Source organism: Diospyros lotus, chromosome 8, assembly GCF_014633365.1.
Source record: "Diospyros lotus cultivar Yz01 chromosome 8, ASM1463336v1, whole genome shotgun sequence".
Lineage (NCBI taxonomy): Eukaryota > Viridiplantae > Streptophyta > Magnoliopsida > Ericales > Ebenaceae > Diospyros > Diospyros lotus.
In genome coordinates this window covers 896,453-966,563 of record NC_068345.1, presented here as the reverse complement: position 1 = coordinate 966,563, position 70,111 = coordinate 896,453, and the positions used below count along the sequence as shown (strand labels likewise).

General features: G+C 34.9%; 9 protein-coding genes, 1 long non-coding RNA gene and 1 pseudogene across 16 annotated transcripts in view; 3 read left to right on the top strand and 8 right to left on the bottom strand.

Moving 5' to 3' along the window:
• LOC127807997 (auxilin-like protein 1) overlaps positions 1-873 on the bottom strand; it is a 7,285-nt gene extending 6,412 nt beyond the window's left edge. For both annotated transcript variants that reach the window (XM_052346289.1, XM_052346290.1), the window contains exon 1: positions 322-873. In XM_052346289.1, the coding sequence (XP_052202249.1) occupies positions 322-704 (383 nt within the window). In that variant the 5' untranslated portion in view covers positions 705-873. The remainder of the gene's footprint in view (positions 1-321) is intronic.
• An 8,512-nt stretch (positions 874-9,385) lies between these two features.
• Positions 9,386-17,956, top strand: LOC127807790 (proteasome subunit alpha type-1-B-like). The gene is made up of 2 exons (XM_052345894.1): positions 9,386-9,867; positions 17,204-17,956. The coding sequence occupies exons 1-2, from the start codon at positions 9,517-9,519 to the stop codon at positions 17,660-17,662; spliced, it is 810 nt and encodes a 269-aa protein (XP_052201854.1). The 5' UTR covers positions 9,386-9,516; the 3' UTR covers positions 17,663-17,956.
• Positions 17,957-18,730: 774 nt separating this feature from the next.
• LOC127807789 (uncharacterized) lies at positions 18,731-22,676 on the bottom strand. Of its 2 annotated transcripts, XM_052345891.1 has the most exons (8): positions 22,334-22,673; positions 21,133-21,396; positions 20,966-21,037; positions 20,827-20,865; positions 20,453-20,560; positions 19,912-20,009; positions 19,404-19,515; positions 18,731-19,143 (listed from the first exon to the last, which is right to left on the bottom strand). In XM_052345891.1, exons 1-8 carry the CDS (start codon positions 22,493-22,495, stop codon positions 18,874-18,876), a joined length of 1,125 nt encoding a protein of 374 aa, XP_052201851.1. In that variant the 5' UTR covers positions 22,496-22,673; the 3' UTR covers positions 18,731-18,873. The 2 variants fall into 2 exon arrangements, with proteins under 2 accessions (XP_052201851.1, XP_052201853.1); XM_052345893.1 differs by lacking the exon at positions 20,966-21,037 and having other exon boundaries at positions 22,334-22,676.
• A 3,880-nt stretch (positions 22,677-26,556) lies between these two features.
• On the bottom strand, positions 26,557-34,663 carry LOC127807808 (gamma carbonic anhydrase 1, mitochondrial). Its single transcript, XM_052345925.1, has 5 exons — positions 34,431-34,663; positions 32,593-32,736; positions 28,775-28,900; positions 28,543-28,694; positions 26,557-27,501 (listed from the first exon to the last, which is right to left on the bottom strand). Exons 1-5 carry the CDS (start codon positions 34,543-34,545, stop codon positions 27,217-27,219), a joined length of 822 nt encoding a protein of 273 aa, XP_052201885.1. The 5' UTR covers positions 34,546-34,663; the 3' UTR covers positions 26,557-27,216.
• A 1,804-nt stretch (positions 34,664-36,467) lies between these two features.
• Positions 36,468-37,432, top strand: LOC127807806 (uncharacterized). Its single transcript, XM_052345924.1, has 2 exons — positions 36,468-36,866; positions 36,956-37,432. The coding sequence occupies exons 1-2, from the start codon at positions 36,755-36,757 to the stop codon at positions 37,126-37,128; spliced, it is 285 nt and encodes a 94-aa protein (XP_052201884.1). The 5' UTR covers positions 36,468-36,754; the 3' UTR covers positions 37,129-37,432.
• LOC127807807 (uncharacterized) lies at positions 37,046-38,111 on the bottom strand. 2 transcript variants are annotated; one of them, XR_008024801.1, is made up of 4 exons: positions 37,948-38,111; positions 37,581-37,857; positions 37,272-37,434; positions 37,046-37,188 (listed from the first exon to the last, which is right to left on the bottom strand). It is a non-coding gene; the product is annotated as an uncharacterized LOC127807807 (long non-coding RNA). The 2 variants fall into 2 exon arrangements; XR_008024802.1 differs by having other exon boundaries at positions 37,272-37,431.
• Positions 38,112-39,804: 1,693 nt separating this feature from the next.
• Positions 39,805-40,147, bottom strand: LOC127807681 (phenylcoumaran benzylic ether reductase TP7-like; annotated as a pseudogene).
• Positions 40,148-42,017: 1,870 nt separating this feature from the next.
• On the bottom strand, positions 42,018-45,089 carry LOC127807805 (phenylcoumaran benzylic ether reductase Betv6). Its single transcript, XM_052345923.1, has 5 exons — positions 44,818-45,089; positions 44,594-44,728; positions 44,151-44,388; positions 42,698-42,901; positions 42,018-42,397 (listed from the first exon to the last, which is right to left on the bottom strand). The coding sequence occupies exons 1-5, from the start codon at positions 44,998-45,000 to the stop codon at positions 42,231-42,233; spliced, it is 927 nt and encodes a 308-aa protein (XP_052201883.1). The 5' UTR covers positions 45,001-45,089; the 3' UTR covers positions 42,018-42,230.
• Positions 45,090-56,154: 11,065 nt separating this feature from the next.
• Positions 56,155-60,153, top strand: LOC127807563 (tubby-like F-box protein 5). Of its 2 annotated transcripts, none has more exons than XM_052345517.1 (5): positions 56,155-56,628; positions 57,830-58,204; positions 58,327-58,414; positions 58,717-58,840; positions 58,920-60,153. In XM_052345517.1, the coding sequence occupies exons 2-5, from the start codon at positions 57,860-57,862 to the stop codon at positions 59,581-59,583; spliced, it is 1,221 nt and encodes a 406-aa protein (XP_052201477.1). In that variant the 5' UTR covers positions 56,155-56,628; positions 57,830-57,859; the 3' UTR covers positions 59,584-60,153. The 2 variants fall into 2 exon arrangements, with proteins under 2 accessions (XP_052201477.1, XP_052201476.1); XM_052345516.1 differs by having other exon boundaries at positions 56,157-56,628; positions 58,708-58,840.
• Positions 56,767-67,449, bottom strand: LOC127807561 (uncharacterized). Of its 3 annotated transcripts, none has more exons than XM_052345514.1 (4): positions 67,108-67,262; positions 65,347-66,530; positions 62,304-63,352; positions 56,767-56,848 (listed from the first exon to the last, which is right to left on the bottom strand). In XM_052345514.1, the coding sequence occupies exons 2-4, from the start codon at positions 66,484-66,486 to the stop codon at positions 56,782-56,784; spliced, it is 2,256 nt and encodes a 751-aa protein (XP_052201474.1). In that variant the 5' UTR covers positions 66,487-66,530; positions 67,108-67,262; the 3' UTR covers positions 56,767-56,781. The 3 variants fall into 3 exon arrangements, with proteins under 3 accessions (XP_052201474.1, XP_052201473.1, XP_052201472.1); XM_052345513.1 differs by lacking the exon at positions 56,767-56,848 and adding an exon at positions 56,995-57,354; XM_052345512.1 differs by lacking the exons at positions 56,767-56,848; positions 67,108-67,262 and adding exons at positions 57,005-57,354; positions 67,308-67,449.
• Positions 60,044-62,295, bottom strand: LOC127807562 (uncharacterized). The gene has a single exon (XM_052345515.1). The coding sequence runs from the start codon at positions 61,601-61,603 to the stop codon at positions 60,044-60,046; it is 1,560 nt and encodes a 519-aa protein (XP_052201475.1). The 5' UTR covers positions 61,604-62,295.
• Positions 67,450-70,111: the final 2,662 nt, after the last annotated feature.

The following is a 70,111-nucleotide window of genomic DNA, read 5'->3' as shown; positions in this document are numbered from 1 at the left end:
TTTCAACTCAAATAGGCCTATTTGTCTTGAGCATGGAAGTTATCTTCATAATTCCAGCCGCATAAAGTAAAAAATTAAAATCCCAAACTTGAAATTCTCGTTCTTACAGCTTATTTTCTTACACTACTAACCTTCAATAAAATAAACACCTTGCAACAACAATAGCAACATCAGCACAGAGACAAATAGATGATTGATTATACCACAAGCACAATCCTTCACATTTCATATTAATATCAGTTACATTTTCAATCCGAATAAACAACAGAATTAGATAAAGAAGAAAAGAAATAATGGAGAAAACGTGACCGGAGAACTTACCTCGCTTCGTTAGATAAACTTTTAGCTCCCTTCGGCTTTTCAAACATTTCCTCATAGGACAAAGCAATATCTTCGTCGCGAAAACCCCCGAAAATCTTCAAATAATCAGGCTTCGAGCCTCGAACATCAGCCGAAACTTTCTGTTCGTCGAGGACCGAAAGATCAAGAGTCGGAATCGAAGAACCACGAGAGCCACCAAAAATCTCATTGTAGTCCTCGATTGGAGACGAGTAGGAGGTCGGGGCTCCGCACCTCTGCCCGCCGCTGAAAAAGACGTCGTCGTACGCGCCCTTGGCTGAGGAGAAGCTCGTCGCATTGGTGAGCTTCTTCGAGAAAGTTGCAGAAGAGGTTTTCCTGTGAAAGGGACGCGAGAGAGACTCCATTGACAAGTGCTCCGCCTCCGGGGCCTGTCTAGGGCTTAGGCGTCCCTCTTCTTGTTCTTCTGGTGGTGTTTGCCTGCAGGGAAAATCTGCAGACTCAAACAACGAGGAGCGAGAAAACGATGGAAAACGCAGCCAGAAAATGAGAGAGAAAGCGATGTGTGAAGTGCCAAGAAACGCCACACTGGTGGTAGATAGATAATCCAAAGCAAATGCGGTCTGACTGTCAAGTCTCCGCGGACTCGATTTAATCGCCGATCTTTTGACCTAAAAGATCGCCAACAAGAAACCAAGTCTCCCGTACCAGCCGGTGAACGTTACTCAAGTCTGAAGGGCGAAATTGGTATTTTCCCAATACCATTTATTTTTTTCATTATTTTTCATTCCCAAATCGACATTCCTTTCTCAAATAATAGGCGATTTTAGATAAGTAAATGTAAATGTAATTAATGCAGTTATATTTTTCTAATTAATGTCATTATAATGAATATCAATTATTAAATTTTCAAGTTAGCTAAATTTTTAATTTAATAAATTCCCCAGTCATATATTTCAATATTTTTGAAGTTCGATGATCAAGTCGACAAAATCTTTGATGAAGTCGACACAATCTTTGATTTGATGAGAAAAATGGTTGGGACTGAATTAGCGGTCGAAACGTTGACCATTTCAATCAATGTAATTCGAATAATATAAATTAAAATTTTATGATTATTCAAAATAGTAGTATTTTTAGCTTTTTAAAAATAAATAAAATCAATTTAACTATTCAGCAAAGCCTTTGGGGGTGGTTGTCTATTTGTTCAACTATTTAATCGACTTTCGAATTCTAATTTAGATATTAGTGATTGATATATGGACTATAAATGAATTTTTTGTTGTGTTGCTCGATGTATGAAGCAAACCGGCCACTCCAATCGGTTCCACCTCGATCGGATCACTGAATCAAGAACAATTATTCTCTTTTACGACTCCATGTTCAATCTAGTTTTGAAAACATTAATATATTCAGTTTATTCCATATTTTGCCAAAATCATGAGAATAGAACCTGAACTGGAAATTTAGGAATGAATTTAATAAATATTTTTATTATTATTAATGTTTTTAACATTGGGTTAATCAATCAATTATATTGTTTAAATAATCAAAATAAAATAGAATAAATACATATTATCTAAAAATAATATTCACTTATTATCCCTTTACTATAAGACAATAATTAACATTCCCTTATTATTATTATATATATAAATTCATATTTTTCATTTGTCTGAATTTCTTTTTAAATCATGTTAGTTGACAATAACATTAAAGAATAATGATTTATAGACTACACATGTCTTCCATACAAATATCAACACCAAACATTCATTCGAGTTTTTTTATAGGGTTAGACAGGTTGACAGACAACTTTATAGAATAAGGGTTAAAGACTAAAATGTCTTCACCCATATTACATTAAAAAAAATGTAATGTAATGTGAACAATGGCATTTTAGTTTTATCACTCTCATTCTATAAGCCTGTTTGGCTCTTAAAAATTTTTTCATTCAAAATACCATTCAAGTCGAAAGCAACATTTCAATGTCAAACAATCAAATATATTTTTTTTTTTTTTTTCAATATGAGGTTGTTGGATTTTTATCTGAAATAATTCTCATTAATGCGTGACTCGCTCAATTTATATGAACTAGACAAAATTCTGCTACATGGTATATAGAATTTTATCGCTTGGAGAGACCCATCACATAGTGGCCAAATTCATATATTTTGTTCTTGTACTTTTATATTTTATTTTTATGTAATTATTTAAATTTTTTATTATTTTAATTACATTCTTAAACCTAATTTTTAAGTTAATATAACCCATGTACTTTGATATTTTTTCTATTAGTAATCCAAACATTTCGTTATTTCAGTTACACTCTTAAATTTATGTTTTCAAGTCAATTTAAATCCTACACTTTTATGTGTAAAAAAAATTAAAATTATATGATAAAATGCACGTCACTTTCTATTCACATTAAAATACAGAGGTTAAATTGACTAAAAAATATAGGTCTAGAAATATAATTGAAATAATAAAAAATTTATATTGTCATATGAAAAAAATCAAAATATATGAATTAAATTAATTAAAAAATATAAGTTCATAAGTGTAATCAAAATAATAAAAAATTTAACACGAAAAAAATATAAAAGTATAAGAAGAAAAATATAAATTTGGCCTTCACATAATTGATGAGTAAAATATTGCACCAATCACACACGAAATGCAAGCCCATATAAATCCCATCACACATCGTAACAAGTATATCCCAAAAATCCAAGTAAAAAAATGGTTTTCGTATGTTTGCCCACGAAACTCAAATTTTTACTAGACAAGCTCATGATCATGACAATGGAAACATTCAAATACACTTTTGATTGCAAGCAATAGTGTCTATTGCAGCCATGATGGGTTTAGATTGAACATTGGAACCTAATTATAAGGCAAGGTTGTTAAAATCGTAAAATCGTAAGAGGGTCTTCGACATGTAAAATCGTAAAATCGAGTGCGATTCAACTTCAAAATCGTAAAATCGTAAGGATTTTTAATACAAAAAATCATAAAATCATACCCGTAAAATTGGGAGTTTAACAATCATGTTATAAGGTATTTACGGCCCAAAAAGGAAGGCATTTGAAAGTTCAAATGAAAAAGGGAAGGCGCCAGACGTGGTCCCAACAAAAGGAAGGTTAGGTTGCTGTTGGGAAAAAAGGCACAGTTGTGTGAGTGTGATGTTGGAGAATCCAATAATTTCAATTATTTCATAATCAAATGTTGTTTAATGATTTAAATTTCAAAGTAAGCAGCTTTCACATGGATTTTGGGCTGGACAATGTGGGGATACCCCCCCTTAGGTGACACCTTTGACCACCAAACTAAGGAGGTTGGTAGATGTCTGCATAGGGTACCCTTTTAAAGGGAAGAAAGATTATTTTTTATTTTTTGGGGACAACTATCAGTTCGGCCCTTAAATTTTTTAATTTTGGTTAATTTGGGCCTTGAACTTTTTTTATTCTGATTCGCTCTTGAATTTTTTAAATAATTTAATTTAAAGGTAAATTTAAATTAAAAAAATAGAGTTTTCGAGACTAAATCAAAAACCAAAAACTATCATTTTAAAGGCAAAATAAACTATTTAAAAAACCCAAGCAGGAATTTGAGTCCAAAAAAAGTTCAGGGTTAATTGGACTAAAATCTAAAAGTTAATGCCAATTTGCCCTTTTTTTTGGTCCTTTTTTAATAAATAATGGTTATTATATTAAAATTGACGTTATAATTTTATCCAGTGCATATTTGGTGTGAGTTTTTTTGTGTAATAATCAGTCTTTTTATTGACAATGTTTTTAAAGCAACGCGATTGTGATATTTTTGTAAGGTAATATTAATAATAAATATATGTTATTGTATTTTATTTTCAAATAAAGTATATTTATTGTTATTTAAGGCCAATGATATTTAAGAGAAATTACTAAAGAGGGTATCTATGATCTTTTATTCCAAATCAAATGTCTACTTTTTTATTTTATAATTCCTAAATTAAGAAATTACAAAAAAATAGGAAAATGATTTAACATAATCTTATTAACAAATTCTAAAAAATTAAGAAATACGACATGAAAATAAAGTCACTTGAATATTTACAAAATTAAAAATTGATCTCCCAATCTCTCACTTATAAAATGACATTTCCCAACGTTGACATAAGTTAAGAGCGTCTCTCAAACTAATAAATTAGACGAGACTTCGATATCATTGTAATAATATATGGTCTCTAAAATTATTTGTCTCTTTATTTTTATTTTTATTTTATTTTACAATTAATGTTAAATTTATCAATAAATATCACTAGGTTGTAACTTCACCGTATAAACTTTGTCGACAAGAAAATAAGTTAAAGTTTTCGTGTAATATTGTTAGTAGAGATGCTTTCTTTAGCTACTGCTATATACAATGTGTATTTATTTTCCAATCAAAATTCATATAAAAAGAGAAAAAATACATTAGACCGAAGAGAGGCTCCGATTAGTTCAATTCCGATCAGTTCAATTCCCCTTTTACCTAGTTGGTCTAATCAAATAGAGGCTCTATCTAGAGGGGACCATCTTGGCTAGGCTCTCATGCAAATGATACAGACCTTTCAAAACGATGGTCGATGGTAATGGGCTGGCTCTGCTCTGGTCGCCGATATAATACCATTTGCAGCGGGACCCGACCCATCATGCCAGGTGTCCTCTACCTCTACTCCGCGTCCCTTTCTCATTTTTTTTTTTCATTAAACTAACTAATTAACCCTTCCTCGTAACCTTAATCGAGCATCCCAATTCGTGACCTTGTCTTGTCCCGCTTTGTCTCCCGTGTACGTGAACATGATGCTAAACAATGTTTAATTATTTTATCTTATTGGGTTATATCTTAACCTTTGAAACATGTTGCGATATTTTGTTTTTGCGAATAGGGATGAAGATTTAATCGGTAAATTTTTTAAATCAAATGGATTCAATCTGTTTTAAAAATTAAATCGAATAAACTAAATAAATTCACAAACTCAAGAAACTAAAAGTCTGAAAAATTGAAAAATAAATTTGAACTAATAAAAAATGGGAAAAACAAAAAAAATTGAAAAACTGAAATAACCAAATGCAAAAATGATATTTTTTTTGACATTTCGAGCGTTTTGATTATTTCAATTTTTTTCAATACGAAAACTAAATCAAACTGAAACAAATGAAATTATAAAACTTAGAAACCGAATCAAACTGACATATAACTTGAACCGAAGCGAATCGACAATTTTAGCAAATCATTTCAATTTAGCCAAAATATTACTCATCCCTAATTACCGAACTTGTAGATGTAAAATATATATATATATATTTCTTAATCTTATAACTTTTACTTTTTAACTGAAAATCGTGCATCTTTAATGTTGTGATAAATAAAGGTAAAATATTTATCATATAATAATTAAACTCGCTTGCTTGGAGCAGTTAGATGTGCATGCAAGAACATGTCGACCTCAATAAACTTACGTGCCTCTAAAATAACAAACTTCATAACGGTAATTTGTTAAAAGTGGCAAGTCGTTAGATAATTCAACAAAGTTCGAGACAATAATAAAGTATAACCTAGTCCCAAGGTGACCAAAATCAATCCACCATGCATGTAATAGCAATATACTCATATATTATAAAAGAGTATATATTTAGAATAAATTCTCGCTATTTTGCATGAGTTCTTTTCCTTTTTGTTATTATACACACTGATCTATTTTATTTTTTCATTTGTCGGTCACTTCTGATCGACTGATTCAAGTGTCGAATAATATTCTCGAGCACATTTTAGGATAATTTTTAACATTGACATATATAGTTATCAGAAATGTTATGGCAACTAACGACATCGACACCTTACATTTAAATTGTATGAAAATAAAAATTAGAGATAAATATGATACAAAATGAACACAGAAAACAACATAATTAAAAAAAAAAACAAAAACACGAAAACGCTTAAATGAAAAATATATATATATGTAGGAAAGTTTTCTGTAAATATAATTTTTAATATAAAAAATAATTATTTAATTTAAAAATAAACTTGGTTAGAGATGAAATTTTTTTATTTTTAACTTATTTGTGGATGAAAATAAATTTTGAAAATTTTATAATATTATAAAATAGCTTTAAAATGTTTTTAAAATTATAAAAATAACATAAAAATATTTTTTGATATTTTATATAAAAAATATTTTAAAAACGTCAAAATAACACCTCAATAACACAAAAAATATATTGTACAACGAAAGAGTGATGTACACAAAATATCAATATTATTAAGTAAATACATTAAATAATTAATGTTTATTTGATACTAACAAAATAAGAAGAGGCATGGAATTAGGCATGAGCCCCCGCCCCCCATCCAATCCATGTCCGCGTCGAGTTTACAGGATAACAAATCTGTATGATTGAATATCCCCCATGTGAAGAAATGAACCCAATGACACATAAAGTCAACCAAGCCATGATGGAACAATCTTGAGCTAAACCTGGGAGTTGATTGGCTTGGAAAGAAGGGTAGATCTGGAGTGTGAATGTGCTTGCGGGGGCTGCCTTTTGGGGGAATCTTTATGAAAAGATAAGAAAGAGCCATCATGCCATCAATAAGTGAAGATCTAAAGCATAAAGCAGAGAATGGATGGGGTAATAGCAATTCTACCTTCGCTTTTAACACCCTGGATTAAGTTAAAGAAATTATGGAAAATTTTAAATTTAATATTTGTGGTGATATTTTATATTGTATTTTATCATTTTTATTATATAAAAATAAATATAAGACATTAATATGAAATGTTAGTTAAAATATTAAACTCGAATATTCAAATAATATTTTTAATTATTGTCGCTCGAACACAGCAATTAATTTATTGACTACAAACGTTATCATCAAATTGCTTAAAATTTATAAGAAAAAGAATGATCAGAGGGTGCAAGAAAATTTCTACGCAAATATTTTGATGTTTAAATTAAATATCAAATATTTTAAGATTATATTAAAATTAATATTAGAGACGCACATTTTTTAAATTAGAGATCATCTATTTATAGAAGAACGTTGAGCTTTTCAAAATTTTCTAAAATTAGAATTCTTCTAGGATATTGTTTGTCCTAATATTTTGAGATCCACTAGAATTATGATTCTTATGAATAACATTTGTCTTGACATTTTAAAATTTATTAAAGTCAAGATATTTATGAATAATATTTAGCCTTTTCGTAAAATTCTTCGAAGAATTTTCGGACGTCAAAGTTATTTTGTTTGAGTTTTGTTCGAAACTCTCTCGATTAAGAAAAATTTACATTTTTTGAGACTGACAAATTATTTTAGGATTTTAGATTTATTTTATTTTTTAATAAACTTTTGCTTATAACACATTACCAATAAATTAATAAGAAAAAATAGATTTGAATTTAGAACCTTTTCCTTATAACCGGGGGAATGTCTGTCTCAAGGCTCTTTGCTTATTGACCACTTTTTCACATAAAATAAGTAAAAATGAAGAGAAATGGTGACCGACCGGCCATTGAATTGGGTCAGCTTTGGTCACAAGGGTGAGTCATCAAACACGTGTTTTGAAATATTAACTAAATTTTAAAGAATCCTTATGGCAGCGGAGTGAGTTTGAATCCAACATATTCTCTTTTTACCTTAATTTTCGTGTTTTAAGGTATGTCCCTAATTATTTATTCATGTAGGGTATTCTATTGGGTACCCCTTTTGCTTTATTCGATCAATTTATATATTAGAATTTATTTTATTAATTATTTTGCATTTTCAATTATATTCTCCTTCTATACGAGAATTGAAATATTTTTAATAATATGTAAAAGTTAAAATAAAATATTATAAATAATATGGATTGTATGTGGCAATGAATTTTTTTTTATTTTTCAAACAAATGTCCTATATCAATATTGGCGGTGAATATTTATCGAACTTATTGAATTGCTCAAATCGAATAGATTAAAGTGGTGTCAAAAACTGAATCGAATCAACTAAATAAATTCTCAAACCAATAATAACGAAAAAATTTAAAAAACCCAAATCGACTTAAAAAATAATAATAAAAAAAAACGTTGTATGAGAATAAAATAATAATCACTTCTCATCATGGACCCTCCATACCATCCTCGACCTTTTTTTGGGTAGGGGTTGGGGTTCACACTCAGCCTATCCAAATTCATTTAATTTGAGTTGAAATAATTTTTTAGAATAAATGGTGAGCGTGAAAAAAAAATTTGATGTAACTCTGATACCACATCACAATATTAACGTTGTATTGTATTTTGAGCTTGATAAGCTTCTGGCAAGCACTAGCCATTGAGCTTGAATATGTCTGAATTATTTTTTAAAAATTTGATAATCTGATATGTAAATAATCAACAAATATAACTTTAAATCAAATATAATAATTATTGAATATAACATCAACATAATAATAACTTTAAATTACAATAAACATAATTGAGTATATTTACGAGTCTCTAATCGATCCTATTAGTATTATAAGTCTTTAATTGAATATGTTCGCGATATTTACTAAACTCAAACTAAGATCGTTTACAAATCGAGTTTTAATATTAGATTCAAGTTCGACTTGTATACTTTAATAAATAAACTCGAACATGCTTTTGTCAAACTAAACACCGAATCATTTACAAACAACTCGACTCATTTGCGATCCTATTTTTAAAATGTAAACTTAATATTATATATTCATTAATAATTCAATAACCCTTCCCCTTAATTTTGGAATTCTGCAAAGCGGGGTCGGCCATTTTAAAATGGCCCAGGATTCTGGGCAAGGGCCAGTGCTTATTTGGGTTGCGATTGAAGCTTCCTTTTTGTGTTTGAAGTCTTGGACTGGCCTTGAGTCCATACAAACACTTTGGTCCCAAAGTGGGCCTGGGGCCCATATAAACCATACCTATGGCAAAAAGCCCAGCAGCCCGATTAATTCAAACTTATACGATATTAGTCACAATTTGTGGGGGTTTCGTGTAATTAATTCAAAATTAACAAAAGGGGGTATCGGAAACCCGGTTCAACAAATTAATCTCTCTCTTCTCTCTGGCGTGGAGAAAAAGAAAGGAAAATGCAGTGTTAAAAGCGTTCACAGAGAGGGAGAGAGAGAGAGAGAGAGAGTGAGCTTCTGCGATATAGTTGTAGAGAGAGAAAGTAGGCAAAGCTTAGAGGAAGAAGAAGATGTTCAGGAACCAGTACGACACGGATGTTACGACGTGGAGTCCGCAGGGGCGGCTGTTCCAGGTGGAGTACGCGATGGAGGCGGTGAAGCAAGGCTCGGCGGCGATCGGTCTCCGATCCAAGACTCACGTCGTTCTAGCAGCCGTCAACAAGGCTCAGTCCGAGCTGTCCTCCCATCAGCGGAAGATCTTCAAGGTCGACGACCACATCGGCGTCGCCATCGCCGGCCTCACCGCCGACGGTCGCGTCCTCTCCCGCTACATGCGATCCGAGTGCATCAATCACTCCTACACCTATGAGTCTCCCCTCCCCGTCGGCCGCCTCGTCGTCCGGCTAGCCGACAAGGCCCAGGTTCCCTACCTATTAAACCCTAATCTGTTTCCGCCTGTGTGTGTTTATATGTCCGCATCTCTGTGTGTATGCGCGTTAATTTTTATTGATTTGAGATTGGTGATTGTTTGATGAGTTCTCAATGTCATTAGGGTTTTTATTGTGAGGGATGAGAATGTGGCATTTTATGGAGAAGGAATAGGAAATAGATTATTCTTTTGGTTCAAAATGTAAATCAACTTACAGAAAGAATAAAAAATTTCAGCATTGCTAGTGCTGGACTTAGTTGAGAAGAGGTCTATTTTTCATGGGCAAAGTGAGGAAACGCCTAATACAAAAAAAGAAAAGAAAGAAAAATAAAAGGAAATGTTTCGTCATTCAAAGCGTTCATCTCATTTTTCTTTTCCTCTTTAGAAGTCTGCTTAATAGTTTTTCTTTTTTTCTCAAATGTTTGAGTGTTGATATAATATTATCATTTATAGTTTAATTGCACAGCGTCCAGTTATTGTGGTGTTTTGTTTTAGTTATTTCCTCCAAGTGGTTTGTAAGGCTATGGGTTGAAGTGTTTAAACTCTTGGCATGGATCATTCTCGGATATCTGATAGAGTGCTTTAATAAAGTTCTTTTATCAATTTTTGTAGTTGTTAAAGTTTTCCCAACCATGGAGACACCAATAGAAAGAAACGAGGAAACTGGTCCTTCAACCTTAATAATATTCAGATCTTCAAATCCCATATTTCATATATTTTCCTGATGTTTGCCCGGTTTCTAAACAGCTTGTTGTGTCTGTGGCTTTGAGATTTTTTCCTCTTCATTTAGGTTTTGGAAGGTAAATCTTCCTCTCTTCTTCAAATTGGTTATGCCCTTGCATAATTGCATTATGTGTGGATTTAACATGATACTTGCACACTTTGACCCTTACATAAAGTTCTCTAGCCCTTTTGGTTGTGAGTTGGACATGTGAGTTAGCCATAATTTGGGTTTGGGCAATTCCCCCATTTCTGTTCTTTTTATTAGAGCTGCTTGGTCGCTCACCTTCTTGTTTTTCGATTCAATCTCCTCATGTACCAATCCACTCCTTATGTCTATTAAGAATAATGTTGTCAAACTACTCATTCTGCCTTAACATTAAAATGCATAAGATTTTAGTGCTAGTAGCAGGGAATGGCATGATGAAATGGAAGAAGGTTGGTAGGCAGAAAAGGGAGAGGGAAACCAAGAAAAATTTGGTGGGAAACTTTTAGGCATGACTTGGATTATAATGTGCTTACAAAAGATATTGTCATAGATAGAAATGATTGGTGAGTTAGAATCCATATAGTCTACCTCACCTAATGGGAATAAGGCTTGGCATGGTGGTGTTGCTAGCAAAGAGTGGCATCTCAACGTCAAGTCCTCACTTGTTGGTAAGAGTACCTTAGTAGTAGTGTGGGTGCTTGCTAACTACTACTGTATGCAGAGCAAAACAACAACAGCAACATAGCGACCTTTATCCCACTGCGGGGTTGCTGATTGATGCATGATATCTGATGATGTTGTATGTAGATCATTTATTAGAAAATTATTAAAAAAAATTACATTGATTACACCCTCTCATTCAGATGCACTGCCCTTTCTCATACGTACCGACATTTCTTTCCTCAGTACACACAACTAAACATGTTTGTAATGGTACTGGTAAAATTGTAATCGCATCTCATCTCTTGAATTTCAAGGGATGCCAGTTGAGCTTACAAGTTGTTGCTCCAAAGAATGTTTCCACCAGACTAATCGCTTAGGTATTTCTAGTTTAGTATGTTGGGTGCAGCCCTTGATCTTACGAATAGTGGCTAAGGACCAGATTTTTTTTTTTTGCTAGGGGAAAAAAATGTTCTTTTGTATGAACCAAAAACAATAATACTGTTGTTAGTATTAGGTACTTGAAGACAATGAACTAATCCCATAGACATTTCTACTTGAGTATGTTGCGTTCTTCGTCTTCTTCTTTTTGGGATAATTTCCCTGTCATCGGATCAGATTCTGCTTGTCTCTCTTGTGCTTGTTCTCTGTTGCGGTCTCACATCAAACTGTGGTTTAGATGGCAACTGCCCTAATTTTTACTAAAAGTCATATACAGTGTTCAGAGTTGTCACCTAGTTCATCTGATCCTTCTAATCAAGGTGTGTAGTCATCAGTTATTACTGTTATAGAACTTTTTGTGTGTATATCCACAAAAAGGAGAGGTCCATCTGCTCATTGGATAACCATATTGATGATATATGATAGAGCAATATAAGCTATGGGAATGCTGAAATATTTGAACTTAATAAAGAGTTGTCGTTGGATTGGCCTTCTAAATCCGTATTCCTGTTCATGCCAAACTGTGTTTTCTACCTGATGTATGTATGCCGTAATGTGTGTATATATACATTTAGATGCTGGCAAACAATTTCATTTCCTCAAAAAGCAGGGGTTCTTTACCTAATACGGTCTTAGAAGGAAAATTAAAATCTTTGTGAGTGTTTTGTGTTTTTCCTTAACTTCGTTTTTTAGGGGTCCATAGAGGATAGAGAAAATTATACTAGGCATGTTTAACAAGACTTTCCAAAATTCGTAGATATAAACAATAATAGGAATTATTTTTATATAGAAATGCTTCAAATTTTGCTATAATTGGGGTACATTTACTGATATGAGCAATGATAGAAATTAATTGTTCTCATGTATCTTCCAAAATGCCTGTCGAATATCTTTTAAGAAATAGTTACTGGCTCTTGTCTGTAGAGTGAATTTAGGTTCCAACTTGTGGAGAGTCCACTTGATATCTTCTGTGCAGGTCCTCCTAAACATGAATTTGTTATTACAATAAAGCGGAGCCTTCAAATTCTATTTCATAACAGTAAGGATTCAGAATCTTAACTGAATTCAAGTCCATTACAACAGCAATAATAACACTCCCAATCCTTGTAACAAACTCTAGTCCATTGAAATTCTAAAATTTGCTCTTGTAATTGTTATATTCTTTTCTTTGGATAAATTATGCTTTTGAAACAGACCTCAATTTAGAGTTGTCAACTGGGCTGGTTCGCCCTGTGCAGGTTGTTTTGACCCCTTGGCCTGGCCCACAGGTCTTCCGAAAATGCCAAACAGGCCAGGCCCACCAAGCCTGGGGGTGGTCCATTCCAAAAGACATCTCTATCTCAATCAGCGACCATTCTTGTACCTGCCAGCCCACTGGACCTTCACCACTGCTGCCTCATCTCTTGTAATTGACCCAAGTAACAAGCCTTTAAAGCTCCCTCTCCTTCCTAGAGCTCCTCAGTTTGATGGACTTAATTCAGTCTTATCAAACAACTATACAACCCAAAGTGCCTCCATCAGAACTTCTGTCATAATATGAATGCCCATACATGTGTTCAACGTCTTCATTTTTATCATCAGCCAACATGAAGCCTCCTGTTCCCAATCTAAGACAAGAGTTACCATCCCTTCATCAGAAGAAACAACCCCATCTCTCACTCCCTGCCAGTCCCATCACTCACCCGGACCATCTTGTTTACTCTTCACTTGCATCTGATGAAAAGTCCACACTCTGCTGCTCATCAAATTCTGCCCATCCTCCTCTGGTGAGCATCATCATTCCCAGCCCTCCACTTCCTATGACTGGATCTGAGATTCCTTGGAGAAACAGTCCAACCAAGAGCCAAGAAGCCTTTGGCTTGACCTTAATTCTACATAGAAATTTCCCAACAGTATGCCTGGAACAAGGTAATTAGCCTTGTAATTTCCTGATAAGTTGTTACTTTTAAGGAGGGAAAAAAAGATTTGGGTTACCAAAATTATTTGGGTAAATTACATTGGGCAGCCTTGAGATTTAGAGTTACTATACAAAATATCCCTTGCATATAAAAAATTACACCGACCTCCATTGGTCTTTATAACTTGTAAGAGATTTCCTGTGCATGGAAATCACTGTTTTTATTTAACATGAAATATTCTGACTTGATTAATTACCACTGATTGCCAAAATACCAACTTAATTCTCAAGAATATCAACTTAATTGCCAAAATACCCTTTTCATAAACATAATTACCACTGATTATAATGCCAATAAAAAATCTCATTAGCTCTTTTAGTTAAGCAAATAAATAATTATTTTTGTCTTAAATACTTTTAATTAGCATTGAGTAATGATATACAGATAGAAATTTTATACATTATTTGATGACTATATAAGAAAGTAATACTACCATTAAAATGAGTAATAATTGAAAATTGTTACTACTGCATGGGTTGAGAAACAAAAGTTCTATAAAAATATTATTTCCCATAAAAGCTAAATTTTGTAAAAGCTAAACTAATGAGTTTCTCTCTCTGGTTAAAAGAGAAGGCCAAACCCTTACCTCTGTCTCTCAAGAACATCTTTTTCTAGAATCTAGATTTCACAGAACCTAGATCTAATTTAGGTTTTTCGTGCTTCCCAGATAGCATCTGGGCTTTGAGAACCAACCTAAGTCTAGATTTTCTGGTTCTTGAGAAGAAGAGAAAAAGAAGAATAAGATAGCAGAAGAGGAGAAGATAGTCTAGAGAATAATAAGAAAGAAGAAGAGTGAGATGGTCTGCAGAGCTTTGGTTGGCTGGGTTTTTGTCTAGTGTTAGTCACTGGATTTGTCTGGGGGAGTTGGCGTGGAGGATGTTAGGTGATTAGGTGGATAAAAAAAGTTTATGACCAATATGGTTATTAAGTTTAGGGTTAATATGGACACTTGACTAAAATGGTTATTTTTAGACTTAAAAGCTGGTCATTAACATTTATGGAAAATTATAGTTTACACCCCTTGATGCTTTAGTAGGCAATCTTTGACAGTGGAGGTATGCATTGTATTTGATAAATGAGAGGTATTAAGTTTAATAACCCTTAACCATTGGGGTACTCTTGTCATTTGCCCAAATCATCTATAGTAGTTTTTACAGTGCCTCATGCACTGAAAACCATTGATAGTATAAACATGAGGTTGCTGCATAATGTTGACATTCGAGGTTCTGGAACTATAGGGATCTGTTTTTTTTTTCATCCATTATGGTTAGAGCTAAAGATTATCGCTACTTGAAATTGTTGCCTAACTAGGAACTTAGAATTGTTGAAGTTATTCTCCCTTAAAATTTTGGGTACCATATTTGCAATGTTCATTCTCTATGTTGTCTTTATTCTAGAGGTTTTTCTCCATTCAGTTACTGGCAGTATTGTGTCATGAACCTAGGGTTGACCTAAGGTTTTAAGTGAGAAATTAGAAGAAACCGAGTGAGAGAGAACAGAAATGGAGGGAGATACAGAACAGAGAGAGAGAGAGAGAGAGAGAGAACAGAGAGAATTGACTATTGAGGAAGAATAGAGGAGATCGAAAGAGATAATTGTAGAGAGAGATGACAGAAATTCAGATATCAATCCACAATGACATTCTCTTAACTAATCTAGCCTATTTACAGGCTGTCTAGGCTTTCAGTTATTAGAACAACTAAAAGGTACAAACAGAGAAAACAACAAAGCACAACTAACTAACTAATACATGTAATATACTATGACTAATGTACCATTGGGGTCGTGACAATCCCCCTCCTTGAGAGGTTTCTTTTCTCCAAGAAACTACAACAATTGTGCCGCTGTTTCTTCATCTAATTCATGTTTTCACTATTTGGTTCATCCTTCGCCTTTCCTTGTTCTTTTCTCTTTTCTTTGGCCTTCTTTTCTTTCTCCTTCTTGGCTTTATCTTATGGATGAAAGAGGAAACATCTCTTTGTTCGGCAAATATTTCAAGCTCTCTTGAAGTACCTGCTTTACTTACCTCTGCTAAAACCAGGACCAAATCCTCTACATCAACGGCTGCCAAGATATCTGCAATATCCCGCTGATGCAGCAATTAAGAAGCGTAGATTCGCTTCAAGTACTCAGACAAAGCTCCAACAATACCATCTCCAATGATTTCCTTGGCGGTGCCTATAAGATCGACAAAGTCTTTTGCCAGCCGTTGACACTTTTTAACTTCTTTTTCCTCCTCTCTGGCTCTATTCTGTAGATCCTCAAATTCTAGCTTTGCATTGTCATCAGGTATTGGAGGAGTACCTATTTCTTCAAGGAAAACAGACTTAAAATCTTCAAAATCCAAAGTTGATGTGATCATATCTTTTCCCAAATTCACAGCATCTTTTACTTCCTTATCTTCAACAGACATCTCCTCAATTGCTGTCATGTTGATTTTCCTGGCAACTGCCATTCCTTGGCGTCCGGTATTACCTGTTCCAATTCAGCTGATTCATTAGCTTTTTGCAGACTGAAGAAGGTATCAGGTGGGATTCCAGCTTCTGCTGGAATTGGTTCTGCAGTGGATCTTGAAAGAAGTTCCACTAGTAGGCTGATCTAATTTTTTTTTGACATCAGAATTAGTAAGTCATCCAGCTTGTGGTTGAGGTTAGTGAGTGTTTCGCCTATTTTATTGCATTCTTCTTGAATTCCTTTTCTTGTTGCAGCACATGCTTCCTTGATTATTCTCACTGTTGCGCACTTTCTGCTCAATAGCTACTCGCCTCCACCTGAATCTGTCCTAAGCCTATTTCCAGATTGTCCAGCCTGGTTTCCAATTGTTTCATCCTTTTTTCTCCTTCCATCTCCGCTGCTTGCTTCATTCAGACAGTCACCTAAGATCAGAATTGGCCTCCTGAATCAATCGTTTCTGTATCAGCTAGCTCGCCAGAAATCACTTGGCTCTGCTTCAATTGACAGCCAAGAAACAGCCTATATATATCGCCTGGATCTGCTTCAGAAGTTGCTTCTAGGAGGTGCCTATATCTGAATTACAGCTACACTGCGCCTGAATGTTAGCCGAGAATTGCTTTGCTCTGCTTTGCCTTCAAATCTGAACCTTGATCAGCTGCTAGGAACTGATGGAATCACAGCCAAGAATTGTTGGCTTTGATACCAAAATGATAAGTCTCGGATTTGAGACTTGTACAATTCTAGTATGTTTTGTAGCCGTAGGAGAAATTTGAATTGAGAGGGGGAATTTGACAGGAGGGAGAATTTAGAGAGAGAAAAGAGGGAAATAGAATTTGGAGGGAAAGAATTATGTATTATCTCATCATAATCCCCATCCTCATACGTCAGGTTCCCTTTTTTGGGCAGCTCTTAGGTTGTAACTCCCTTAACTGAAAGAGTACAAGTTGCAGCTATAACTGCTAGGTACAATAGCTGCTTATCTACTAGCATTAAGACTAATTACAATTACACCCCCAGCATGCTCTTAGGGTCGTGACATATTGCAAGTTCATTCCTCTTTTTTATGCAGGCTGGCTTACCCTCTTTTCTATACTTCTTGATTGCAGGTTTGTACCCAGAGATCATGGAAACGACCTTATGGGATTGGTTTACTTGTTGGAGGGTTGGATGAATCTGGAGCTCACCTCTACTACAATTGCCCAAGTGGAAACTACTTTGAATATCAAGCTTTTGCCATTGGGTCCCGCTCACAGGCTGCAAAGACATACTTAGAACGCAGATTTGAGAGCTTTGTGAGCTCATCACGGGAAGATCTGCTTAAGGATGCACTTTTTGCATTAAGAGAGACTTTACAGGGAGAAAAGCTTAAGAGCTCCGTATGCACAGTTGCAGTGGTAGGACTAGGGGAGGCATTCCACATATTGGACAATAAAACCGTACAAGCTTTGATTGATGCATTTGAAATAGTCCAAGAAGAAGCTCCTGCTACTGAAGAAGGTGTGGCCGAAGAATCTACCAGTGGCCAAGGTCCTGCTGACCAGGGTGCGGCTCCAATGGATATTTGAAGGTTCAAAAACTCTCAGCAGCCTCCCCATCCTTGTCCTCAGATAAGGTTCTTAATATGGTTGCCGAATGAGAATTGAGAGGTAAATGGGTTGCGGATGGTGTGATGGACAACATAATTTCTGTTGGATATGTTATTTGTTTATGCAAGATATTATCTTTCCCATCATCGCTACAGACAATCTAATCCTTGCCTGTTCAACTCTGTTGACATTTTATAGTTGGATAGAATTTTGTTTAATCTGCTTGTTTGGACCAGCCCGGTTATGATAATACTGTTTCTTGATGTTGGTTTATATCTAACCGTGGTATCTTACATTCTATAGTTTGATGCTACTTGTATTTTGGTAACAGGGAGAGTTCATGGGAATGCCTTACCATGACAATGCTTCCATGGCAGGGGCATGTTGACACTTTGTGAATTATTTCGGTTGATGCTTTCACCCTCTTTTAAGTTATCTGATTTTGAAATTAGGCAGTAATAAGTTTTAGAATGGTAACGATAATAGGCAGGCTGTTTGATTATTCAGGAGTATTAGGTTCTGCTTGTCGTCTAAGGTAAAGGTGTGGAGGTGGGCCTCTTGCATGCTTTACCCATTTCACACATGTCAAATGTCACAGGTACATTCGGTTGGTCCTTCCAGAATTAATCAAAATTTCACCATCAACTCATTAATAATTTCTCAGAGCCAGTGCTTTGTTGGAAACATTTGGGCATATATAAAGAAAATAGAGAGGAGATTGACGGATTATAATTTCTCATGGTAGGTACAAAGAAAATAAAGATCAAAATAGAGAGGAGATTGACGGATTATTATAGTCCATGATGAATGGCTAATGAGCCAGATTAGTCTAAACCAATTCAATCATGTTGGTTTAGTTTCATTTTAGAGGCTATTAACACCAATGAACAAATATTTGAACCACTTCAATCATGTTCAAATTTATACAAATTTTCACCTATTAGTCCTAATAAGGCATGATGCTCTTGTTATGGAAAAAAATGGTTGCCTTCTGGCCTGGAAAAATCCCTAATCTTCACAAGGAACTCATGCACATTGCATCCCAAATTTCAGTAAATCTGTCAAAATAAACTCTCAAGAGAATGAAGTTAAGCTTCTCATTCTTATGATGAGGATTAGACAGTAGTTTCGTGTGCATTAACCTGAATTGATAAACAATGAAATTGAGATGCGGTACAATTGCCAGAACCCTACAAGTCTTCTACAAGAGACCAATTTCCATTGTTGGGTAAAGTTAGACCCTTGGCCTGCAACTGTTTATGCATCCACTGCCAGTTCTCTGGGGTGACTTCGCCCCCAAGAGCCCGAATAACAGAACCCCCACTGCACGAGCCAACCCTGCAGCATTCCTCCAGAGACAGCCCCCTTACCAGTCCATACAGAAATCCACTCGCAAACAGGTCCCCTGCTCCAGTTGCGTCAATCGCCTTTGACTCCCCAATGGCAGGAACCCGAACAGACTGAAAGGGTTGCCATTTACACATTAGTAAAAGATAGAATTGATTTCTGTCTAATCTTTTAACGACAGAACTTCAAAATTTATTTAGATGAAGATTCACATACCATCGCACAACCAACTGTAGGATTCATTTCATAATATGACTGTCTTAAAGGGAAGAAAACTGTGCTTATAGACAGCCATTGATAAAATCCTCAAAGTTCCCTTTATTTGACCAAAAAATGATGGAAAAGGATACAGTAAGTACACATTATCACTCACCTCTTTTCCACATTTTGCAATGCATCCATTAGAGCCTAATGTCACTACAGCCCACTGACAGTGCTTTGCCAAAAATTCAAGAGCTGCCTCAGGATCGGCACCTTGTTCACCCCTACCAACCATAAGAAAGAGAAATAAAAAATCCTAACAACCTTATTAAGATAAATCTAGCAGAGAAAGCCTATACTCCAGGAGATTGGAGTATATTAACACAAAGAGGCCTGTTTGTTCAGTTTCAAGAAATGGGTTATTCAAGCATGCTTTGTATAATATCATAGTGTTGACGGGATTTGTTTCCCTATTGCGTGGAGACCAGATCTTAACGACATCTTTGTTAACACAAGAAAGAAACAAAAAGAAGAATGAGAATAGCACATCACATGAACTTTTTAACTTAATTCCTCATGTTTATAAGGCTATTCCTGAGGACTGCCTAATTTGTTCAGTACAACTTGATTTCTGTCATACACTTGAAAATTTGTATGGCCAAGGAACAGTTGAAACTTACCTTAGCAGCTCTGTCGCTTCATCCTCATTGGCAAAGCAAAGATCTATACTCCCTGATTCTAGCAGCTTCAGGAGAGGCAATCTGAATTTCCGAACCATCTGGCGACACTAAAATGTCAGCTAATAAACCAAAAAAGGGCATCTGCACTGCAGGAGGCTTTGTGCTTTGTGCTTTGTGAGGGTCAGGGGAGGGAGGGTTTATAAACTAAAACATCTGATATTTGAAAATGAAATGAACTGATGTGAAATAGCATAATAGATAAACTAATGTGGTATTAGTAAATGAAATAGACGAACAGAATAACAAGTATAAAGCAAAAGGACCAGTTATTCTGTCCACTGTTAGTCATCGGATTGCAGGGAATAAACTATTTGTGATTTGCCTGCCCAAGAAAAGATTACATGCATTCATCCTGACGTGTCCCTGTTCAAAAAGACAGGATTTTCCTCTTGTTCTATAGACTTCAAATAAACTTCAGAAAACAAAGTTGAGAATCTCTTTTGTTCCAGGTACATTTTACAGCAGGCGAAAGAGTTGTTACCTCAAAACTGGCCAAGTCAAGGGAGATTAGAATGCCCTCCTCTTTAGCAATCCGAATAGCTGCTTGAATAATTTCGATATTGGCTATTGCATATCTGAGTACCAGCCACTATAACATAAGAAATAGACAAAAGTAAGCTGCAGAAAATCTGGCAGGTACTATCGTGCGGGATCATAGCTGACAATAATGGTGTATATTTATAGAATCTGTAATGTCTACTTATTAGAGATTATATAGGGATGCAAAAATTCGGCCCAGTATTAGTTTACAAGTTGTAAAGAATGCAATGGAAACATAGAGAAAAATGTAAAAAGGAACAATTTTTCATAAGCAAACAAAAATGAACTGAAATTCAGTTTTCTTTGTTGCCTCACCTTGGAACCTCTAAAATCATCTCTTGTTAGTTCCTCTGCCTGATAAAGATAAACGGGATAAATACATAAATTAACATTTGAGAGACGGCGGCGCATCCCAGAATGTAATCCATTCCAGAACTAGATTAAAAAAATGCACCTGAATTTTAGCAACATTTGAGAGACAGGGGCGCATTGTACGATTCCCCAACTCATCAACCAGGCAAACACACTGTGTCATACCATTTAATAAGAACACTAAGCATCCAGAAGCTTAAAATGAATGAAAGTACCAGTCCACTTCTGGATAAACAGAATGAAGCTCACCTGACCAGTGGTTCCTTTTTTCCTCCTTAATCCTGAGAGGCTCACTCGATATGAGCTCATGGTACTCACAAACAATTTTCCTTGTTCATCGTCCCCGCAGGCCCCAATTATACGACAAGGGATCCCAAATCCAGCAGCCAGGCCTCTAATAGTATTGGCAACACTGCCCCCGGCTATGGTCTTCATAGGAGATGGATCATTGGGGGAAGAGAGAGTGTGGATTTTCAATTCACTCAATAATTGTTCAAGCTCTTGAACTTCAACCTAGTTAAAATAAATAGAAACCAATTACACTTCAGATATCCTACCGATTGCATTTCTATCAGAGTAGGATTCTTCAGCAAATCAGAAAATGCACTTCACCTTATGGCTTCAGTTCATCATTAGTCACTGTTGCAAAGCACTCAACCAATAAAAGAAAAGGAAAAAGGAAAACACTATGGCAGACCTAGTCAGTATTCACATACACATGGACGTCAGAAACCTAAATCTAGCATTAAGAATGCTCAAATCTAGGAAGAAGATTGCAAAAACAATCAGAAAACGAGCCGTTCTTGCTTATTCAAGAAAACAAAGCGAAAATGTCATTATCTTTCTCCGCTATGAAGGTCCAGTAGATACATGATTATATAGGTGGCAATTAAAAACCTAAATCTTGCAATACAAATGCTAAAGTTTGTGAAAAGAAAATAGGAAAATAATGACCAAATAAACCTGTTAGATCCTTACTTAACAATGTGTCATTATCTTTCCATGCCCTGAATCTCCCAATTGATCATCAGTAAACACTGAGCACCCAAATGGATAAAAGAAGATTTTGAAGTAAGTTTCACACAAAGAAACCCTTCTTTCCCACTCTTCTTGTGACAAAATCGCAATGACCACAAGGGTTTGCGTCAATTAGGGTGCATCTACTATTCCAAAGAGTAGCCACAAATCAGAAAAACAAAAGAAATCTAAAAGTCCTCCTCTTATGCTATACAAATAAAACCCTTTTACACACTGAACTAAAGAAAACCACTGCAGATGCCAAAAATCAAGAAAAGAGATTGCTTGGGAACACACAAAAGAATGCTAAATTCAGCCGCTTGAAGATCAAAACAGGATCTAACACACGATCACCAATGCCCACAATAAACACGAACCCAGAAAAGAATCCCAGACAACCAGCGAAACCTAGAAAAAAAAGAGAGGAGATTACCGGGAAGGAGCCGCCACGCTCGCCCGGAAGTTGGGAGAGAAGCGAGCAATCGACCTTGCCCACGTGGTCTACCAGCGCAGAGGGCTGGAGACCCACTATCACCGGCACAACGCCATTGTCGTCGAGGTTCATGGCCCCCTGGCATTCTAATTCTACCACCATTTTCTCCGAGTCTTCTTCCCCTCCTCCTCCTCTCTAAGCTCCTGCGTGGCTGTGTGTGTGTGCACATATATATATATATATCTGGAGAGAGAGAGAGAGGGGGGGGGGAGAGATTCACAGCCCTACGGCGGTAGAATAATTTCTGTTGGTAATTTTGAGATGACGGCACTAAACCCTTTCCTGAACTATCTCCATTCTCGTTTGGAGGATGGGGGTTGGTTCGGCCAGACATTTTTCTTTTATTTTTGGATGATGCTACATGTACACCATTTTTGTACATCTTAGACTACATAAGGGATATTATGACCAAAATACCCTGCGCCTCTCCATGCGCCTCACGCGCCTCTATGCACCTCATGAGAGGTTTTTTGTCATAATACCCTATTTTATAGCCCAAAATGTACAAAATAGGTGTACCAATAGCATTTTCCTTTATTTATCTATAAATTTTCAACTTTTATAGCTATTAATCATTTAATTAGAGTTAGCAGTGTTCAAAAAAATTGTCAGACCACGATTTTCAACTGAAGTGAACCATATTGGACTGAACCAGTCAATTTTTTTGAACTGACAATCCTGTTTGGCTTGGAAAACTGTCAAATCGTGAATCGTTTGAAAAACTGTCAAATTGCATAGTTTAATAGATCGATGATTCGATTCAAAATCAAATTATCTGCATAAATAATATATATAATGTTCTAAAATCGCGAAAATCAAATCGTATCGAACCATAAAATATGATGCGGTTCGATTCAATTTTTCACACTAAATCAAATTGCTCGATTTGATTTGATAGAAAACTAAATTTGTGGTTCGACGCATTAAACCGACTCAAAATCAGCCAGATCGAACCGCGAACACCCCTAATTAGAGTTCATAATTTAAAAGTTTTAGAATTTATTTTTTATTTTTTATATAAAAGAATAGCTCCACATACCTTACTTAATATCTAAATTTATTATTATTTTATTAACTCTATTATATAACGTGGGAAATCGAGAGGTCCCTTACCACACAGTGAAGTTGCTTTTGGCTTAAAATCCAAAGCGTCTCACCCTCTTTAAAGTTTGCTGCTCCATCTCAATGAAGGGATAGTTCCATCGCTAATCAAAACTTGGGGCTTAATCTTTTAGATAAATATAATTAATGTACACTCCCATTATAAAAATAAATAAAAAAATTTAAGAGCCAGACATATTTACAAACAGACTGGAGGTTAAAATACTAAAATACCTTCGTCTACATTATATTAAAAAACATATAATGTAATATGGACAATGATATTTTAGTCTTTTAATTCTCATTTTCTAAGTCTGTCTGTCAATCTGTTTGATCTTGTAAAAAAACTCAAAAATAAAATCAAACTCATAATCTCGTAATATTCAACCTTCTATATGTGATAGATCAATTGAACTATTTTGGAGGATTCTTATTGCCGGTTCTATAATAACAATTTTCACACTTATAATATATTTTATTATTTTTTTTCAAGCGTCTCTACTAATTTTGTGTAAGCTAATGTTAAATTAAAAATAGTCTGAATAACTTTTTATAAAATAATAATAATATATTCTAGCAATAGTAATTATTATGCTAAATCTTAAATAAGTTATTGTAATTACTTCTTTTGACAACAAAGTATTTCCAACTCTGTCATCACCTAAAATAATAAAATATTAAGTAAAGTTAATTAAAAAGTAATTATTTTGGTTAGTTACCAAAGAATTATCCAAACTTCTTTTCAAGTTAAAAGGTGTTTTCAAAAACGGAAAGTAGTACCTAATTTGGAAAATAAAAGAGAAAAAGGAAAGATCCAATCCATATACTAAGAGACCAATAGGGGTGTGCAAAAAAAAAAAAAAAAAAAAAAAAATCAAAATCAACATTAAATGGTGAATTTTTATCTAAGTGGTGAGTGGTGGATTGGACAGCTAGAAAATTGATGGTGATTTCAATTTTATAGTTTAGTAAACTAACATGTAATATCGATTATCAATACCTTTTAAATCAAACTTAATAAATCTATGTAATTACTATTTCTTGATGATTGTGGCAGTTTAAACGCATTGATGTATGGTTGGTTGTATCTTTTAATTTGGAATTTTATGTATTACGTGATTTTTGATATTTTATGAGATTGCTTTAATTTTAATAGGTATGTATTAATTATTAAACTTCAATGTTTTTAACATATTTCTCAAAAGTGCCCAAAGTGTAAGTTATAGTTTAGATGGTTTAAAACGTGTGACAATTTGATTATTGTTTGAAAAGTAATTAAATTACGAGATTGTAAGTTTGATTTTGCCTTTGTACGAGACTATGTAACCATTTTTATCTATTTAAGGGTCAGACTTTAAACTTCAGCTTGTGTCTAACTTGCTTGTTATTTAAATCAGGATAAAAATAAATCATGAATTTTAGAGAATGTGAAATAGTCTAAATTAAATGCGTCTATATGCTAAAAATTTATCGAGTTTCACACATTATAAAAAAAATATTGTGTTGATTATGCCAAGTATATATTAGATAATATTTTGTATGAATATATAATTTGTCTAATTATAATATGACTCGTTTCAATGAACAGGTTAGATCCATTCAATTTTTTTTTTCTTTAAAATTCTTTAAAAAGAATGATTGTGCTTGAACAAAGAGGATTGAAGAACAAATCAGTAGGACAGCAGAAGAAAAGAGGGGATGCGAGTGGTGGGGGCCGAGCGAGCTTCACTTGTTCGATCGCATTATTATATTTCCAAAGATTATCATGAAATGGTTTTTTCTTTTTTCTTGAACATGAAAAATTTAAGAAAATTTCGATTTAATGTATAACTTCCGATTGAAACTATCCTATTTTTAAAATTCGAACTTGACCCTTTAAATAGAAACGTATTATTGATATTTAAAATAATATTATATATATATATAATATAAGATATGAGAGTATTAAATATTATATATTATTATATTATCCAAACCAGACGTCTTGGGAACAAGGAGTCACTTCATTTTCAACTTTTTGTGCAGCCGAAAGCTTATGAATCAACCCACTTGATTGTTCATCTCAACTTGCAGAAATAAATAAAAAGATTGTTTTATTTTGATTCCTATTCCATTCTTCAATCATTGGCCTTACAAAGTTAATCAATACCAAACGATCTTTCTCATTTCATGTCAAAGAAATATGGAGCAAACAATAATGAAAATGAAAAGACAACAATTATATGAAAAAATTCCGAGAAAATGAAAATGTATAGTGCAAACTCTTCACATTGGAGAATGCTTTTTCCCTTTTCTTTTTTTTTTTTATTCTTTTTGGGAAGGCAAATAGAGTTCTTAACATTTGAAAAATTATTAAAAAATTAATTTCACCTTGAACATGAAGGAATCATGACTTTACATCTATCTTGCATTTACAATGAATGCGTATAATACACATTACATTTTCTTGGAAATCAAATGACTAACCAAGCAACCCTTATGTAAGATCACACTTTGCAAGGATAGGAAGCTTCCAAGAAAATCACAAAAAATTTGGAGGAAGGAATCATTGGGGGATTTGGGGGCAAAAGGTAGGGCCATTCTTGTTCTTTTTCAACTAGAAATCAGCTGAAATTGCGGGTTCTTTTTACCTTTAGGCCCCTTCGGATCCCAATCAGCCAATCATCTTTTGGCTTTTGAGATTCCAATCAGCCAATAAACAACCAAAAGAAGATGCAAATCCATGGGGTAATAAATCACAGAGATTCAGCCCTACTTGTGCCTAGGCCTAGGCCTGTAATGGGGGAGGAAGCTGTTGCATCATCTTCAATTTTAGCACTCGCCAATGATTGCTTGTGATCAATACTTCAACCTATGGCTAGAAATAAAAGGAAACCCATTAACAAAAGGCAGTCCTACAATGGCTAAAAACACTGCTAATGAAGCAAATTATCTTAGTTTTGAAAAAAAAAAAAAAAAAAAAACCCTAGCCTAAACAAGGAAGAAAAGAGACTTGCAACAAGCAAGCAAGCGCGCACACACATAGAAACAGAAACAGTAATATCAGCACCAATTGGTCAATATTCAGAAATGTCAATCAAATTTATATCCAGGTGAGCTCAATGCTCAGCATATCGAGCTAGTAACAGCAGCTATACAAACTCAAGGTTGAAAGCCAAATTGGTAAAAGCTGTTATATACACGATAGTCAAAGTTTGAACCTTTTACCAAATAGTTTTTGTAAATTGGATGGATCGCTATGTAAGGACTCCACCCTATGGTTGACATCTGGTTCCAGGGATCTCAACAGATTGTAAGATGCAACAGCCGTATTCCGACGGGGGAAATAACTACAAAGAAGCTCATTTAAAAGGGCTTCTCTGGTTGCTTCTTGCTAATGTGAATTCAAGATGAAATGAGAGCACAAATGCTCTATCATTCAATATTAGTATATTACAACATTAAATATTACAAATCCGTAAAATCATCTGCAAAACAGGCCTCGGGTACTGATAAAGCAAGAGATCATCTATATTTTGCATCATAGCATAATTTCCTCTAAACCGCAGAGAGGGTTTGGCATTAAGCTAAGGCCAGAAAGCAAAATACCATGACTCTGTTCTAAAACAAGTCCCGTATTATTTCTCAGAAGGAATTATGTCCAACAAGGGAGGACTCATTCCTCGATCTTCATCCCCAGGAGAAGTGGGAAAAAGGAAACAAAAAGCTACCTTCCAAAGACCTTAAGTGTGAGAACCCTTTGGTGCTTTATCAGGTAGAACTTTATCGGGAAGAATAAGTTCAGGGGGAGTTTCACGAACCACACCCAGCATTGAATCATAGTCCTCATCCCTTCGAGCAAACTTCTTGCGGAGAACCTTCTCAAACTCTATTTCATCAAAGGGCTTGGCATTTTCAGCAGCATGGACCTGTGCAAGGTTGGAGTAGTTGGTGGCTGATTGGGTAATGAAGGCTATCTCCTCATCAGTAAGCTTTCTAATGAACTTTGCAGGATTACCTCCCCATACCTGTTGTATAAACATTCCAGATTTATAAGCTTGCACACATTATGATTAATTAATGAGTGATAAGAAGCACTTGATGTAAGCAAGCTTAGTCAATATGGCGCAGTTGTATGCTGAACATGAAGGCCTATTTACCGGGATCAATACTTCAACCTAGGGCAGCAAAGTAACAGGTAACAAGCTATGCTTTGAGACAAACACTAGACGGTTCCCCCAATGCCTTGAGCAAATATTTATCTCTCAACTGTTACTAATAAGAGCAACATCAAATTAGCAAAGAGTAATTGGATAGGATTAACACCACCAAGTACGCCGCCAAATTTCTGGAAATGATAGTAGTTTGAATGATCCAAGGTTTCTTACTTCACCAAGGAAACCACATGGATAGGTTATTTGAACAATAAGGGCAGTCAGGAACAAAAGCATTAGCCACATTAGCAGACTTCCCTCCAAAAATTAGCAAGGCTCTGATTTCCTAATAACCCATCGCTTAATTCAAAAACCTTCACATTTTACTTGAGCTATTATTACTAATATGCCATTATAACAGCCACATTGGCACACTTTGCTCCAAAAAGTAGCAAGGCCCTGATTCCTTAATTACCCACCACTTAATTCAAAAACCTTCACATTTTACTTGGGCTGTTAGGTCTTTTACTAATCTGCCATTGTAACACCCCAAGTTCTTACCTAAAAGTATTCACTTAATGAAACTTTTTTGGTTTGCAAGACAGTAATATACCCAAGATCCCTCCAGTAAACCAACAATGTGGAATTGGGAAATGAAAAACTCCCCTCATTTAATTCCTGCTGCCCATGCTAGGCCAAAAATCCATATCTCAATCTGACCCAACAGACTACTAATAGAAGTTCTCTTGTTAGCACTATTTTTAAATCCATTCTCTATAAAGACCAATTAAAAGCGTTTAAGTGTTACCCAAGAAGCTGTTAGGTTTTCCTTGCAGGCCCACTTTTGTTCCTCATAGGAGGACAGTTAATTACATCTTTGATGCCAATTGTTGGTGCATTCGAGGAATAACATACCTCTCCACAGGGGATCCTTGTATTCTGTCTAACAAGGGCACCAGCAGCAACCATGGCATGTTTCTCCACAACTACTCCATCCAGCAGTGTGGCTCCCATACCAACAAAGGCCTCATCCTCAACAGTGCATCCATGTAAAACAGCACTGTGACCTGCAAGTTTAAATTGCATTCCTTATTCAGACAATATCAGAATATCACTGGTGGGGCATGTCAACAGAAAATGATCTCACCTACAGTAACATTGTCACCAACTATAGTTGGTAAGACCTTTCCACTTAGGTTAGATTTTGCCACATGAACAAGGGAATTGTCCTGTATATTAGTTCCAGAGCCAACACTTATGCTGTTCACATCACCTAGGCATGGAGTAAAATGCATAATAATTAGGAAACAGAATGCAAATACCAATTAAATGAACTTTTCTAAGCGAAGAAAACACAATCTAAAAATGTTCAGACCCCACCACTTGGTTACAATAGATATTAGGGGCTTCAAAGTAGAGTTAAATAGCATCTGGGAAGTGCTGCTTGCATCACCTAGTTTTGTTGAATGAGGAGATTCTATTTTCAGTGAGGCAGCGCCATTAAAATGTCTTTAACATAGTTTTGAAAATGCAGTTAAAAGCCATTAGGGCTATTGATTCTTCAAAGATACAACAAAACATGATCCTTCCCCAATTCTCGCAAGGTGGGGAACCTCATGCACTAGGGACATAAAAAAAAATTAAAGATACTTTACAACAATTAAGCAAATAACCTCCAACATTAGAGGAAAGAAACCATCTAGTTTTGGACGAAGAACCAAGTCAATCCAGATGCATTGCCACTGTGACAGAGAAAAGAATCTATACAAACCACAATTAAACCACCACATAGTCAAACACCAGTTAGGATCACCTGCATTTATAATTTCTAAATTTATGAACATGGCATTAAGAAAAAGGTAGTTAGGCACTCATAAAGTACAAATGTTAACACCACTATTGTTGATGGAAAAGAGTCATGTAGTGAAAGATTAATCATAGAAAGAACCATGGTTATTACTTCCTGCAATAAATTGTGCAACATGGTCAATTTCAACAGTTAGTATTCATGTTGTGATTAAGAGATAGACTAAATAGGCCACTAAATCATAATGACTAACTCTTGCTAGTAGTGCAGGAAGATATATTAAAACTTAAATGCTTGAACATTAATTTTTTTCTTCAATAAAACTAAACTTTAGCATCATAAACAATTATCTATCCAAAAAAAGGGCAAATCATAAGTAATTAAACTGGATATCTAAATTTAAAAGCATCTAAATGTGGACAAATTTGGTTAATATACACAAATGTGCATTTCATCTAGTCATTTCAACCAAAAACAACTAACACGTGATAAATTTGCAAAACTCAGACAAAAATAAAATGTAAATTCTTTTCTTCCTCCTTCAGGTCAAGCTAGAAGTTATTTAGAAGGAGGAGCGCAGAGACTTCTAGTCAAAAATCCATAATAACGCAGATGGAACCATAAAGTCTATGATGCATAGAAACGTCTTGGGGACACCATTTCAACGTTTCTGAAACGTTTCCATATTTGAATCACCAAAAAATGTTTCTGGGCAGTTTCTGCAATTTTAGAAACATTTCAGGGCCGTTTCGTAATATTAGGAAAATATCGAAAACACGTTTTCAATTTGGAAACGTGTTTCTATCTACGAAGAGGTTAGAGATGGAAAAAATTCCATCTCTATGCCTGCTGCACGCCTTAGCCACTGCTGTGCCTGCTTGCAATGGCTTCCTCACTGCCTTGCTGCGGCTGGCCCACTTGTGCCTCTGGTTTTGCCTGCTGCCTTGCGGCTTCTTGGCTTCTTCCGTTCTCCTACGCTGCATGAGCCTCTTCCTTTTTTAATTCTTCTCTGTATCTTCCGATTTCTTCTCTCACTTTTCTTTATCTTCATCTTCCTTCTTTTTCCTCTGATTTCTTCTCCTTTTAATATTAATTCCCTGATATTAATCTTCAATTAATTTATAATATAATTAATTTCATTAATTAATTTATAATTTATTTTTTAAAGCCCAATTAATTACATTTGTGTCCTTTGTTTGAATGGATTATAGAATTTACGTTTATTTTTAGATTGAATAACTATTATTTATAATTTTCTATATTAAAAATTATATTTACAAAAAGACCCCTAATTTTTTTTTTTATTTAAGTCTTTCTCTCACGTTTACATTTCTTACTTTTTTGAAAAATGTCGTTTCCCCATTTTTGTTTTGTATCATATCTATTTTCTGTTTCTGTTTTCGTTTCCATGCAACCTAGGACCATAATGATGCAAAAACAATCAGTCATTTTAAGAGGTAAAACTTGAAAATATTAGATGAAAAGTGTCAATTAGCTTCAAAGTGTTTCAACTTATTCTGATAACTACAATTAGGGGTCTTGATTGCCTCTTTTTTTTTTTTTCCCAAAGATTAGCAAAAAAACTTAGGCTTGTGAATTGTACTTTGATAATGTAATATTTATTGACTTTCTATTTCAAAAGCAGATTAAAGAAAACATGCATGCTAACATTTAAACATAGTGACTGACTTGAAATCTTGAAATAATTGTTAATTATAGATACAATTAGTACACAAGTACAAGATAATACATTATAGAGTATTTTAAGTTGCATGAAAAATGTTTTGACAGATGAAAGAAAACAAAAATTGGAGGCATGATGAATTGGAAAGATGGAGGGTAGATATAAATTTAAGATGTTTTGAAATAATAACTAAACTAGATATAACAAATTTAATTTCGTGACAAACTAAGATAGGAAAGGAGTAGTTAGCATACAAGGCCAACAAGTACCTCATAGTACACAATTTTGGTAACTGGACTCTACTCCACACTGATAAAGTGATTGATGCTGATGTGAACATATAAAGCAGGATGGATTAAATTACGTTAATGAAATTCTGTGTCATTAACACATACTCAAGCAGATGAAAGGAATATTTTACAAGCCAGTAACATTGCCCATGCTTATTGATTGGCAACTAAGGAGTAGCTTGTTAACAAAATGAATATAGCTGAAGAAGAATGCTAGTGGATGTATGAAGAAATGGAAAAGATGAAGATGAACAGATCCATGGCATGATAGGGGTAACATAAATTGAAGATAAAACAAGAGAAGGTAGGTTCAAATGGTTCGGGGCTCTGGAAATGCACACTTAGAAGATCAAAAGATGCCTCGATTAGGAGAAGTGATACTGTCCATGTTGAGGGTAATGCTAGGATAAAGGGGTAAGTTGAGCAGTGATAATATAAGCAATAAACATGACATTGTGAAAACTTAAAAGATAACTTGTTGCTAGCTGTTTTTACTTGGAAAATTGAATCTGACCAAAAAGGAAAAGCAAAAACTATGCCTATGTCTTCATTTTTTTAGTTACTGTTTTCATGAGATACAATATGTCTTCCTCTAAGAGTATTATCAATTTTTAGATCATGCTACTATAAAAATGATTAACAAAAGGTTAATTTTTTAAAGAAGTTATGAAATATTTCTGCATAATTTTTTTTTTTTGGGCTAACTTCTGCATAACTTTTTTAAGATAAGTCTTTTTAATTTCTTTTAAGCCAGATTCTTTTCCAAACTGAGAAGCCTTAGTTGAATCAAGTTTGACTTCCAATAGATCATACTGTAACATTAACCCACCCATTATAACGATATTATCTTCCTCCTTTCTTTCGTCCACAAATATTGATGCCCAACATGCTATCTTTATAGATGTCCATCTGCTAAAAATAGAACTTGGTTACATTGCACCTTTGGCAATTAAGAAAGAAAGACATGCAAGGTCTATACACACTAGAACATCAAAACTTTAGTTTGCAACTCTGAACTCTTCCTGCATTGGTTATACACTTTCAGAATTGCATATCACCAAACTCACGTATTCAATCCATGGACTGAAGACAATGTGAGACGTAAAATATCATGATTTACCATAGCATCAAAGTCACAAGTTTCCTTATGCAACAAACAACAAGTTCAGCTGAAAGGATTATACCTCTCAGCACACAGCCATACCAAATAGATGATCCTCCTCCCACATGAACATCCCCAATGATAGAGGCACTTGGGGCCACAAAGGCATCCTTATCAACCACCGGAGCTTTATCAAATATGTTCATTAGAGTACGGTGCCTAGAGACTGGAGAAAAAATTGACACAAAACCACAGTTAAATGGTATAAAATAAGCTAAATAAATACAATATAAGCTATGATCATATACCAAAATCAAGAACTTAGTTATAACGACACAAATTTATTTCATTGGACATTCTAACACCAAATAAAAGTTTAAACTTTAAACACTAACTTAAAATGGTATAATCTGCGAGCATAAACCAAAAGCTAATAACCTAAACATAATGATTATGCAATATCTAAACGATGGAAAAACAAACATTTGGTGGAATTTCTTTGTTAAATGGAAATGAGAAGAAAAAAAGAGCAATCCTCTTTCGCTTCTTTTACAGATGAGTTCATTTTGTATATAGTCACACTAGGTTTTTTCTTCTTATGCATAGGGTTCACCCCCATTAAAAGGTGTTCTTTCAATATATGACTAATTTAAAAAAGAAAAAGAAAAACAAGCAAAACAGTTTCTTCAAGACCCCTGTTAAAGTTCTAACATAAATTCAGGATCTGAAAATAAACAACACAGAGATAATAATTGATGTGACACTCAAAAATTAGAAAGCAGCATTAGATTCAATAATTAATTTCACATCTTTTTAGCCTTTGATCCTAGCAACTAAAGTAATCCATCAAGAAAGTATAAACACTTCATTCTGTCTGTGGTACTCGTGTCCAACACATGCAATAACTGGATATTTGTTGAACACCCTGAGATATGTGCCCAAAATGCCAAATGACATGTACAATTCTAGCACATATGATGACCAGTATATCTACAAGTTGGACGTGTGACAGCCACCAAGAATACAATATGGTTCTTAATAGAGTTTCCAAAACTTTTGGAGCAAAATTTACAATAATATGTTTTTTGGCAAAGGATAAAAGGCAAAATAGAGCCTAATTAAAATTCCAACATAAGTAGTTACTATATTCTTTCATTTGTATACTGAATAGTGATAATATTACTATTAATAATATTATTATTACTTTTTCTTTCTCTAGTAGCTCTCAAGTTTCTTCTGTCAATAAAGTTTAACCATCATTATTCATATGCTATTATTCTTATTTTTCTTCTTCTATTAGTTACTAATTTCAACGGTATACCTCAGGTTTCAATAAATTTTACAACAGTTACCCCTCAATGGTGAATGAAAAGCATCAATTTCATCATTACCACCCTTATCATTGGTACCAAAGGCTCAACTCAACTCATTTTGCCCGGGCAAGATTGTTTTGTATTAATCCATTTCATTCACACGCACGCACACGTCATGTTCAAGCTGCTTGAGTATCTTTGCTGCCTAGCATTATCTCATTTGTTGAGTTGCTCCTGTACATTTGTCTATCTCCTGTGCATTCTAAATACAATTTTCAGTATCCATCTCCAAGTCTCCTGATTTTTAGAATCAGAAAATACTCTCAGTACTTTAACCAACTAGAAAAAAAGAGGGGCTAACGATCTCCTATAACAAAAAGATAGAATTAACAAATAGCTTCCTGCTTTTTTCTTTCTTTTCGTTGTTTCCCCTATTTGTGCGAGAGTGTAGTACCAAGACCGGGCCAATGCAAACAAAACAACGAATCTCTTCACATTCCGACATGCTTAAATCTAACTGTAACGGCGCCGCATACTTATTCCACTGCATTTCCAGGAAAAACAAATAATAGAACAAACATAGAGGGGGAGATTTAGTTTTCCTTACGTTGTTCTTGGAAGTAGTAGTTGCCCTGGAGGCGAGAACCGAGGCGATCGATGGCTTGGCCGGTCTCTCGAATCCAGAATCCGACGGTGTATATCGCTCTTCCTAGGGTTCCCATCGATTGATTTGATCGATCAATCACCTCTGTCCTCTCTTGCTTTCACCGTAACGAACACACGAATGAGAGTGTGAGCCGAACTGTCGAAGCCGTCCGCCATTGTTAGGGCTGCTTTGCAAGGTCAAAACTGAGATTTCATATTCCCGTTGAAATTACTGATTAGCCCCATTTGCTGGATCCATTGTCGAAAGAGCCCTGTTCATTTGACAAGTTTCATGATTTCATTGGCTCTCAACCCAAAGGAGCGAAAACCCTTCTGAAGGTTGAATGGGTTGGGCCTGTGAATGGATCGGCTTCAAATTCTGACCCAACCCGTAAAAGCCCAAAAGAGCTGGGGGCCCAAATCGTTGGGCCCATAACTAAATTGTGATTTAAAATTCAAATAGTGATAATTTTCAATTTTTTTTAAATATACACATAGTTTCGTGTTTTGTACAATTAATTATACAAAATAACATAGTTTTTACAATTGTCAAGCACTATTATGATCTATGATGCACAAAAACATGATTTATGACACACAAAAACACCTCAAGGGTGTCATTTTATAAAAAACACCCAAAAAATTATTTTTTGTCTTTTTTATAATTTTAAAAATATTACGGAGTTATTTCATAACATTAATAAAATATCATAAATGTGTTTCCCTTCATGAAAATGTCAAATTTGATTAAAGACAGAATTCTTTTTTGGTCTTTAATTCAAATACAATATGAAATTTATGTTTATTTTTAACTTGAATAATTATCTTTTATAATTTTTTATATTAAAAATTATATTTATATAAAGACCCTTATATTTTTTTTATTTAGCAATTCCTCATGTTTCTGTTTTTTATTTTAAAAAAAAATCTCATTTTTTAAATTCTATTTCGTATCATATTTATTTTTCATTTCCATTTTCGTGTAATTTAGATTATGATTTTTTTTATTAGTTTTTATGAAGCATGTCATTTTATTTTAATTTTTTATTTAAAAATTTTATTTATATAAAACTTAAAACTGGTCATGAAAAATTTGAATTTGCCTATTTAATTTAAGCAAATTCATGGGGGGAAAAATGGAGAAATGCATCGGGAGTGTTATGTGATGATAAAATCCCATTAAAATTGAAAGAAAAATTCTATAAGACAGCTATAAGACCAGTTCTATTGTATGGCTCAGAATGTTGGGTAGTCAAATATCAACATGAGTAAAAGACGAGTGTAGCGGAGATGAGGATGTTAAGATGGATGTGCGGCCATACAAGAAAAGATAAAATTAAAAATGAAATTATTCGTAATAAGATAGGAGTAGTGCCAATAGAGGAGAAGATGAGAGAGACTAGACTAAGATGGTTTGGTCATGTGAGAAGGAGGCCAAGAGACGCTCTTGTGAGGAGAGTTGATGAAATGAAACAATTAATCAAAAAAAGAGATAGAGACAGATCTAAGAAGACTTTGAGGGAAACATTAAAGTTTGATATGAAGTGTATGGATCTCAATGAAGATATGATAAAAGATAGAAATACATGGAAATCTAGAATTCATGTAGCCGACCCCGAAAAATGAGATAAAGACTAGATATGTTGTTGTTTATACTCTAATATGAAATCATTTTCACTTTCACATTGGCCATATAATAGAATTTTCACGGTAGATGAAGAGGTTATAATATATCTCTCAATTAATCAATTATTTGAAAGTGACATTCTAATGAATTTTTTTTTATTGTTAATGTTCTTTTCTCTTTCTCTCACAAATTTGAAAAAAAGTTAAGACCCGCATGCTATTTCACATCGGATAAAGAAAGTTTTGTAGCTAAGGGGTCGTAAAACTCCTTTTCAATTAATAATTATGCAGAAGTAACAACATAATATATTTAAGGTTTTATGTGTTGACATTGACAATTTTCTTATTATTGGGTGCCTGAGGAATTATCAACTGGGCATTGGAATCTTAACCAGATGCCCAATCGGTACAACAACTCCAACCACTGAGATCACAAGGTCATTTTCATGCGTGACTTCGCTAAAGAAAATCAGAAAAGAAAGGACACTTTGAATTGAATAAGGATTTGGGATTTTATAACAAACATTATGAGGTGTTTCTGAGCCATGGCCAGCTAAGTAATTACTCCCAGAGGTCTTCTTCCCCTACCATCCCAAACTGCTGGATAAAGACTTGAGATACAGAAAACCCTCTCTGGAAGTGAGTGAATTTGGGCTGCAAATGAGTGGAAGAGCTTTCATTCTGATAATGTTCTTCTGGGCCGTGCTAACTCTTGTCACCCCTACACTCATCCGCCTCTCTGCTTCTGCAAAACCCACCTTGAATTTAAACGGTATGAATGCAGCCTTCTTCCAATTTTGAGAGGCTTTTCTGCTCGTCTGTTTTTTCTCATGGAAACTTAAATATTTTCTTGTTTTGCAGGCAAGAAAGGGGCAGCAACTGTGGCTGCAGGGTCGCGCTATTCACGTGGCTCGTTGCCTAGAAGAGCACTTGTGGCAACACCACCACCGGTGTCACCATCCCAGCCTCTTGCACCAGCACCAGAACCTACAGCCCAGCCACAGACTGGAAGAAAAAGGCTCGTGGAGCCATGAAACCAGGGTTGAGTTCCGTTCCTGCAAGTCCATTCTTCCTGCCTGAGATTAATACTGCACCTGCATTTGTCAAGAACACAGTGATTGGCTCAGCCATGACTGCAAATATTTCATCAATTTGTACAGAAAGAGGGTTGAATCACCTTACGGAAAATGAATAAGAAAGATTCACGTTCTGTTGTGTGTAATTTGAAGTTGAGAAGAGTAGTCTCTGTAATGGAAGTTGACACTTGTTTCAACATAGATACCTCTGGCCTCTACATTATCCAAGTGTGCTGATTTGCATTAATCTTATTGATCATACTTCTGACATCAAGGAAATTAGAAGAACCATGATTCATAATCATTAGGGAAACAACTATTGCTATTAATTAATTACACTTGAAGAAATATCAATCCCAAAATGTTGGCATTTAATAGAATAATTGCAATAGATTCCCATAGAAACTTACAGATCCACAATGGGAAAGAACCATACTCAGCCATCTAACTTGACCATTCACCTCAAGTATAGCCAATGGAGATTCTATTTCAGTAACAAGAAAAGCAAATGGTATATCGATATAGAAAAATGATCAATGTATTTGTTGACACTGGTGTATTTGACATCTGGATAGAGTTCAGAAGCTTCAACCCCAAACGAGGGATCAATCTCAAAATTGGCTTGATCTCCCTTCAGAAAAACAGAATGCTGGAGTGATAACATTACATTTCTCGGGCGCGGGGCCTCTGCAACGATAACCAGATCCAGAATGAGTCAACAAATGCCAACTGCTTTGGTAAGGGATATGAAGAATCAGCACAGCTGTCCTTACTAACCTTCAATTTGCCTCAGAATTTGGTCCTCCAGAACATAGATTCTTTCAAGGGTCTTGCCAATCTTCTTCTCCCATAGGGAAACAATCTCATTAGATGAATAGCTGTTTCTGGGAGGCTTGATGTAAAGGATCTAATTCAATGTTCTTGGGCCATCCACAGGTTAATTTGATGATGTAGGTAGCAATGTCACGCTCCTCGTTGAATACGACTACCGTGTTTATAAAGAAAAGACTTACCGTGTTTATAAAGAAAATATTACAACCAACCAAAAGAATTATATAACAAGGAACTGATTTGGCATATGAACAGCCAAACTCAATACAATATGACTTTTCATCCTTGCAGATTGTCCAGAAATTCTGCAACCTAGAGAAAGCACATTTTGAACTTGTGAGGATCAAAGTGCTAAATGCTTGGAATTTTGCATTTAGCTGCATCCACATCCTAGCTTTTTTGTTGATTTATAATCCTTTTATGGCAGAGAATACATACCTGTGTCAGGTTGAGTACTTAATGTCTTTTCACTAACCTGGCTACCTAGAAGTGCTTGATTTTAGTTGCTTAGATAGTTAGATTTGTGTACAAGCAGCGTGATTGAAAGCAGATGCAAATTATTTGCATATATTTAACTATCAACTGCAAAAGTCTGCCTATAGATTCATATTTACAGGCGGTCCCAAGCCTTTAAATAATATAAGATCATAGGTAAAAATGATTAACAAATTATCATGGCCAAAGCTATATTTTTGCTCTTGTACTTCTACTTTTTTTCTTGTGATTACTCAAAATTTTTGTTATTTTAATTACATACTAGAATCTAATTTTTGAGTCAATTTAATTTTTATATTTTGACTTTTTTTTGTATGTCATAATAAACATTTTATTGTTTCGATTATACACTTAAATTTACATTTTCGAGTCAATTTAACCATTATACTTTTATATGTAAAAAAAAAAAGATAAAGTGAGATAATAAAGTACATGTCACACTTTGTTTCCGTCAGAGTATAAGGGTAAATTGACTCGAAAATACAGATCTATACGAGTAATTGAAACAATAAAAAGACATAAAAACATGCTAAAATATATGAATTAAATTAATTAAAAAATATAAGTGTAAGAGTGTAATTAAAATAATAAAAAATTTAAATAACTATACAAAAAAATATAAAATTATATGAACAAAAATATAGATTTGACCAATGACACAATGCAATAAGATAAAAATTTGGTATGTTGATATGGTATTGACTATTAACTGCTAACCGCTTGAAATTGGAAAAGGACAACAAATTATCTGTCAACTGCATCCACTGCACCACTGCGAACTACAGTCATCTAGCTAGCTTAGAATTTTCCGGGCAATGCACTGCACCCCTACGAACTGCAGCCATCTAGCTTACTTAGTATTTTCAGTTATGAATAGTCTCCTCCCTTTAACTTCGAATTCATTAAAATGAAGTAAAATGTTTCTCCTCTTTTGAACTTAGCGTCCTCCCTTTAACTTCGAATTCATTAAAACGAAGTAAAATGTTTCTCCTCTTTTGAACTTGCATGAAACTCATCTAAGATTCTAATTGTAATGTATCTCTCACTCAGTCAAAATAATCTCTCCCTGCAACTAAGCCGAAGAATACTTGTGTTATTTTTGTGCGCTCAACGCATATCAATTAGACAGTCAACTTAGTTGATTTGAGTTTCGTGCTTATCTTATCTGAAAGAGATCGACGGATTCCCTGAACAGAGAAAGCGAATTTGAAAATTTCCATAACTGAATTAAACCGAGATCGAGGAGCTAAAGGAGATGACGCAATTGTAATACCTTTGGGATATCAATCGCCGGGAGAGGAAAAAGCCCTAGCTGGCCTTAACTTGGACCGCAGATCTCGATGCCTCAACTGCATTAGTACGATCCACATCATTCGCCAACGCCGAAGGGAAGAACCTCTGTATAATTCGAGAAAGCATAAGAAACATCAACAACGGCTTGTCCAGACTCCAACATTGATGTTTCCAGCTTTTTTAATGGCGGAGATAATGTGGACCTGACCTGATCGGCAAACTGCTTGACAGAGAGCATAGAAATCACCACATCGACTTGCTTGACTGCCTTCAACAAGCCATCACGGTCGTAGAGAACTACAGGTTTCTTGAAGGTCTCAATGAGCTCCGCTTTGACAGGATCGGAGCCGGCCCCCATAAATCAGGTTTCTTGAAGGTCTCGATGGCCGTTAGCTGTGATTGTTTCCCGCTAAAATGTGCGAGAAAATTTGCGGGAAGGCAATTACACGTACCGAACGCGTCCGCCGAATTTGTTGCCTATAACCGTCAAATGACGTTTATAATGTAACAAATAAAAAATATAAAAATTGTGATTGCCATTAGGTGTCACTCATTGTCGTTGTTAGGAATGTGGAGGAATTCATCGTCAAATTTATATTTTTGTTTCTTTATTTTTATTTTTTTATGTGATTATTTATTTTGTTGTTGTTTTGATTATGTTATTAGATTTGTATTTTTAAATCAATTTAATTTTTTTTAATTATTTTGATTACACCTCTAAACTTACATTTTCGAATCAATTTAATTTTCATATTTTAGCATGAATAGAATGTGACGCATACTTTGTTATCTTATTTTATTTTTTTTTATACGTAAAAATATAACAATTAAATTGATTCAAGAGTGTAATCGAAATAATGAAGAGGTTGAATTACTACGTGAAAAAAGATTAAAGTATAAAAAAGATTAAATTGACTCGAAAATCAAATTCATGAGTATAATAAAAACAACAAAAAAAAATTGGAATAATCTCACAAAAACATGTAAAATTATAAAAGCAAAAATATAAATTTGACAAAGTATTCATTGTTGGATTGTTTCTATTTCAAAACTCCTCACATTTTCTCCCAAGTTGTTATTCCTTTAATTTTTTAAAAATTCTGGTTAAAATCAAAGATATTTTTCTCTTTATCTATCAGTTGTTTTTAAAAAAATCTCGTTAAATTTCATATATATATATATATATATGGAATTATGTATATGTATGTATCTGTATAGAATCTTTAAAAGGGTAAGTGATAGTCACTGATAACAACCTATTCTTTATTTTTATTTTTTTAGTTTATATGTCTGCAACATGATAATTCTTTGACAAAATTTTTAAAGAGTGATTAAATTATAGTAAGATTAAAAATTTAATGATTGTTATATATATAATAAAGAAACTAAATCAGACTATGAGTGAAATTTGCAAGGATTTCAAACTAAAAATTAGATCAGTTGGTGTTGGGACCGAACCAAATTAGTCTATATTTTTTTTCCTTTTTCAATATAAAATTTTTAAAAATATCATTTATACTATGCATATATAATATCACATTATTAAAATCATTTGACTTAAACTTTATTCATTCTATTAAAAAGACAATATCACCAATCTTCTATCATTTAAAGTTATAATATATGATGTGGAACTAGAAATGAGTATTCAATAGATTCAATATTAGTTTTATTTTATTTTTTTGATTTTTAGATTTATTCAGTTTGATCATCTACTCGATTGATTCAAGTTTTTGAAAAAATTCAATCTATTGAAAAAAATCAAAATTTTAGTAAAAAATGTCATTTTTAATATTTTAATTAGTTTGATTATTTTATTTTTTTTAATACAAAAATTAAATTAAACCAAAATAATCGAAACACTCAAATTTGAAAACCGAACCGCCTATTTTGATCAATTTTTGTTAGTTCGATTCCGTTATCTCAATTTAACTACAATGTTCCTCACCCACGTGAGACCATCCAAACATCACTCCTCTAAATAATATTACCAATTTTTCACTACTTTAACCCATAATATATGATGGGAAGCTATCCAAACATTACCCCTTGCATGACTCAAATTCTAACCAAAACCTCGTACTCACAAGGCAATGAGGTAGAACCTCTCTAACCACTAAACTACTTTAGCTTGAGGAGTGATATCAAGAGATGTTAGTGCCTAAATCATGCAGCTTTTACTGTTTTAAAGAAAAATAATAATAAATGCTGCAAATTCAAATAGAAAGTTGAAGCAACACCAGGGAAGAAAGGCCTCCATTCCAACCTTCAACCAAACACAATCAGAGTTGCATCTACTTGCATTTAGCGATTGAAACCAAGCAACTCAAGAGTTTATTTTAGTAATAGTGGAGAAGACCTCTATAAGGTTTCAGTTAATTCCGTGCATAATAGTATGGCTTCGTGTATTTTAGACAGCAACTCGAGAGTTTACTTCAGGCTCAGACAAACTGGTCAAGATATTCATCTACGGTGGTGTACTTGACATCTGGGTAAAGCTCAGACGCCTCAACTCCAAAAGATGGCTCGATCTCAAAGTTGGTCTGGTCTCCCTTCACAAAAACCGAGTGGTTGATTGCTAGTATTATGTTGATTGGGATTGGAGACTCTGCAATATACAGCAAAAACATTTTGACACCATTAGCCTCTGTAAATTACTGGCCACCAATTCTATAATAAAATCTATTTTGATAAATATTTGTTAAGAAAATGGAGCAACCCGCTTTGGAGGAGTCGGGGTAAGGTTGTATTTGTACATAATCTTTCCTTTTTTTTTTTGGGGGGGGGGGGCAAAGAAGCTGTTTAATTTATATTTATTAGTAAGCTACATAAAAAAGATGATCGATTCGCATATCACAAGAATCACATCTCTATTAAAAGATGGTATGTGTTATTCTTGTGGACTAACCTTGGATTTGCTTGAGGATTTGCTCTTCTGGAACATAGAGTCTCTCAAGGGTCTTGCCAATCTTCTTCTCCCACAAAGAAACAAGCTCGTTGAATGAGTAGATGTTGTTGGGAGGCCTGATGTATACGATCTTGTTCAATGTCCTTGGATCATCCACAGCTTTGATGGTATAGGTGCCAATGTCATGCTCCTCATTGAGTATTGCTACAAAGGTTATAAGATTGACCAAAATCAGAATGCAGGGCTTATGAACATCAATAACCATTACCAGCCAAAATTGCACAAGCCGTAGAACTAAGACTACTACTATAACAAAACAGAAAGATCTCATACAACTATTAAGTGAAATGTTCAAATGATGCTGCTTGCAAAGTTGCAATGTATCATCAACCTAATTAAGAACAAGAATACCAACATAGCGAGCTTTAATCTTCTGATGTAATTGATATGATCCCTTTAAATTTGAAAGATTTACAATAAATAATGTTGCCTTTGAATTAAATGTGATTGGGTAAGAAATAGGTACTTTTTAAAAGAAAAACACCCAAATAAGGTTACTACAAGGCTCCATTGAGGTCACAAATCTTATTTCATCATAATGGTTTGAATTGAAATCCCATCTCTATGGAGATTCCTGAAGAAATAAGAATGAACATATTTAACTTATAAAGGAACAATCAATGTGATTACATTTCTAAAGGAAAATATGATGGAGCTACTGACATGGCAAGTCGAGGCACAAACTCATGATTGATAAATATTAGACATGACAAATGACAAAAAATTAACAAATAGTAATAGCTTGGTAAAGTGATACTCACACCTCCAAGATGTTAAGACTCGCCTAATATTTCAACATCAATGGTGATATGAACAGGTAATTTGAATCAAGTTCAACAAATTGATTGGCTTTAATGCCTTAAATTTTTATGATATAGAAAATTTAAAGAATTAGTGTTGTAATCAGATTTTTAATTATATTGTGTAATAAATATATTTGTTAAAATATGAAATAATTATTTGAATTTTAAGGGTTCGCATAATAAATTATAAAATTATGTTAATCAATAAAAAAATTTCATATTTAGTCATTTGTTTTGAATATATTTTATTTTTTAAAGTTAACTAACACATCAATCCAAACTAACACAACCCACTTTACTAGGGGCCAAGCCCCTTTGACTAGATAAAGACGATAAAAATTGAGTGGTCACCACCTACATGACCAATATTTTTAACTTGTGAGGTTGGCTTCTGCAATTTTTGGTTTCCCTAATCTAATAAATATGCAATTAATTTGGCATATTCACATTTTTGTAAACTAATAATAATAGTAATATCAAGTGCCAAATTGGCCTGATCTACTTTAAACCTTTGGAGCAAGAAGTTCATTACCGAAGCAAAGCCAGGACCAAGGACAGTTAAAGGAAAGAGATGGTTTATTAGCCAGTACCTTTGGGATTTCCATCACCAGGGATGATCACTTTTTCTCTTGGTGGAGAAGTCAGCCCTGGTTGTGCCAATGTGGGGAGGAAATAGCCAGCAAAGAAGTTTGAAGATACATAGGTGTGGGGAATACCCTCGGCTTCAACAGCTCTCCGGATTTGGGCCTTCAACGCAAACGCGGATTTGGCCGGCTCCACCGCATTCACTCGGTCCACATCGTTTCCGAACTCCGAGGGCAAGAACCTCTGATTTAATCCAAAGAAACCGTAAGAAAAGTCACATTCCTAGTGCTTCATTCGAACTCCTATGATATGAAAATTTCTATAGAATTGATGAAATAACGCAGCTATAAGCCTACAATCGTGGAGACACTCCTTATAAACAAGTAAAAATTATGTACAAATATATATATATATGTATATATAATTTCCACAAAGATAATCAACCAACCTTGACGTTTCCGGCTTCCTTAATGGCGGCAATGATCTTAACTTGATCTGCTAACTGCAAGGAGCCGACCGTTGATATCACCACATCCACCTGCTTTATCGCCCTAACCAAACTCTCGTGATCGTTCAAATCTCCCTGCCATAAACAAAAAAAAAAAAACAAATCGATCTCACATTATTCTGATAAAATTCCGTGCAAAGATTCAACAGTAAGAAGGAACAGACATGGAGCACGGTGACGCCAGTATCCTCGAAGCTCTTAATGAGTTTCCCTTTAACGGGATCGGAAAGTGTACTTTCTCTGACCACAACGAAGGTAGGGTGACCGAGCTTGACGCTCGCTTCCACTACGTACTTTCCGATGTAGCCCGTTCCGCCGATGATCAGAATTTTGCTTTTCTCGGCCATTGGATTATTTTCCGGGAAAATGGAGGGAGAGAAAGTGGGAAAGGGTAGAGAAAGAAGATGCTGCGGGGTTGGGGCGTAAGAAGCGGACAGGGCGGAGAGCAATTTAACGTGCGAGACAGGATGGAATTACTGAAATAACCCTCTTATTGGGAAGATTTTGCAATTGTCTAATTGACAATTTATGTTAATTTATATAATTTATTTTTTAAAATTTTCAATTCGTTTCAAATTTCCATTAATTTAATTTAATTACCAAATTATTTTTAACTAACTGAATTAATTTAATCCAAACGACTGTGGCCTGTTAAAATGTCGCCAAATTAACACAATAGTAATAATTTAATAATTACAAATCAATATAATAAGTATTTTTTCATGGTATATATTTATTAATCAATTATATTAATTTATATAATTATTAATAATTCAATAATTCATGTACTCGATGCGCGCTTGTGAATGGTTTGGTATGTCTACGATTCAAAATGATGGTAGGTTATTATATTCTGACGTCAGGCTAACATCAAAGGTGGACAAATAGTCATGGGCCTATATTCTCATAGTTAAAATTGGGCCTGGACCCAGGCCTACTCCCCTACCTAATAGGTTTCCGAGGTAAAAGTGGGTACGATAATAAAGTTATTTTAGAAGTCACTTATTGTTTAGAGGTCGTCTACTTATTAGCTTCAACTGGTTTTCAGTCTAGGATCAGTTGAAGATTGAAAATTGGTTGAAAATAAATAATATTATTTATTAATTAATAATACTAATAATATAATATACATATAATATATTAAAATTGCATTATGTTAATATTTATATATATAATATATTCCTATTAAGATTTTTATATGAAATTATTTGTTTATGGAAAAAAAAAATTAGAACCAGTTAGGACCAAATTGGATTAGATTTGTCCGGTCTTCGATCCAATTTCTATATTGATTCGGTTCAATTGAATTTAATATGAATCGAATGAACACTACTAAGTATATGATTTAATAACAGTTGAAATAGTATTGTGGAATATCTAAAATGTTAATTGGACACTTAACTGTGACACTCATATCACACTCGAATATTAATATGTTATATTTTACATCATATTATTATAAATATATAATATATTAATACATAAATATCATTAAAAATATTATAAATACATTATAAGTCATTACCCAAATAACATTTTTGGGGAAACATAATTAGTAAAGGTGATGGGGGCACCATTGGGACTATCCAAATTACCTTGTTGGTGAAACATAATAAGTGAGATGGTGGGGGCATTGCCATGATTGACGGTTGGTTTGAAAGTGAAAGCAATGGCAATGTCATAACCACCTCATTCCTTCAAAACACCGCAAATCTAACACGCAAGATGGCATGTTGGCTGTTAATTAGTGGTTGGTAGGGGTGGATCTAAGAATTTAAGTAGGAGAAGTTGAATTTTTTTTTTTTGAAGTATAGAACTATATATCATAGTAGTAATTTTTTTTTTACTAAGTTATTATTAAAATAATATTTTTTAATATAAAAAATTAATTTTAATTATGAACTGCAGCTCAGACACGAATTTGTCACTGATAGTTGAGATTGAGATTCAAATAATAAAAAATAAGACAAACAAAACTTTAATCTTTTTATGTAATTTTGAAGTGTTAGATGAGAAGTTGATTCATGCTCAAAATGATATTAAAATAGGTAATTATTTTGAGTTTAAATATCATTGTCAACTTAATAGTTAATTATTTAAATAAATTGTATTTGTTTCGATAAATTATGAAATAAATCTCACAACGAGCGCTAATCTCGTGTTTAGTTGTCATCATGGAATTTGAAACCCTAAACAAATTGTTACTGATAAGTTAGAGAAATGTGAGGTAAGATATCTAATGAAATTGTTAGAATTGAAATCTTATTTAAAGAGAAAGATATCAAATATCTAGAGTTTTATTTTGTATATTATATGGATGATCCAATTCGCAAGGAATATGATTGGGAATTGATTGATCATCTTTCTAAAGAAGAACCAAAATAGAATCAATTTGAATTCGAGACCACTATTCAAAATTTAGATTTATTATCTCATGTCTATTTTTTGTAAAAAAATAGCAATTGAAGTGGAGAGTTTTCAAACAATAAGTGATTAGGTTAACAATTCAATCAAATGATATTGAACATGTTTCCCATCTCTTTTAGAGAAATAAGTGGACTATTTCTTTACAAAATTGTGCTGGCAATTCCACCAAGATCTATTCTTTAGTTGGGGGATGGATTTACACGAATTTCAATTATAGTGAATTTTATGATGTCAAGATAAACATTATTTATAAAAATCATAATATTCGTGAAAGCTTTATACTCTTTTATAAATAAATTAATAAATTCTCATTTCAAAAAATGTACGTCTCTAATATTGATTTAAATACGATCTTTAAGTTTTATTTATTTTTAATGTCTGACTTAAATATTAGAATGTTTACGTGAAATATTTTTTACATCTTCTGACTATCCTCTTTCTTATAAATTAAGTCAACTTGATAATGATTTTTTTAATCAATAATTTTATTATTATATTCGGACGATAGCAATAATTATAATAAATTTACAAATTCAAGGAGGCAGCTACCTTTGGGATTTCCATCGCTAGTGATGATAACTTTATTCTCTTTTTGTTGGAGAAGTGAGGCCTGGCGCTGTGCCAAAGTGGGGAGGAAATATCCAGCAAAGAAGTTTAAAGATGCAAAGGCGTGGGGAATTCCCGCGGCTTCAACGGCTCTCCTGATTTGGGCTTTAATCGCAAACGGAGATTTTGCCGGCCCACCGCTTCCGTTCGGTCCACATCGTTTCCGAACCCCCAACGGCAATAACATCTGAATTTAATTCATAGAAACCATAACAAAATAATTTTTTTATTAAAGGAAAAAAATTACAAAATCGACTTTAATTTTATACTAAGACATATTCCAAACATTACAATGAAAGATTAAAATTAAAAAAATAAATAAATAAACAAATAAAGACTTCTTCTAAATAAGAAAAAAAACTATAAAACTATGTACAAGATTTAGATGAAGTTTTTGAAAGTTTGTACTGAAAAAATTAACTCCTAATCATAATTATTGCTAAGTATTAAAATGGTATATTCATGCAAATGTTGACATTTGTGATAGCAATTCCCGACTACTCTCTAAATAATGATTTATAGTGCTAAAAATATATTTATGAGTTAACTACCATTTTATTTCGTTATTGTTATGTGTTAATAATAACAAAATGTTAGTAACCCCATCACTAAATCTGCTTGTAGTGGTTCGATTTTATTTTGTTAAAATTTTGTTTAGCTTAAAGTTTAACTTCAAGCTCTTTCAACTTAAAGTTAATTTCACATTGAAAGTTCAAAGTGTCACACAATTTTTTTTGATAAAATATAGGGATATTTTTATGTCTTCACTAGAAATGTTAAAGTTGAAATCATATCCCTAATCACACGAGTGCATTTCATATTGAGATTTTATCCTTAATTAATGAAATATTTAATAGTTTCACCTTTTTGGAGTAGACGTGTCTAATGAGATATTTTGAAAGTTTGAGATATATATGATTTTTTTGATAAAATACAGGAATATTTTTATACTCTTACTTAAAATGTTAAGGCATAGAATATATTTCCAATCAGGTGAGTGTATTTTACGTTGAGCCTTTATTCTTAATTATTATCTAATAAGGTGTTTAATAATTTCACATTTTTAGAGTAGAGATGCTTAATAAAATATTTTAAATACTTGAGATACAACGGAATTATTTTTTGATAAAGTACAATAATATTTTTATGCCTCCAAATGTTATTTACTAAAGATGGCATTGATAAATATGTTATTATATACAAAATGTGATTTTTTTGGGGCCTTGGTCCGGCCCAATGTTCTAGCCCATCCATCCATATTTTTCTACATCCCAACGTTGAAGTATTGTGTTAGGCCTCTTGAGCAATGGAATTTCTTTTTGAAGAATTTATTTTGATTTTATGTGAGAAAATTACAAACATATTAATGTGAGTAAAAATTAAACCCAATCATAACTTGACACGGGAATAATAAATATAGATCACATATGTTTCGGTTAATATTCTAATAGTGAATGGTGATGCACATTTTCTCATGAAAATAATCTATAAGAGAATTTAGATCGATTGTAATTCAATTAAATTTGTTAGACGTGGAATAAGGATTCCCTTAATAGGCTTCCTTAGCGAGAAGATAGCCTCTTACAAACATAACTACTATTTAAAATAGTTTTTTGTTATAGTTGCTTGTACCTCAATCATCGTCATATTGCTATTATATTGTTCCACGTTACAAACACCTTAACATTATCATACTAATGTGATATCATTTCTAATTGTAGACATCTCAACTATTGTTAAACCTGCAATACCCAAAAAAACTTATGTACTTGAATGAAAATTTTTGTGGATTTAAGTGTAATTTTTATTTGAGCAAAAGTATAATTTTTTAAAATAATAGGGCTAATATATAATTTTTGAAACTTAAGGATTTGGGGGCACGACCAAAGTGAAAGAGAGCAAAAGCTGAGGGGCCAAAATAAAAAATGCACAAGCAAGTAGATGGTCGCATTGTGGCTGTCAACAACATGTCAAATCGACATTCGGGGAGAAAAGCTAGGCCATCAAGGTTTAGAGGAAGATGTCTGGAGCAAGGAAGCGATTAGATTGGCTAAAAATTTGATAAAAAATGGCTATAAATAGGTGGGTTAGAGCCGAGGGTTTTCACCAAGTTTTAATTAAGAAATTTGAGCATTCAGGGAAAAATTAAGAAATTGATAAAAGGCTTTTGTTTTCCAAGTGAGGGAGAGAATTTCTGAAGAGTTCGAGGGATTTTGGTATTGGTTTGAGGGTGTTTCGAGCATCGCCAAAAAATCAAGAGAATCGCTGGAGACACACTGTAATCGACCAATTTGAAGGTGTTTTGACTATAAGCCCACAATGTTTGGGAGGAAGAATAAAGGAAACAAGAGGTTTGAAGCAAAATCAATGGCCAATAATGAGAAGAAAATCGGAGAAGACGATTGATTTCGAGTGCATGGGAACATGCACAAGGCACGTGGTGCAAGCACGTGTGGGCATGTGAAAGTAAGAAAAAATAAAAAATATGAAAAAATTCTAAAAAATTAGGAAATTTAATTTTATTAATTTTTCTTAAAATTTGGTCAGGAAAAATATCAAGACACTAATTTCGAGAAAACTTGAACAACTAGATCAAGGTGAGTGGTCTTTCTCGAAAACTTATACGTGATATGTTTTGCCTAAATGAGCATGAAATTCGCGAGAGATTCGCCAAGTCTATGTGATTTATGTGCATCTTGTTATACATATGATTATTCATTTTGTATTGCCTCGATAATTGTGATACTAGATTGGGCATGAAATCATTGACATATTGATAATCATGTTATCCATGTTAATCATGGTGGAATGAGAGTTTACCCTAGTAGCCTCACCTGCATTTCCTCAAGTGAGTTTTACTGAAATGGCCATAGAAGTATCTCGTGTCGTGTGATTGTCGGGGTGATTGTCTAAGGTTCTGTGTCAAGGTTAGAATGCTAACAAAAGCTAAAAAGGAAAATAAGGTTATCGAGACATGATTTCAATTGTATTTCTGTTCTATACTCATAACATGACGAGTCGTGAGATTTTTAATGATATTAAACATGTTATTATATATTAATTTGTTTGTCGAATATTGTAATTTTTGTAATTATTGAGAATAATATTGTACGATTTGAATTGATTTGCGATTATTATATCTCATAAGGTTTTGATTCTATTTCCGTAAATATTTAATTTATTATTTCTTAACTTATTATTTGAAATGTTAAATATATATGTTTTAGGGGATTTTAAATATAATATTTTAGAAATTTAAGAATAGTATTATTTAAAAAAAAAAAAACTAAAATAGTGAAGGGCGGCTCATTACAATACCACTCCAAAGAATCCTTCCCAGAGGGTCAATCGCAATATGCCAAGTGCCCCACTAGTCAGATCGTGCCAAATGGCCTATTGACTTCTTTGTTATTCTTTAAAATGGTTTACGCTCGAAAAATCCTACTCAGAATTTGAGAACCTCAGTTAGAGGGATCGAGCCGAGATCTCACTCAGTGGTTGTACACTAGACCTATATAAAAGAGTAAGGCCCACTAAGGCCCAATAGGTAAACACATACTTTCGGAGATTCACTAATATTCACAAAAAATTGGAACCCCACCCCCATAAAAAATCTAGACGTTTATGTACTTGATAGTCGTTCCCAGCATCATTCCTACTGCAACAATCACCACTTGGGTTCGCGTTAACAGTCAACACACTTTTTTTGTGGAAAAGGGTGGAGATATGGCTGTGCTCAGCCTCATCTGCTTCAAGATATGCCCCATCAAATTCATATTGAAATGGCATATTCCACATCTACAAAAACTGCCAACAACAATGGCTGATCCATAACCAAACAGAGCTCTCAATAGGAACTCCACTTTTGCAAATTTTTATACTAAATGTAACACTAAGATACATATGAGTGCAGTGCTGGGTTCTGATTCAATTTTGCATATATGCAATAATGGGACACTAAAATTGTAGTGATGAAGACAAGGTGACCGGTTCATATACAAATTTTTATATTTTTATTCTGGGTATGTGTTTGGGACTTACCACGCATTTGATGTGTTTATCCCACACATATTTGTTGTCTTCAAGAAAGTGAATTTATGCTTGAGGATAAACCCAAGTATAAAGAAATAAGTCTATGGTATATTGAGAGACCTAAATGAGAGACTAAAGTGGGATACTTGGAAGAGACTTATTGTTATATGTATTTTCTGCTCGAATGAAGTGGGTTGGACTCGACCCTGCAAGCCGACCTAATCACCCGAAGCCTAACGGCCCATGGTTGAGGTTGTCAGTTTCAGGCCGCACGTTGCCTAACTTCGAGCTCAAATCGCGGGACCAACCAGGCTTTAAATGAGCTCCCAGCGACGTTCTCAATTCGCAGACAGCAAAACCAATCAGTTCGCAGACCGCAGGACCAATCGGCTCGTAGATTGACCATTCAGCTCGCATAAGCGAGAAGATCACGGAATAATGATAGGCTAGACATCATTCTGGCCTCTCTCCCAGCACATCTCTTGGACCATGACGGTCCCATCCTAGCCCTATACCAGCATGCAGAAACATTATTGCAACCTCTACTGGGTATTCGTGTGCCCGCCTCAAATCCCATCCACATTAATGAAGGACCAGTCAACGCCATGCTGCCACTGGAAAACCTCATCGACGTTGGTATTCAGTCCCATCACCTGCAAAAGCACAGTACATATGGAGAGGGCATCATCTCCTCCTATATTTTAGCTGGCTCTCTTCAAGGCCGAGGTACGTTCTCACTCTCTGACTGGCTAATACTCAGGTTACTCCCTTACTTACTTGGGCGTCGGAGTGCTTGCAAGTGCTAGTCGCCGGAACGCTGACCAAACCTTCCAAATCTCTTAGGTGCGTTTTCTCTTTTCCCTTTTTGCATTCATTTCCCAGAACGATCAAAACGAATCACAGTCGACCAAATCCGAACGTCGACACCTGTGAAAGACTTCAATCCTCAAGGGACCTCACCTGCGAGAGACCCATCAGGGACTTCAGTCAATGAGTGAAGTTATCTCAAAGGACTCGTGAAAGACCCACGAGGAACTTTAGTCCGAGAGTGGCCTCACCCTAAGATACCGAGGCTACAATCAAGTGACCTCACTTTTGAGCCTTTCTCAATGTCTACGAGCGACCTTTTTGAGAATTTGTGAGTCACTTAAAAACTTTTATTCGAGAGACCCTCTAATATGTTTGTTTACAAATTCGAAAAAGAGCTTGAAATGCATGTTGAATTATGTGGTCCTTCAGCTACTCTCTTCTCTATAAATAAGAGAGTCACCATTCTTGTTTAAGTATGCTCACAATTCTACTAAAATTATAATTTTACTTTGGGCATGAGACTAATTTAAATACTGAAAGGTTCACGGGTGATCTCTTCTGCGCCTCTAAACGGTTTCTCGATATAGATCTTTCGGATACTTTATAAGACACTATCTCGTATAAAAAAAAATTATTATTATATCTTGAAAATAATAAAGTTAAAAGAATAATGATTTATGAACAAAATGATTTGCCCAAAGACTCCCTTTTTCTGAAAAATAAGACTAGAATGCTGGATTTGGGAAGGGTGAAAAGAACAAAGAGAAAGGAAACAGAAGCACGTTGGTCTTAGCAATGGTACAATTAAAGTTAGGTTCCATGGACCCAAATACCCGGTTGTTAGGTTTTATGATGCGACATAACCACGTCAAGACAATTGACAACTGAGGAACACTGGCATGCCAACTTAACTAAAATGGAAGAAAATAATTAGGTTAAAGTTATATAGTGATATTATCACATACCATACCATTTGAATCGACGAATAATTGAAACTTTCTTTTAACTCTAGGATGTGATCAGTCGACATCGAGGTGCCAAACGATTCCGTCTATAAAAGTTCTTGAGAGTCATCAGCTTGTTATCTCTAATGTATCTTTGCTCCGTTGAGAATTAGAAGACATGTAAAGAGAGAAGGGTGGATGACGAGGACTAGACAAAGATGTGTTATGGCGTGTTTGGATTTGTTTATAGGGACACGATTATCCATTTACGAGAAAACGCATCTAGCCCCAGCCTCGTATATCACTCAAGCATGCATGACTTGACATGGTGAGACGTTTGTCGTGATGGTTTTGTGGGGCAAATAGTAGTGGTGTGCAAAAGTTCACTTAAACAATTGAACCCAATCAATCAAAATTGTTGGTTTCAACTAAAGGTTGATTTGATTGGGTTATCATCATTTTAATTATTTTAATTTAATTTAATTTTTATATTAAAAAATCTAAATAATAAAATTGGCTAATTTATTTTATTTTATTTTATTTTTTTCAATTTTTTGGGATTCGATTATTCGTTTGGTTTTTTTCATTTTTTTTGGGTTTGTTCGGTTCAATTTTTTTGATTTTTTTTTGTTTGTTCTGTTTTTTATTTTTTTTTAATTTTCTCAGTTGGTTAGATTTTTTCATATTTGTTTAATTTTTAATTTATTTAGATTTTGAATTTGTTCGATAAGTTTGATTTGATTTTTTTACATAACTTGAATCTATTCAATTTTAGTATTGCAATCAATTCTATTCTCATCCCTAATAAATAAATAGGGATGTTGATTTAGTTTGAATCAGATCGGATTAGTTCTAAATTAAATTAGATTGGAATTATAGTTTTTAAAATTTTTGAATCGAATATCGGACCTTAAAATCTGACTGGATCAAATCAGACCAACTTGGTCTGATGTGGTCTTAACTGATTATAAATATTTTTTTGTTTTTAATATATAATATTTTAAAAATGCACATATTACATGCATATCTAAAATTTTAAAAATGTCAATAATATATATTTAAAATTTTAAAATTTAATATATTATATATATTAATGATAAATAATAATACATATTAATTAGAATTAATTTTTAATCTTGAACTGATCTCGAGATAAACCGATTAAAAATTATTGCAACTTATTGATATGTATAAAAATATGATAATCTTATTAGTATATTCAATTTTAATATTTATAAAATTATAAATACTTTTTTGATAAATTAACGATGAGTTTTCATAAATTATTAATTAATTTTTAAAAATTATAAACACTTAATATGTATACCATTCTAAATATCAAAATAAAATATTCAAACACCATTTCATTTTCCTACTACCCAACACACCGCGTGTGCAAGCGACGAGCTCATCACATTGAATGACCTTCAAAGTACTTTCTAGGAGTTAATCCCTCTCGTTGATGCAACATCTCATCTTAAACCATACTTTGAAAATTTACCTAACATCTCCAACAAACACTTTCTTGTGTTGATAATGATATTTGTGATCGACTATCTTAGTCTGTTTTAATATGAGTATTGATCAATAAGAAAAAAAAAAAAAAAAAAGAGAGATTGGTTTTATTGATATGGTCTCTCCCTCAATTTAATAGAATAAATGATCAAAAAATATATAAATAATAATTAATTTCTTTTTATTTATAAAAATTTTAAGATTATTGTTCTTATACGGTTCCTCATGTTCTCAATTTTTGTAAAGAAGGTAAATTACAATTGGGTCTTTGATCATTATCTAAGCTGAATATTGAACTCGTAATTTACTGGTACTAATTTTAGGGTATCACTTATTCATCACTTGACCTATATTTTAAAAACTTTATCTGTAAAAACCTTGATTTTTATATAGGTGGAATGAGAATATTGAGAATTATTTTTGAGATTCTAAATCTCTTTTATTTTGGATTAACAAAGAATATGTGAAACTAAATAGGGATGGCATTAATTAGGCTCAGTTAATAAGAAGTGAATTCTCTATACTTGGAGTGAATTAGGATATTTCTAATTAAATCTCCAAGATTCCCAAATTCAAGTATCTTAGGTTGATGACATTAGAAAGGATTCTTGAGGTTATTTCTATTATGTCTTGGATTAGATATTTCTTTTTTTTTAATAAGTAGATTAGATATTTCGAGCTGTGTTAATAGGAGTCGAATTCTCCACAACTAAAATTTGAAAATTAAATTTTGTGAACATTCTTTAAATTTAAACAAGATAAATTGATATTATAACATGTGTCATCTCCTTATTATTTGTCAATAAAAATAAATAACAAGATGGGATCACTTATTTTCGAAAAAAGATAAATTAGTATTTTTATCTTTTCAATTATTATTAGGTGTATTTCTTTGCGCTATATTCTAATTAAAATTGTTCTATTAAAAATTTAGAGAGATTGAAAAATATATATTTTTTCTTTTTTTATATTAGGCGTAAGGCAGTGGCGGAAAAGAAAAAAGAAAAAACAAATAGTAACACCACTGTGATGACGTGGTAACTGAGAGCATGCACCCGCATCCACCAACCTCCATGGAGCACACGTGTCCATAGAGGTCACGCCAAAATGGTGTGACCCAAAGACCCTCCCGTTAATTTCAAAGGACGAAATTAAAAAGGCTGTTTCCTTCCATATATAAGTTTCAAGGAGATGAGACGCAGAGACGCTTCTGGATCCGGGAAGAGCTTGTGGTTGTGGCCTCCGCTCTGCTACAGGAGGTCGCGGTGACGCTGCGACAACCACGACGTCGGCAGCGGCGGCGACGGAGGTTTCCCGGCAGCAGTGCCGCCACCACCACCTGGAAGACCTAGTGTTGCGGGACACGGTCGGCTTTTCTCTGATCTGAAGAGCCTTTTGTCTCCGCCGAGACATTGGAAGGATTGAAGAAGGAAACGGAGCGATATTTTATACCGACTCGGATTTGAATTCTTCGGCCGCATCGCTCGGTTTTTGAATTCTCGAGCCTTTTGGTCTGAGATCGCTTTGTTGTGTTCTGATCCTCGGAGACATTGCAACGTCGCCGTCTAGCGTTGGATACGAAATCCTTGGGACATTTTTGGGAATTTTCTTCCGATCTGCGGTGCGTTACCTAAACAACCGGTACGTGAATGCCTGTGTGTTTTGATTACTCTTCGCTTTTGTTTTTCACATTTTGAATTGCGGTTTGGTTATCCGAGAAATCTAAGGGGTACAAGGATTTTGAATTTTTGTGTTCCGCTGCTTTCGAGAAGTGGAAGCCAATCACTGCCTCAGCTAATTTTCACAACTTGTTTTAAGAGACAGCTTGTGCGTTCTGCCAATGAATTTGTACAAAACAAACCTTAAACAGGAAACATAATATGCCAAGTTAGGGAAGAACATAGTCCTACATTAATGAGAATAAACTTTGAAATGCCTAATTGAGTAGATCCACTTAGGCATATATGATAAAATATTGTAGGATATCTAAGGATTCTAAAGCATTTGATGGAAGATACGAGTGTACATGAGTAAGATTAACTAGCAAGATACGAGTGTGGGAACGTGAAGAAGACTAGAACAACTGTACAAGAAGCAGAGAAGAAATTTTGAAGAAAAAAGCTAGTGTGTTATTCGATTCATGTAGTCCAGTACTAATGATAATAAAATCTTAGATCCAACCACCAATAAATGATAGAGATCCAATTAAGCATGTATTGTATGTAATCCTACAACATCTATCAACAGAACATTCTAAAATATCTGGCGGGGATTCTAGTGGATCTGGCTGGGATATTCTAACAGGTTTTACTTGCTCTTTCATATTCTCTGCCACCAAACAGATGCCTGTACGTTGTTTTCTGGATGCTGCACGGAATGATAAAGGAGAATAATTAACCTCAGTGTTTGGATAACTCAAACTCATTTAGGTTTGTGATAATATTGATTGTTTATCAAGCATTTCTATTGGCATATGATTCATTATCGCACTTTTCATAAAAAGGTTCTTTTATGTGCATTTTGTTATTATTTCCATTGTTTTTCCTAAATGGCCACGAGTTGTCTGTCAACATGTTCGAAATTTGAGTCTGCTTCGAGATTTCTTAGTAATAAATGAACAAGACAATACCAGTCGAGTTTTCCTTGTTATTGCTTCTCTCTAGGACGTCATCAAATTTCTTAGAGATAACCACTTTCTGTCAGGTAATAGAGACAAGAACTATCATTACCATTGTTACTTCGACAAATGAATAAAATTGATATGTTAATATTTCTCCAAAATTAGATCTGTCAAATCTACAGGCAGCATCTTGCTAATGTTCCAATTTGTGTTATGAAATAGATCGAGTGGAAGAACGTTTGTTCTGTGATAATGCTATTTCAAGGCATTCTTCGGCAGCTCAGAGAAATGTGCGACAGTAAGTCAAGGAGTAGAGCCAATAGGACGTGTGTGCTTGGACGTGGAAGGTCGCATATAGCCCCCGAAAATTCTCCATCTCCATCTGCCTTGGTTCAACAGAGCCCTTGGGCTAATATGCCCCCTGAGTTGCTTCTTGAAATAATACATCGACTAGAAGCTAACCAGACCCTGTGGCCTGCCCGGAAGGATGTTGTTGCTTGTGCTGCGGTTTGCAGATCATGGAGGGAAACAACAAAAGAAGTTGTGAGAACTCCTGAGCAATGTGGGCTACTCACATTCCCCATCTCAATGAAGCAGGTTAGTCCTCAAAACCCCTTCCTCGCCAAACGTTATCCTTTCTTGGTTATTCCTGTGTCTGCTCTGCTTGCTGAATTTGTGCTATTTGATTCTTTGTACTTCAATGTTTTGAAACCTATCAGCCAGGACCAAGAGATTATCCTATCCAGTGCTACATAAGAAGGGACAGGGCAACATCAGCATATCGCTTGTATCTTGGCTTGAGTCCTGGTAAATAATTAATGCCTTATTGCGTTTCCTATCCTTTTAATCGATCTTTCTCTCTCTCTTTCTACTGCTAGAGGAGCTTGGTTGCATTTTTATGTACTATAAACTTGTAGACTTACTGCATAATGTTCAAATTACAGCAGGACATCAAATTTTTGGGTACTTTTACTCTTTGGGGGGACATATTTGTTTCATTTATGTGATTTTCGGTATCAAAGTTTTTGGATATTCAGAGGTACCATGCAGGTGCCTCCAGCTAATGGATACATAAGATCATGATTCTTACTTAATTACAGCACTGTCAGGAGATGCAAGTAAACTGCTATTGGCTGCAAGAAAGATTAGAAGGGCAACAAGCACAGAATTTCTCGTATCCTTGGCAGCAGATGATTTCTCTCGAACCAGCTGTATGTACGTTGGGAGGTTGAGGTGCTTCTAAAATCCTTTTTCTTCATCTTTGCATCATTGGATTCATTTTTCTTGAAATGAATTGGAAACGTTTTAACAGGTCAAATTTCCTTCGCACTAAGTTCATCATTTACGATCGCCATCCTTCCTGTGACCATGCAACCCAGTTCAGTGGCAAGTCACGCCAAAAAACCGTCTCAAAGCAGCAGTCTTCTAGGGTACCAGCTGGTTATTACAACATTGCTACCATAGCATATGAGCTCAATGTTCTTCGTACGAGAGGTCCAAGGAGAATGCTGTGTACTATGCGGTCAATCCCCACATCTGCAATTGAGGAAGGGGGCACTGCTCCAACTCCAACAACACTTGGGAATTGCACTGATGAGCAATGCTCTCCTTTATCAGAAGGGAAAAATCTTGTTAAATTTGAATCCAGTAATCCTGTTGAGCCACTCGAAACTGTTCGCAGCACAAGAGATCCATTGATTTTGAGAAATAAAGCTCCTAGATGGCATGAACAATTGCAGTGCTGGTGCCTTAATTTCAGAGGGCGTGTCACAGTGGCATCTGTCAAGAACTTTCAGCTGGTAGCATCTGTTGACCCATCCGAAAATGTGCCAGCCACAGAACAAGAGAGAGTAATATTACAGTTCGGAAAGATAGGGAAAGACATTTTTACAATGGATTATTGCTATCCCCTCTCTGCCTTCCAAGCCTTTGCAATCTGTTTAAGCAGTTTTGATACCAAACCAGCGTGTGAATAACCATACTCAACTCCTATGGAAGGCCTTTATCAGGCCTTGCTTTCCTGATAGATTGTTGTATATATTTTCTACACAGGAAGATCCTTCGCGTGCGCCCTTTGATATTCATGTGTTGGCATCATTTTTTGTAATCTGTAGAATGAAAAATCTGCGATAGTTCTCTTGAGTGTAACTGCAATAGTCCTGGTGTTCTTCCGTATTCAGTTTTGCAGTAGCTCAGATTGTCTTTTAGCCATAACAAAGCACTCGCACCACTTGTACATTTGAATCCTTGTGCATTCAAATTTTGATGTTCCTCGTCGTCCTTAACAAATATCAAACAATTTGCAATAGCAGGATTACCTTGAAATGATAAATTTTGTGGACTCTAAAGTGTCCTTATTAAATTTACAGTTACATTATTCTGTTTTGTACACGAATGCTTAAATCTCTGTAGATTGAAAGCTGACCAGTTGTTTAGTTAGAAAATATCTATCTGGTTTTCTTCGTTCTTCTCCTTGCAGTAGCGGCAACCATGACGCGGGGGCTTTTCGGGGTTATCTGAGTCCGAGTCACTTGGCTCCATGAAAAGCCCTCGCAAACATCTTCTTCTAACTCTGGGCTCGTAGGTAAGCTTCTGTGCTGGTGTAACATTAAATTCGGCCCTGTGGGTACCGATGGACTCTGTTTTTTTTGCAGGGCTTAAAGGTTCCATGTGGTTGCAAGAACGGACGATCTGTACACCAGGACTCCCTTCGGTAATGAAACCGTCCAACACAATAGAGTTGTTGATGCTCTGTACATTATTGTTTATATATTTTTCTGGCATCTGGTCTTCTTCATGTTTTGAATAATTTGACTCTCTTCTCTCGAAGTTTACCTCTCTATCAGTGGTGGCTTCAGTGCTCACGTCTTGGTTGATCTTATAGCCCCTGTGAATGTAGACCGTCCCATCTCTGTCTGCCGATTTTGAGCCCAGTTGCATGGATGCTCCTCTGTTTTCACCAGCTAAGGTCATGACAACTAATTTGTCAGCCATTGGATCCTTTGGCTGTTCGGTAACCATCTTATGAACGAACTCAGAAATATCATCCCTGATCTCTTTATTCTGGGGAGGCCTTTCTCTGTCCTTCAGATTTGGAATCACAGTTTTGGTTTGTTTCCCGTTAGAGCTGAAGTTGGTTAATGGCCCCGTTCTGGTATGAATCACTTCTTTCTCTAGTTGCTTTTGCTCTGCATCAAATGCAGCATTTTGATGCATTTTGTTTGGTACGCTTGAGCCTGATGCTGCAGTCCTCTGCCTGAACTCCCGAGTGACATCATCGATCTTCTCCTTGTTCCCGAGTTCATGTATGATTTCGTTCTTTTCAACAGTTTCCTCGGGATTTCTATCTGAACTTTGAGGTGCCTTTGGTTCAACAACCGTAGAGACTTGTTCCGCCTTTGTCTGCAACTCTTGTGATGCTGGCTCTAAACTCTCGAGTTTCGGCTCTTCTTGGGAGACAGGCAAGGGGGGGTTGGTGGAACCCGGGGGAGACTCGTGCACCTCTTGAGTTTTAGACGGGGATTGCGCCTCTGAAGCTTCATGTGATTCTGGCTGAGTCTTAGAAGCTAATGGAGACATGGGCAATGGCTGAGGGGCAGCCTGGAGTTTAGGGATGACCTGAGATGGGGATAGAGGAGGTTCAGTGGCAGCTTGGGATTGTTTAGCTGTGCGTGATGGTGAAGGTGCTTGAGAGGCAGCTCGGGATTGCCTTGTTGCACGGGATGGTCGTGCTGGTAGAGAAGTAACTCGGGATTGAGCGTTTTCATTTGATGGTTGAGACTCGGTTCTTGTTGATGCTTGAGACTGGGAAGGAGGGGAGGCCACCCCAGCAGGCCTAAAAGGTGACCTCTGGGCACGGGGAGCCCTTGTGGTGGGCTGGGTAGGGGTTTCGCTGCTGCTTTCAACGGCAGCAGGGACTTGTGGTGTCCGGCGAGGAGTTCGTGCTCGTGATCGCCAAGGGAGCCTAGAGAGGAAGCCCTGCCTCTGTTCCGCCATTGACAATATAGAATGTAGACTAATGAAAGACGCAGACGATCTGGGTCGGATGCTGCTAATGGGTCAAGCTTCCAACTATTAACAAGAGGTGCATTATAAAATGTCTGTTTGATGGCCTTCGGTTATGCTCCTACGATCTTATTTTACTGATGATTGCCTTGAGTACGTACGAAACCTTTTACTCAAGGTATAAACTTTGCCAAAAGCATTGGGTGACCATTTCCACCCGTGCTGCCAAAGTCTAGCTGTTTAATCTATCTATTACTGTTTGCCCGTAAAGGTATTCCAAGCATATATACTTTTTCTTGCAACCTCCTACTTGCAATGGTTGACAAAGAATTCAAAAATAGTTCAAAATACGATTGCACAAAATGAAGGACCGGAGATGGAGGAAAGATAAAATGGTTACCCAGTTATTCAAGAAAAGAACACCACAAAAGTACATGTCAACAAGCATGCTTAAGGCGAATCTACCAGGAAAGAAGAAAGCAAAAGATAGAGGCAAGCTTTTCTTCTTCTAATTTCATTGAATTACACCAATGGAAATCACATACCTTCAGCCTCAGGAAATCAGTGTCATTCCCGCAGCCATGACAGTGTTCTAAGGTGCATTTTCCAATGGATGAAAGTGCTTCCTCATTGTTAAATTAACCTTATAACAGAAAAAAGAGGAGGGGGGAAAGAAAAGAAAGTACACTACCTCATTGGTTGTCTCTTGCGGCCTATGACTTGGGATGCCATCAAGGCTACTTTAAGCGGCTCTGAAGCTGCAAAACCCCGCGTCTCCATTACTTCATGTATCCTTCGAGCATCCTGGACAAATCCACCAACTATAAGCCCATTTATAACCCTTTCAAACTCCTCTTGGCACAACTGTTCCTTCCTCGCCTCAACAACACCCAGGGCTTTAAGAGCCTTTTTCTTATCTCCTGCCCTTGAGTACATATCACAAAGGCTTATGTGAACATTAAATGGAGGAGACTCCCCTTGCTCGGAAATCCTGCCCAATAGGTACTCGGCTTCATCAATCAGCTGCAGTTTTCCCATCCAATCCACCAGAACACTATAAGTAGCTACCCCCAGCTCATGTCCGTCCTTCTCAAGCTCCAGCAGAAGATTTAATGCCTTGTCCAACAAGTTCTTCTTCTCATAAGCTGCAATCATACTAGCAATGCACCTATCATCAGGCTTGTGACCAAGTTTTATCATGTAGTCAAAGTTGCTTCTTGCCTGATCGGGGTCACCTGCTTGCCCAAATGCTTCGACAAGCAATGTACACGACTCCATACTAGGCTGGAACCCCCCAAACTGCATTGTGGTTGCAATTCGTTGGGCTCCACCAACATCACCATGCTTGGAAAATGAACGAAGCAATGCCATATAAATCTCCCTTGTAGGTTTCATATTCCTTGCCTCCATCTCTCTCATCAACGACTCACCCAGTTTGGGTTGCCCAGCATTGACATATGCCATTATCATATGGTTGTAAACCCTCATGTCAGCTCGAAAGCCTTGGCTCCTCAAGTTTTCAAATGCCTCTTTTGCTCGTTCAAGATTACCTGCCTTGCTATACATGTGAACCAATACAGTGAATGTGATCGCGTCAGGCAGGATGCCTTTTTCATTCATCTTCTTGAGAATCCTTTCAGCATCTTCTAAATGGTTCTCGTTAGCATGAGCCTCAATGAGCTTTGAGTAGTCACGGATGTTAGTTTGAAAAGATTCTTCTCCAAGAACAAGCTCTGCAACCTGGAGATTAATCATTTTAACACATCAAGTTAAGATAGAGACTGAAATGGTCAATTTACAGGACGTCTCAATAAAGCCATAACATACCCACAATTGAACATCACACCAAAGGGTAAAATGAGACCGTGCAATAAAGTCACCAAGTAGTATTATACAGAAATTAAGTTTTGATGATATTATAACCAAATAGACCATAAAATTTGAAGCTACTTGTTATAACAAAAAAGGTCAAACAAAAGCAGAACGCTTGAAACTTGAATGATTTTTAATTTAGTAAGCAGCTATAAAACTGTCAGTGTTTTCTATTTAATTAGACAAATGTATTGGACAGAATAATCAGGTCACACCAAGTTTAGTTGCATCTATATCATACTTTATTAAAAACAACTATAAGATGAGATATTTAGATAAACCTGTTTCGTAGAAGGGATATAAATATTTATATCTCAAGATTATCTGTGACTTGAATCAAGAGAACCAGTTCAAAAGCTATCAGATAAAAGGATTCATGTAACAAACTCAGATTAACTGAACTGGGTAAATGGGGACTCGGACAAATCTCAATGGTGCCACAGCAATAGCTACTCTTTTGGTACTATAGGCAAAAGTAGTTACCAAATATTTTTGAAACATGTTATAAGGTCTTTATGCGATGACAGCACAAAGGTTTAGCATTTAAACATTTTTGGGAAAAGAATCACCCCAAGGATCCAGTTTACTTCCTTAATTTAACGAGTTCCCAGGAGTAATAGTTCACAGAGTAATACCATCTGAAGGAAAAATCATAATAAAGACTGACCAAGCAAGACTTCAAATAACTTCTTTTTGCAGAAATTCAGTTCACATTTTACTCCTTCAGCTTTCTTAGTTCTGTTGTTGTTGTGTGTGTGTGTGTGCACGTGCGTGTGTGCGTGAGAGAGAGAGAGCAATATAAATTAAATGCAGACCGTCTAGAACATCTACTTAGACAATTGTCAGGGTCTCAAACCTGACAAGGGAATTCTCCTTGGTGAGGAGAATTAGGGTTTGATTCTAAGGGGGAGAGAGAGAGAGAGAGAGATTAGAGAAAATTAAGGGAGGGATGTTCTGGAATTTCATCAACAAATTCATCGATAATTCTCATTGAGAGGAAAGCCCCTGATATAGGCCCATCCTCGTAATTCACTCTTACAACTATCGCCTAACGCCCTTGGCTCCCACTGTTATTTCTGTTACAATCTTCTAACTATCTAACCATATCAACTTCGCTAACAGCTTCTTGTTATACTACCCCTTATTTGTTACAACTCACTCCATACATCTCTGACTACCGTAAGGGTCCTGACAATAATTAAAACAACTCACGCTTGCAAATGGAGAATATTTTGATGCTGCACTATTGTGTTCAACCCAAAGGGAATCAGACACCAGCATCAGCATCAACATAGAAAACTGATGCTGATGTTTCTAGCACATAATCAAATAGAAATTCAGTTAGTCATTGCAGACACACCAGTAAAGACTAACCAGTGACCAGAACAGCTGGTATTTGTCGTAAATGGAGAATTTATAGGTGATATGTACTTCTTCATTTCATTCTTCTTGAACTCTCTAATTAAAAGTTTCTAACATTATTAGAAAAAAGGGTAACAATAATGAATGCTGCAAACATACACACACACACAAAATATGCTTAAACAAATGCAAACCTATACATGTTTGCTTTAACATTTACCTTGGACAGTTAGGGTCAAACTTTTATCCCATTATACGGAGTCGTCTACATGAAGTCAATCTTTCCATTCATTACCTATCCATTGCCAAATCCAAGATGGATAGAAATTACAATAAATTTGCAGAAATAAGGGGTTCAAGAGGGGAGGGGTGTGGAAAGGTTGAGATTAAGTGCATATAAAGAAAAATGGCGAGCAGTAAATGAAAGCGGGCATCATTTAGTCACCAGTTGTTATTATTATAAAATGTCGCTCCTTAATGATTAGGGGGAAGTGACAAACCTTTAAGTGTAGCCGGACATTCTTTTCTTTCAATCTATCAAGCAAACAAATCCAGTCAGTCCTGTTAGGCTGGAGATGCTCTACCCATTCAGCCAACAGTGGAGCAGGGTCATCCTCCTCCTTTAATGAAAGAATTCTTTCAGTAACCAGTTTGCATTTCCCAGAAATTGGTTTAGGCTCCTGAGGCCAGAGAATCTCCCCAGTCTCGTGTATTTTATCAGCCACCTCAGCCCACTTTGCATCGGAGAGATCAAGACCGTAAATCTTGTATTTTATCTTCCCATGTCTCCTTGGTAAGGAAACAACCTTAGATTTCTCTTGATCCACAACAAAATCATTCCCAACAGCCACTTCATCCATGGTTTCAGTTTTCTTCTGAATTGTTTCATCTTCTTCTTTTTGGTCCTGGGCTTCTTCCTTGCAAAGATGCTCCAAACTCTGGTAGAATTCACTCTCCTCCATTTTCTCACGAGCCCACTTGAAGCGCAGCTCTCTCAGCATCTCCCCACGAATACCCACTTCACCTGCAAATCTACACATTTCCTTTACTTCTTCAGATTGAAGAAACCCTTTCATTTTTTCCTTCTTCATTGCCATCTGCATGTCATTTAAGACATCATTGCTAACCTCCCAGACTGTCCTCCAGAGATCCTCACTGAAGTCCTGAGATGGGGTAGCCACTGCCATACCAAGCATTTGCTCGAGGCCACCCTTCTCCATTTCTGATAGAACCTTTCCAACAATGATTAACAGCATGTTATCAATTGTCTTCTTATCACAGTCATGGTAGACTTCACTGAGCTTTCCACGCATTATCCACACAAATCGAGACAAGAACTCATTCGTGGTTCCATCCTCCTCTGCTTCTTCAGACTCAAGATTCGGGTCACTGCCCAAGTTATTCAGTTTTGTAGTTGGATCAGAATGGACATATTTGATGAAAGATAGATGGGGTTTTGGAAATTTAGGACTTGGCAACAGAGTAGCATCCCAAATATTTGGTGAATGAATGGAGGGTGAAATGGTAGTACTAATGGTGGACACATTTCTGTAAATATAAGAGCATGGAGATGGAATTCTTCCATTAAGTCTTGAAATATTGTTGATTGCCACTCTAGAAAAGAAGTGCTTCAGAATCATGTCTCTAACAACCTGATGATTTTTAGCACTAGAGATGAAACTACCTGGAAAAAGAAAATAGCAATAATTTAACTACTGCAGCTTTGATATCAAAAAGAAAGCCACAATACATTTTAGGTACATCAATAAGTAATGCCATTGTATAAGGTTCGAACAAACTCACAATCCATTCAATGTTCCAAGAGCAGACCAAGAAGGAAGCCAGAAAGCAAAGTCATACAAGTTTCATTCACTATTTTTCTGAAATAACTTGGATAAAAGTGGAAATACGTTTGAGACAAAAACAACTTCAACTTTAAAGAATAATTACTGTTCCAAATCTCGGCTGATATACACAATGGTGACGAAGAAATTGAGAGAGGGAATCCGGCCTTCAATTTTAGTAGCATGAAAACAATCATGATCGCAAATGAATGTAAAAATAGAAATGCGAATGCTATATGTGCTTTAACTCCAGTCACATAAACTCATATACCCACCCAATAACCATATCCATCTTTCACAAACAACTTCAAATGGCAATTTGTCAAACACCATTCCGTCATAAACCCAACTTCATAACCAATTCAGAAAACAACATATTTCCATGGAATGAACAAACTGAAAGATCAAAAAAAGTACCCTAAAAAATAAAAGTGAGAAGCAACTCTGATGAACATGTTAGCAGCAAAAGACAAGCGTATTGTTCGACATTCTTTTTTGGGGGGTAAGTATGATGTTCTCTTTTGTAAAGCGGGTAGGTATAATGTTCGACATTCAAGATTCAAGTAAAACTCAATCCGGTTTTTGCTTCAACTCTGAAAAATATATTAAGAAGTCACCTGTAAGACAGCTCCAACTTCAATTCTCAATTGATTTCTCCACCCTCGTGCAGTTCCCTTCTCCCACCTCAGCTTCTCATCACCCTCTCTCTCTCTCTCTCTCTCTCTTCTTCAAAAGGGCAGCACAAGGGCCGGTTTCCTGAGCTGATTCAGCTGGTGCCCTAATGGGTCCTGGTCTTGGCCCATTTAAAGCTCATTTGGGCCTGAAGTAGTTTGGGCTTGCATCTTATTTATCTTTTAGACAATTATTATTGAATCGTAGAGTTAGATGTACAGAAATTCGAATAAACTATATTATTATTTTTTTTATTTTATATTTTTATAACTACCAAAATTTTGATTCTAATAAATTTTAATTTCTCTTTTAATTTTTTTTATTATCAAATTTGATTAACGAATGTTGATTTAAGATCCTTATTTGAAGAAAACTTAGAAATATATATATAAAGTTTCCTACCTTGAACCCAATGATTATTTTGTATTTTTTTTTTTTTTTTTTATGATACAACACTTCACATAATATCTCATCATGAAGCTACTTTTATTATTGTTCTTCTTTTAGACATATTTCTATCAAATGTAAAAATTATCTCATCTTAGAAGGTGGTTCGGATTCCAAAGGGATGAAACATATCTGATCTGTTCGAATATAAAACCACCACGAATCAGCCACTATAATTATAAGCAGTCATAGCCATTCATTCATTTCCCCATTGTTAATTAGTAAATTGACGTCCAACCTCTACAAAGAAGAGCATATATATCTGCTTCACCAACGAACGGGCGGGCGAGCGTTCACAACATTGGGTAATTCCAATTGGTTGCTAGATGAATCTCATGCGTCAATAGGCTTATCTTTTGGAACATTCGATCAGCAGAAAAAAAAAAAAGATCCTTTTGCTGGTAGATTCTACAATAAATTTCTTTTTCATATCTATTTTTTCCCTCCCTCTTATTCAAGGATTCCTGCCTGCTTGGTGTGGGCCTCAAGATTTTGCTAGGTCAAGTGAGTGGCCAATCCATGTCTCCGTTTCCCAAATATTGGGTAATACAGAATCTATTTTACCATAAGAATAAGTTGGAAAATATAATATTCTTCAAACAGGGTGGTGCGACACATTTTGGATATACCGTTTCGACGTTTTTGAACTGTTTTTCATTTTAGAAATGGGAAAAACGGACCGAAACATTTTTTTGAGAGATTTGTATAATTATACATGTAAAGTTAATGGTGTATGCAAAGATATAAATATGCGAAGTTAACAACATGTATATTTATCATTATATATATTTATGTTTCGATATTTTTTTATATTAAATGTTATATTTATAAAAAAAATATATTTTTTTAAATTTATAATTTACCCCACATTTTTATTTTCTACTTCTTTAGAAAAATGTCATTTTTCTATTGAAAATGTTTTTCATTTTTGTTTCTTAACAACCTAATCCAAAACCCACCAAGACTCAAGAATTTATGTGAAGCTAATAGCCAAGACCTAAATAGAAAAACAAAAACAAATGATTGAACGGCGTTTTATATATATCTACATTTTGTTATTAAAGAGAATCGACAATCAGTACTCTTCAAGTGTGAATTAAATAAACTCTCTAAAGAGAACTACCAATCGATACTCTTCAAGTGTGAATTAAATAAACTCTCTAAAAATATGCAATGATCTAAAATCTTGCGTATAGGTAAACACACAAAAATTTATCACGTCCCAAAAGTATTTAAACCATGGTAATAAAGAACCACCATTGGCTTTTTACCACTAAGCCAATTCCTGAATTAACATTGTAGTCCTACGCCATCTACTAAGGAACATGCTTTGAAGTCTCCAGGGGCATAGATCAACTGGCAATAGAAGAATGTGTTGGGATGTTAATTTTTGGATCTTGAGGTTCCGTGTTCGAGCTCTGGTTAAGAGATAATTCAACAAACAATAAGTGATCCAGAAAAATGAAAAATATTTGCCACCCTCACATTTGCGGTTGTGCTAGGGGTCGAAATCTGCCTGTTAGATTCCTTGATTTACCTCTTTTGCTAAAATTGTAAGGTCGAACAGCGGAGACGTTCGTGATGGTGCGTTAACCAAAAAAAAAAAGAAGAAAAAAAGAACACACTTTGAAAGGGAAAAGATGACCAAAAAAAAAATCATAGACATCAACTTTCCCTAAGATGGACCAAAAATGATAAGGATTCTAAATATCAAAGGAAAGGTACATTTTATACATATTCCTAGCGCATTTACTGATATCAACCATGAGCAGGGCCCTCCACCAGAGTATCTGAAGTTTAGTGATCCAAGCAAGTTGACTAGATGGGGCAAATGGTATGCCTCCGTCTCAAATGTTGCAGAAGTAATTACTTCTGGTTAATTATTTAAAGTTGGCCTGTAAACTTCCAAAACTTGCGTTAAACAAGGCACAAGAATCTATCAACCTGACACTTCCAATGTGCAATGCAAACTCACCTCTGGCAAACTTCACAAGCATTGTAGAACTATAAACTAGGGCTGAAACCAATTTTTAATATACGAAATTTAGTAGCATTAAACCATGCCATCACTGCCAAACACAAAAGATCACAACTAAGAAGAAACCAGCTTTTATTGATAACTTGTCACAAAGTTCATGTTCTGAAGTAAAAAACTCAATGCTACTCTTAAAATGGAGTCCGTGATGCATGAATACACTGCCTACTAGTACTATCAGTCAAAGAAATTTTCTAAAGAAAGTGTTCTCAGATGTCAATTATTTGGATAAGGTAAGTCTCAACTCACTCCAAATTGAAGCCTATT

Coding starts and splice junctions, on each gene's coding strand:
- LOC127807806 (XM_052345924.1), top strand. CDS start 36,755: ATGAGTGGAAGAGCTTTCATTCTGATAATGTTCTTCTGGGCCGTGCTA. Junction 36,867..36,955: donor ACCCACCTTGAATTTAAACG/GTATGAATGCAG, acceptor CTTGTTTTGCAG/GCAAGAAAGGGGCAGCAACT.
- LOC127807790 (XM_052345894.1), top strand. CDS start 9,517: ATGTTCAGGAACCAGTACGACACGGATGTTACGACGTGGAGTCCGCAG. Junction 9,868..17,203: donor GGCTAGCCGACAAGGCCCAG/GTTCCCTACCTA, acceptor TCTTGATTGCAG/GTTTGTACCCAGAGATCATG.
- LOC127807808 (XM_052345925.1), bottom strand. CDS start 34,545: ATGGGAACCCTAGGAAGAGCGATATACACCGTCGGATTCTGGATTCGA. Junction 28,901..32,592: donor GTATGGCTGTGTGCTGAGAG/GTATAATCCTTT, acceptor CTCCATGCCTAG/GTGATGTGAACAGCATAAGT. Junction 27,502..28,542: donor CAAGGATCCCCTGTGGAGAG/GTATGTTATTCC, acceptor TTTATACAACAG/GTATGGGGAGGTAATCCTGC.
- LOC127807789 (XM_052345891.1), bottom strand. CDS start 22,495: ATGGTGGTAGAATTAGAATGCCAGGGGGCCATGAACCTCGACGACAAT. Junction 20,561..20,826: donor ATGATTTTAGAGGTTCCAAG/GTGAGGCAACAA, acceptor CTTATGTTATAG/TGGCTGGTACTCAGATATGC. Junction 19,144..19,403: donor TTGCAAAATGTGGAAAAGAG/GTGAGTGATAAT, acceptor CAACCCTTTCAG/TCTGTTCGGGTTCCTGCCAT.
- LOC127807563 (XM_052345516.1), top strand. CDS start 57,860: ATGCTATTTCAAGGCATTCTTCGGCAGCTCAGAGAAATGTGCGACAGT. Junction 58,205..58,326: donor TCCCCATCTCAATGAAGCAG/GTTAGTCCTCAA, acceptor GAAACCTATCAG/CCAGGACCAAGAGATTATCC. Junction 58,415..58,707: donor GTATCTTGGCTTGAGTCCTG/GTAAATAATTAA, acceptor ACTTAATTACAG/CACTGTCAGGAGATGCAAGT.
- LOC127807562 (XM_052345515.1), bottom strand. CDS start 61,603: ATGGCGGAACAGAGGCAGGGCTTCCTCTCTAGGCTCCCTTGGCGATCA.
- LOC127807561 (XM_052345512.1), bottom strand. CDS start 66,486: ATGATTCTGAAGCACTTCTTTTCTAGAGTGGCAATCAACAATATTTCA. Junction 63,353..65,346: donor ATGTCCGGCTACACTTAAAG/GTTTGTCACTTC, acceptor ATTAATCTCCAG/GTTGCAGAGCTTGTTCTTGG. Junction 57,355..62,303: donor CGCAAGAGACAACCAATGAG/GTAGTGTACTTT, acceptor CATTCCGTGCAG/CATCCAGAAAACAACGTACA.
- LOC127807805 (XM_052345923.1), bottom strand. CDS start 45,000: ATGGCCGAGAAAAGCAAAATTCTGATCATCGGCGGAACGGGCTACATC. Junction 42,902..44,150: donor TGGTGATGGAAATCCCAAAG/GTACTGGCTAAT, acceptor TAACCTTTGTAG/CAATACTCAATGAGGAGCAT. Junction 42,398..42,697: donor AATCCTCAAGCAAATCCAAG/GTTAGTCCACAA, acceptor TGTATATTGCAG/AGTCTCCAATCCCAATCAAC.